Raw genomic sequence first — 68,612 nt, 5'->3', positions numbered from 1 at the left:
CCACCTCTGTCCTTCGACCCATCAGCTCTGCCTTGGCTCCTAGGACCCTCGTCTCCACTGTGGCTCATCATCCCACTGGCTTCTCCCTCGTTCCTTCCACCATCTGCTCCGATCTGGCCCAGTGGACTGTTTTCCTTCCCTTTTGCCTGCCATCTGCCTGCTCTTTGTCATCCTCCTGAACCTGTGTAATTAACACGCTGAAATTTTCTTATAAACATGCGTACAGTTTTGAACTGATTTTCATTTTGTTTTGCAATTTACTTCCTCTGGCCATGTGGAGGGGGCCCTGGTTAATTGTCAACCAAGAAATCATGGGATGAGTGATTTACAGAAGGCCTACATATGTATCCAGAGATTACTTCATAAACTATTTTCACAATCATGAGACTGAAGAAGTTTTTTTTTTACTTCTAAGGTCATTACGAACACAAGCTACATCACATTACAGTTCCCTTTTTATATGATTCACTATGGTCAGGAAGATGTTGCCGATGACTCTAAGTCATTGGCAGCTTCTGATGCTGGAGGAATGGTAGTGTTCCATGGAGGACTCCAACACCCTTCTGCCCAGAGAACCAAGTGATGTCAGGCACAGAATGTACAGCAAGCTCATCTGCATCCTCAACAAGGCTGTTGAAGAGCTCAGTTTAGAGTGGTCACCCCAGAAAGAGGTCACTAGCAGCTACCTCGACTAATGGTTCCTGCCAGGATGCCATCAGCGAGCCCCTGCCAGAGACCTGCACCATTTTTTTTAGTCCTTCATGAAGGACTCACCAAGTCATGGCATGCCTCTTACTTGGCTCGTGTCCGGTGTACATTTTAGGACATCCTCAGACTTCAGTCATTAAATGAAAAGGCTAAAGGCTTCAGTCATCGGACAAAACTGCATTGCGCATAGGACTGAAAAGCTTCAGGTCTCAAGAAAAACAACGCCAGGTCTCATACAATTAGGCATCAGACGAGACAGACTCAGGTGGAGTATCGCGTTGCCCTGCCCCATGTGACGTCACACGCACGCCGTTCAGAGAAAGTGGTGTATAATGGTTGATTGATGGCAAAAGGAGGTAAGCAGTGTCTGATATATTATATTTTAACAGTTTTATTCAGATGTTACACTAAGTTATATAGAGAAGAGAACATGCATTTTGAGAGTCATGTATGCACGTTTAAAAACTTAGTGTCACGGTTGGTAAACCGTGATCTCTGGGTTTTGCACTTTGTGGGTGAAGTCTGTGGGTCCACTCTACGCAACCCACCACCAAGCAACACCACTTACCTTCGGCTCGCTTCCCCGCAGTTCCTGTGTCACCCTCTCCTGTTGCCAACTCACCTCCGCCTTCCGGATTCATCATTCATCACCACCATCTTGGACTGTGCATTCCTCCCAGCGTTATTTGTGTCCCAGTATTGTATTGTTTCATTGTTTTCATTAAATTACCTTAACCTCGCACAGATTAACCATGGTTTTGCTACTACCGTATTTTTCGCATAAGTCGCATCAGTCCAAAAATACGTCATGACGAGGGAAAAAACATATAAGTCGCACCGGACTATAAGTCGCATTTATTTAGACCCAAGAACCAAGAGAAAACATTACCGTCTACAGCCGCGAGAGGGCGCTATATGCTGCTTAGTGTAGCCTACAGGAGCACTGTGCAGCATCTCTGGCAGCATAGAGTGCCCTCTCGCGGCTGTAGATGGTAATGTTTTCTGTTAGTTCATTTCTCTTGGTTCATGTCAAATTAATTTTGATAAATAAGTCGCACCTTACTATAAGTCGCAGAACCAGCTAAACTATGAAAAAAAGTGCGACTTATAGTCCGGAAAATACGGTAATCATAGTTTAACCATGGTGTTTATAGTAAAACTGTGGTTATACAAATGGTACGTTAATCATAACACTAAAAAAAAATGTTACTACACTTTTACTATAATAAAACCACAATGCATTATATATATATATATATATATATATAAACTTTATGTTGTTTCATCTCCTAAATAATCATAACAATTATAATACATTATAAAACTTACTTATTTGTGGATATATCTTTTATGAGTATGATTATGTATAACACGCAAAAAACACCATGCTAAATAATATATAATAATAATTTATAATGGTTTATAAGTCTTATATCTTGACATTATTTCTTTAAAATCTATACAGTATCTAACTATCTTATTGATATTACAATAAATATAGTTAAAATCAAAAGTGTCATATTACACATTCATCTGATCAGATATCTGATATTATTTTTATTTTCATTATTATTGTTGTTTTTGTTATTTATAGTTGTATTTGTCTGCTTTGAGTAAAGTAACAAAACAACATTGCCAAAATATGAGACTTATATTATATCTAAGGGAAACATTCTATTGTAAGATAAGTGGATGCATTATATTCATTGTGTATTATAAATCATAATCTTAAATGCTATAACCACAAATAAGTAAACATTATAAAACATTAAAACTGTTGTTATGATTACTCATGAGATGATAATGACATATAACAAAGCTTTTTTTTTCTAATACATTATGCATTCATTATAATGCCATAAGAATACTCTTATAATTTGTTTTAAATACGGGCTTCATAGGAAGTGTTACCGTTAAGTTTAATCAATAATGTACTTCTTCACTGATGTTTTACAATATCCTTATACAAATGAAAAAAAATGTTTACAGCATCTAATGCTTTTATCTTGCAGTGAAACGCATCTAAGAAGATTAATAAAATCAAGTGAGCCACAGAGATGGCATCGTCCAAGAGCACAGGCATGTATTTTTCCTTTCTACACTTGGTAAGAACATTATGAACTCAAAGAAAGTATATGAAAACATTAAAACATCATAGACTAATAATGAACAAGAATGCAGATTAAGTAACAAATATATAAATGAAAACCACCCAAGATCAATAAACGATATTTAACTATTACTGTATTTGTTTTATATTAAGGGAGTTCATCCAGAGGCAGTGAGTGAACTTTGTGTCCTGAAACCAGAATGAGTTGGGAAGAATGGAATCAATTCTACCCCATAAAAGGCTTACACAGGTAATTCACAACTCTGTTTGTTTGTCTGTGTGCACACAGCTATATCTTAATGTCTTCACGACTCATCATTTGTGTTCATTTCTTTAGGTCCCCTTCCAGATGCTGATGTCTTGGCTTCTGGTGCAAAACTAATTCAGATTAATCCCAAGCCTTTGCTGCCACACATACTTGAGGGCATGTCAAAAGTAGAGTTGTACCTCTTGGCAGTCCACTTTCATACCAATGTCACCCTATAGCTGCAGGTGTTCCTGATGTAAATTTTCCCTCACTACCTGTGCTTGGTTTTCAGTTTGGCTGTAATTTTACATTTGTCCAGATGGACGAGTGCACGATCCATCTGAAACATTCCAGTTTGGACTAGTGGAGGTAAAAAGCACCTCTGCTGAAAACATTGCTCAGGTTCCATATATGAAAATTCAAAGAGGACTAGCCAAGCTTAAAGAGACCCATAAGTACTACTGGCAGGTACAAGGTCAGACTGCAGTCACTTGTCTACACTGGTGTGACTTTGTGACTGACACAAAACCAGATTTCATAATACAGATGATCTGGCGAGATGATGCCTTCATATCCTCAATGAAAGTATTATTATAACGTTTACTTGGATGTGTATCTTTCAGTGGTATGAATGGACAGATTCTGTTCATATTATAGTATGAACCTAAGATTTGTTTTTACATTCATAGTAAATATATACTTTATGTAGTTGAGTAGTATGTAGCATATTTTGTAGTAGATCTTTTGTAACATATTAGATACATCACAAATTATAACATTAAATATATTGTACTTGCTATTAATTAGATGTAAATATGTACATACCAAGGTGAATAAATTGTTTTGTATTAGATCTTCTGTAATGTATATGATATGCATATTATTTTACTAGTTGTATATATTTACGCGATCCAAGCGCTGGTGAAACAGATGTCCGAGCTCACCCAGCAGATCCATCAACTCACCTCTCCCACTGCGCCCACCTCACCGTCTGCGCCGCCCAACCCCCGGGAGACCTCCCAGGACCACTTCCAGCCAGAGCCGCGACTTCCGGCGCCAGAGAGCTACTCCGTTAAGCCGAACTTTTGCAAGAATTTCCTTAAGTTTCCTTAAGGGAGGCCATGGAGAAATACATTTCTGATTCCTTGGCATCGAGGTTCATCCGCCCTTCCTCTTCTCCAGCGGGGTTGGGATTCTTTTTTGTGGGTAAGAAGGATGGTTCTCTTCGACCTTGTATTGACTACCGAGAGCTGAACAACATCATGATAAAGAACACCTATCCGTTACCATTGATGTCTTCAGCTTTTGAGAGGTTATAGGGAGCATCCGTATTCACAAAATTGGATTTATGTAACGCTTATAATTTGGTCCGCATCAGGAAGGGGGATGAATGGAAAACCGCCTTTAACACCCCTAGAGGGCACTATGAATATTTGGTGATGCCGTTCGGGCTCTCCAACTCGCCAGGGGTTTTCCAAGCCCTCGTTAATGACGTGTTGAGAGACATGGTAGATCAGTTTATATATGTTTACCTAGATGACATACTGATTTTTTTTTCATCTCTCCAGGAACATGTTCAACACGTCAGACGAGTGCTCCAGAGATTACTCGAAAATGGGCTTTTTGTCAAGGCGGAGAAATGCGTATTCCATGCACAGTCTGTTCCCTTCCTAGGGGATATCGTCTCGTCCGAGGGAATACGTATGGATCCTGACAAAGTTAAGGCTGTGATAGATTGGCCATATCCAGATTCTCATAAGGCCCTACAGCGGATTTCAGACAATTTCGTAATTTCAGGCAACTAGTCTCACCTCTGATGGCCTTGACCTCCCCCAGTACTCTGTTCAGGTGGTCGGATGCAGCCGAGACTGCATTTACCAACCTCAAGAGCCGCTTTTTTTCGACTCCCATCCTTGTAGCCCCTGACCCCACATGGCAGTTCGTGGTGGAGGTCGACGCATCAGAGGTGGGGGTAGGAGCAGTTCTTTCCCAACGTACTGCCTCGGACGATAAGATGCTGCCTCGGACGATAAGATGCATCCCTGCGCGTTTTTCTCTCATTGGTTATCTCCTGCTGAACGCAATTATGACATTGGTAACAGAGAATTGTTGGCTGTCAAATTAGCTTTAGAGGAGTGGCGTCACTGGTTGGAAGGGTCAGGGGTACCTTTCATTGTTTGGACCGATCACAAGAATTTAGAGTACATTAGAACTGCCAAAAGACTCAATTCCAGGCAGGCTCAGTGGGCACTTTTTTTCGGCCTTTTTGATTGTACTCTGTCGTACTGCCCGGGCTCCAAAAAGGTCAAACCCGATTCTTTGTCACGTCTTTTTGATCCTTCCGCCCGCCCGGTGACTCCCGAGTGTATTTTACCTGAGAAAATAGTCGTCTCAGCACTCGTATGGGAGGTCGAATCGAAGGTAAAGACGGCCTTAGAAGGGGTAATGCCTCCGCCCGGTTGCCCACCGAATCGTTTATTTGTGCCGGAGGAGTTACGGTCCGAGGTTATTCAGTGGGGTCACTGCTCTAACATTGCTTGTCATCCAGGGATAAGCCGAACCAAGGGGTTAGTTAAACAACGATTCTGGTGGCCACTTATGGCTCATGACGTCTACGATTTTGTTTTGGCTTGCTCAGTTTGCGCCAGTGGTAAGTCGTCTAACCGGCATCCTGATGGGCTTCTTCAACCGCTGTCTGTCCCTTAGAGACCCTGGTCACATATCGCACTAGATTTTGTTACCGGCCTCCCGCCGTCTAATGGCATGACGGCCGTTTCAACCGTAGTGGACCGGTTCTCGAAGGCAGCACATTTCATTCCCTTGCCCAAATTACCTACAGCCAAGGAGACAGCGGTCACTGTCCTAGATCACGTCTTTCGGTTACATGGCCTCCCGGTAGATGTGGTTTCTGACAGGGGATCCCAATTCATATCCAAATTTTGGAAGGAATTTCATAAATTGCTAGGAGCGACGGTTAGTCTGTCTTCGGCTTATCATCCCCAGAGTAACGGGCAGTCTGAGCGAGCCAACCAAGATTTAGAGAGAACGTTGCGATGTTTGGTCTCCGAGAATCTTTACTCCTGGAGCCAACAACTCTCTATGGTGGAGTACGCTCACAATTCGTTACCAGTGTCAGCCACGGGCCTCTCTCCATTTCAGTGCAGCTTAGGTTACCAGCCACCAGCTTTTCCTAGTCTGGAATCTGAAGTCGTGGTCCCCTCCGCTCACGCATTTGTCCAGAGGTGCCACCACACCTGGACCAGAGCCCGCGAGACTCTGCTCCGGATGAGGGAGCGCACTAAGGCCAAGGCCGATCGCCACCGGTCAAAGCCTCCCGTTTACGTCGTGGGTCAAAAAGTGTGGCTTTCTAAGAACAATATTCCTCTCCGTTCCGTTTCTAACAAATTAGCTTCCAAACTCATTGGCCCGTTTTCTGTCACCAAGATCATTAGTCCGGTGACAGTCCGCCTCAAACTACCTCCAGCGTACAGGAGAATACATCCCGCCTTCCATGTGTCCAAAATTAAACCCGTGTTTTATTCGCGTATTAATCCGCCTACCCCGGTTCCCCCGCCGCCGCATCTCGTAGATGGGGAACCGACTCATTTGGTTAATCGTATTCTGGACTCGAGATGGAGGGGACGAGGATTGTGGGTGAAGTCTGTGTGTTACGCGTCAGCACTGATTAGTTTGTGGGCGTCTGCGTTAATTGTCATCAGCAAGAGCTGTCACTCATTACTCATCCCTATATAGTCATTACACAATTTTACTAAATTATAATAAACAATAATAAATAGAATTGTTGATTTAGTGTTTTACATTATTGACAGTTCAAATGATGTATATTTTGAATTTCTCACAAGAATTAAATTGAGTGTTTGTAACAGTGTTTGAAATCACCCTTTTTTATCAATTAAAGATGTTACAATAATACTGGCTACAGTTGTTACATTAGAAAATGCACTTACATTAAGTGTTTTTAAGTAACTGCAGTGTGATCATCAAACAATCATCAGAATTGTGTTGCTCAAACAGCTTGTGGCCAGCAGATGGACCCATATTCATGTGCTAAACTCACAAAAACAAATTAAGATGTGTTCTTTTATGAAGCTATGGAGCATACCTTGAAAATCACAAAATAATCATTATTTAATTGAACTGAATTTACTTATTGTATTACTTTAAAGAAAATCATAATAGAATAATCAGAATAGGCAAAAAGAAGGTAAACAGAATAAAGAGGCAGTTGATTGACAAGTGTATATGCTCAACCAAAGGCATGCTATCACATACACAAACATAAACAGAGGCAGCAGGTGCTCCTACTTGGGCTTTAATTACATGATCTCTGATTCATCTAATTGATATGCTAATGAGGGTGTAATTAATGCATGAGAGATCACATCAGCAACCTCTATTAATTAATGAATAATCATCATATATGGCCTTGCATATGTAATCACACATACATTTATCAGGTTTTTGTTTGTTTGATTTTGTTTTTGCAGAAATGTTTTACTTGATGGATTAATCTACAATAATTCATGCGGTTTCAGTTATACATAAAATACATTTTAAAAAGGAAGTATGGAGAACATGAGGAACATATCCAGAAGATATAATGTTAATAGTGAAACAATAATGCGCTTATAAAGAGATGTTTAGTGTCCACTTAAAATAACAGCAGAATTAGGTTTTACCTATACTACTGTTACCTTCTACCTAATAAAGTCACCCCATCCTCTTTTCTCATTCCTTTCAGATGTGGCTAGCACCCAAATGTAAGACCAACAATGACGTTCTCCTTTGTCTCCCTTCTACAGAGCTCATCTGTGAATGGTGAATTAAACATATAGCTAATGATATTACATCCGTGCCATAGACTGAGTGCTGCTGTAGAGCTCTGGTGATTGATGGCCCAACAGTCCTCAAGACAATCAAGCGTGTGGACTTTCCTCCATTGCTGGGCATTGTCTGTCTGTATCCATCTGCTGTCAGATGCTATGAGTTCAATTTGTCATTCGACCAGCACCCGTCTCAGCATAATTAAGACTTCAGTTTACGCTGATTCACTCAAATCCATCTCTCCTAGTGCATTAACTCTTGTATTTAAGATTTTTGACATTGTGCACTATTTATTTGAATATTTACATCTCTATTTTCCTGAAGAAAGAACATTTTGATGTGATAAGAATGCAATACAATACATCCTTTCCCTGTTTTAGCCACATTTATACGGGAAATGGCAAATAAAATCTAGGTGAAAAAATGAAAAAAATGTAGATACGCAATAGTCTTTAGTAAGTCCTACCATTCTATTAGATCATAATGTCCCAGTATTTCAATAAAATATATTGGACAATAGCAATTTAAAAAAGTCAAAACCGTAGCAGATTTATAATATATGATTGTTTTGAGATGGTTTGGAAGCATTCTTAACAAAAGCAGGCAGAGAGACACATGCACTACAGATGTGTCCGAAACTGACTGAATGCATGTGTGTGAGAGAGAGAGATATTGTGTTTTGCTTTGAGAAACACACAAGGGACCCTTTCTGTGTACTCCATCTGCCTCTGACGCCCAGGGGACTCAGAGAGGAGGTGTGAGTCTGGAAGAGTTATAATGTACCTCAACAAAGGATTTGACAAAAAGCCTTTAGTAAATAAATAAAAAAAGCTTTATCCATGGCACAAACCTTTACCTCCGTTTAGCTCCCTTTGTCCACAATATTTAGTGTTGGTATGTATCCCAGCAGAACCTTTTCACATTTTATTTATGCAGGCTGTTGGCCTGTGAGGAAAGTGAAGAATATAAGATATGTTTTTATTTAAATAACTCTGGTGACCGTTTTCATCAATAGAAAGAAACTGTTTGTCCGTGTGTTGTATGCAGATTTGGGTAGAATATGTTAAGCCATACCTGCACATACATGCATAGATTTGTCCATTGTGTTTGTTAAACAAATGTTGTTTTTATATATAACATAAATTAGATGGTCAAAATGGAATTTAATTGACTGATCTTGTTTACATAAGCTATTTCTATAATCTTCAGTGAGATGGTTTAATATGTCAGTAACACTTTAGTTAACATGAACTAATCTTGAACACTTCTACAGCGTTTATTACAGTAATCTTAATGTTAATTTCAACATTTAAAAATGCATTATTAAAATCAAAAGCTGTGCTTGTTAACATTAATGCACTGTGAATAAACTGATGGACTGGAGTGCTGTGGATTATTGTGATGTTTTTATCAGACTCTCATTCTGACGGCATCCATTCACTGCAGAGCATCCATTGATAACACACTGATGCAATGCTACATCTCTACAAACCTGATGAAGAAACAAACTCATCCTAATCTTGGATAATGAAAGATATTCAGCGATTTCAGCATGCACAAAATCTACAGTCACTATTTTAATATGAATAACAAAATGACAACATATAAAATGTTTACAGAAAAACAAATACAATTAGATAACAATAACAAACACAATTATGGTTCCGTATATTAGAACTTAACCTAAAAATATAACTTATATAGTTTTTGTCATTAAATAAGTCAATATATGAGGTAATCAGTTCATTAATCTAAGCCTAAATAGACATTTTCTGTTTCTCTAAATGAAAAGCCTGGTATGTGCTTTTAAAAGCACAGTTTCAGTTCAAGGATGTAGACCTATAAGCATATGGTAAAAAATCTTTGACACAGTTGACATCCCTTTTACTGGCATCTACTGCGGTGGAAGTCTATTGACCAGTGTCTGTCAGGAGCGCACGGCCAAACAGGTGTAGCAGTCTGAAGTCACTAAGTTATGTTTCATCATAAATTATACATCTTTTGGCATTTTGTGGCGGGAAGAACCTTTAAGTAACACCATCCCTTTGGCAACCTCCTCACAATCAGAGGCAAACAGTGTGCATAGAGGGGATACGTCTTAAGAAGGTCCCCAACATGTTTTTGTCTCTAATTCTCTTGATGGCTCTTCATCAGAAGATTAGACAGCTGTGTCTTTTTCACTGAGACAATGTTGAGTCTAGTTCTGGCCACTGACTGTAGAGCTTATGACTGGAAAAGACTCATCTTCTACATCGGGTGAACCACAAGACCTGTCATGGCTGGAAATTAAAGAAAAAATAAAAATAAAAAGAGATTATATTCAATGACAGTAACATGTAACTCATCACACTAGGTTGTAGATACACACAACGATGAAGATGAAGGGTAAAATTGTTTAATAATACATAGCTGACATAGCTATATCAAAGAGATGATTCAATAAACTGTTACTATGTTATGCCTGTATTGCCATAGCAAGAAATAAATGATGAGTTACTGCTGACACACAAAATGTTATACTTATATATTACATTTAGAGGAAAACTTTGCTCCTCCTCAGGCCATCCGAGATGTGGATGAGTTTGTTTCTTCATCAGGTGTGTAGAAATGTAGCACTGCATCAGTGTCTCATCAATGGATGCTCTGCAGTGAATGGGTGCCGTCAGATTGAGAGTCTGATAAAAACATCACAATAATCCACAGCACTCCAGTCCATCAATCAAATGTTTCCCACAGTGAAAAAGTCTTTGTATATACTTAATCAGACATATTGCCTAATCTGTGCATATTTCTCTCTTGATTCAGATGAGACTATTGTTAGAGGACTTGTATTTTGTCTGAAGCAATGGTTTAAAGTTAAAAACATTTTACTGATGGATTTGTTTCTTACAAACATGCAACTTTTCTCTTCTCAAGACATTAACTGATGGACTGGAGTGTTGTGGGTAATTGTGATGTTTTTATCAGACTCTCATTCTGACGGCACCCATTCACTGCAGAGCATCCATTGATGAGACACTGATGCAATGCTACATTTCTCCAAACCTGATGAAGAAACACAGTCCTAATCAGGGTGAGCGCATTTTCAGCAAATTTTCTTTTTTGGGTGAACTATATCATTAATCAGTACAGTCTCCAAACAGAATCCCTGATCATTTTGAAAAGTAAAAAAAAAATGTGGATAAAGGGATGCAGAATATGGAATAAGGTAATAATATGTGCTTTATAAGTACTAATAAACAGCCAATGTGCTAGTAATATGCATAGTAATTAGCAGCTAGTTAACAGTGAGATTTAGTTCCTAAACTATACCCTTCTTACCAAAACTTTCTATAGAAAACTAAAGAGCTGAGAGTCTACAGGAGCTTGAAAACAAAAACTTTTTGGAAAAGTTATAAAGAGGTTGTGTGATCAACAGTTGTACCTCTGAAGCTGGAGCCTCCTGAGGTTTGGCAGACAGGTGATGGAGAACCCTGTGGTCTCAGGACAGGAGCAAAGGCACTTTTCTGTTTGCTGGAGGATGGGAACGATGTGAAGGGCAAGAGGGAGGATGAGGAACTGGAGCCGGGTACAGTGGGGCTAGAGGGCATGACTGAAAAAAAGAGTGTTTTGATTCTAACAAAATACTTATTTGACTGTCAAAGTTCATACTGTATTTTAGCAGAAGGAACTTTGAGTAAAAGACAACAAAAGTGAAACTCACTAGCATAAGGAGAGCTGTTTGGGGAGGCACTGTTAAAGCCAGGTGACCCTGAAACACCCAGATTACTCATGGGCACTGCCCCGTAACTCACATTCATGCCTCCATTGGATCCATAGATGGACTGCTGAGGGGTCGATGCTGAAGGGTAGCCCCGTGGGGACAAACTGCTCGGGTTACGAGAGTAACCTTCAATAAAAACAAGAGAAATCACAATACTAATACAGCAAGCCAGTCGGAGCAGTCGTGGCCTAATGCTTAGAGAGTTGGACTAGTAACCCAAAGGTAGTGGGTTTGAGCTCCAGCACAGGCAGATACATAATATCGTAACACCCCTCCACATTAAAACGAAACCCAATATTCAACTCTTAAAAATGTTCAAAAGCAATCAACCTCACAAAGGTTGGTGTTCATGTGAAAAGTCAAGCATAACCATTTAATGAATGTGTTGAGATTAGTTATCTATTACACTGAATGAGATGAAGGGTACTTGTCTGAGGGTCCTAACCGTGGTTGCTGGTTTGCCCAGGTTCTCCGATGCTCACACCCAGCTGTGTGGGATAAGAGCTGAGACCCATGACGCTGCCGTGGACCGGGGAGCTCGGCATGGCCTGCAGCTGACTGTGAGCTCGAGGCACGCTGTACAAAGCCTCCGCTATATCTGCAGCGCGTTTCAGCAACATGTCCTGCACCAACACCATATCAAAGAAAAGATGTGACTCACGGCAATGCACAGCAGGAGAATCTACTGGGTGATATGGCTCATGTTAAAGGGATAGTTTACCTAAAAAATGAACATGATGTCCTACCCTCTCAAATTGAAAAACATGGCTACCATGAACTGTTTGGTTATCAACTTTCTTCAAAATATCTTCTTTCATTATTAAAAGAATAAAGAAACTCACACAAGTTTAGAACAACTCGAAAGTCAGCCAATGACGACAGCATTTTCATTTGTGAGTGCACTGTCCCTTTAAGTATTTAAATATATGTTGCATGAACTGGAAACATTCATATGTAGCTTTGAACTTATATATAAGCTCATTTGTTTTGTTGACCATATGTCTTTGCTTCCACTGAAGCACAAATGATGCTGGAACATGTTTATTTTATGTTGAATCATATTCATCTTGGAAAACTTGTGAACTAAAATTAAAAACAAATCATGGAATTTTACCAAAAACTGCTGTGCTGATAAAAACGTGTTCAATAATAAGACATTTGGACTCCCCATGCCACAGACAGTCCTCTATATCTCCTGATACCTGATTGCTGGTGCTGTTTCCATAGAGTGATTCAACAACGTCTGCAGCTCTTTTAAGTAGCATTTCCTAATACAGAGAAAATCAATTCCGCAGAGAGTAAAAAAAAAAAAATGTTCATGTGTACTTTTTATTTCTTGACATTTATATGCATATAGCAGTATTCACTAACCTTTGCCAATTTTTCGGGGTCACCGGGATGTCGAGGGATCAGCTTCTGAAGTCTCTGGAAGCCGTAGTCAATAGTTGGCTCATTCAGCGCTAGAGATAATCATACTGAGTCAGTCTTTATCACACTCTTCCACATATTCCACTGTCTGCAGACATCCCATAGTGTGTAGTTTATTAAACAGAATCAGGCAATCGTCCTCAGTGTTATTATTAGTCTTGAGTACACATACTGTGTGTCTTCTTCACTAGCGGCGCCAAACAGAATTCGAAAAAAATAATAATAATTGTTTCCAAAAAGATTCTCCCAAACCATTCTGCATTGCTCAGCCAAACTCAAAACTTCTATGGGATGAGCCAGAAGATGAGAAACATGGCAATGTTTTGCTGTGTGTTCACCTGTATAAATGAAGCGGCCCGGAGCTCCTTTACAGAACTGCTTGGATTTGTAAGACAGTGTAACTTCTACGAGCCCTGGAATGTGTCGAGGAGGAGTCTGAACTCGGATTGCATGAGGAGTGATTAACTGCAGGAGTAGAGACAGAGAAACAAGCTCTGGAGGTTACCTGTTACAGACTGTTGGTCAAAGCTTGCTCTGATAGACTCTGCCAAAGCATACCTCGCTCCACACTAGCATGCTCCCGAACACCACCTGCAGACCGTCGAAGAAGTTTTCCCCGATCACGATCACCATAGCCCCGCCAGTAGTCCAGCCTTCACTGGGGCTGATGGCTTTGATACAGGGAGACGCTGTAGTGGAGAAACCACACAGATGTAGATGGCATCCCTCACAGCTACTCTTCTCAAGCTCATTTACAGCTGCCCTTCAGACTTCATGGTTAAAAGCATCCTCCCCTTGTATATAACTGTGGATTAATGCAAACCTCTGTCATTTTACTTGTGAATCTCACCATAGTCCATGCTAGTCTCCGCCGTCTCATTTGAATCCGTTCTTCGAGAGCGGCGTCCGTGTTTGGAGTTGTTGTGCACAAACATGTTGTCAGAAACGGCTAGGACAGGACCATCCACACTGACTGTAGTGGACAGAACCACCTAAAGGAATGCAAAGAAAGATTTAATGATCCCAAAAAGAGTTCGAAGGAGGAGATCAAGTAGTGCAAAAGATGTCCTTGCAGTGTCCTCTACTGCTGCTGATTTAAAATCCACCGTTTTATAGCCCTGCTTGAATTATTTGTCATCAAGAGCATTACACAAATATGAAGCAATAGAGAACAATAATAGAGAATCCCTCTCAAGTATTGCTTTTCTCTCGCATCCCTCTTCTTATTGATACAATTCTCTGTTCTCATCCTCCCATGTTCTCATTTATTCTTTAATTAATCTCATTTACACTCTCACTCTTGTTCCCATCTTTCCACCTGATTCATGCCTTCTCTTTTTCTTCTCTTTATCAGCTGACAAATGTACGTTTTACTTGCCATATTGATGGCTCATGTTCATCCTGACATCTCATATAGGAACTAAATTCACAAGACTGCACACTGTTTATAAAGTCATAAGCCGTTATTGTACTATTTTCTTTTAAACATGGAGTCAGAGGAGAAGTTTGTTGCATTGCTTCCTGCTGTTATAGTTTTTTTTTAACATGCTTGTTTACATGCATTTAACATGCTTTAACATGCTGCTTGGGTTTATCAATCTTCTTGCACAAAGCAAGTCTCAACCAAAAGGACATCAATGAATTTGACATGATTTCTCCTGATAATTAAAAAACATTGAGCTCATATGACAGCTAAAATCCCATCATGTATGGCCATTATTAAAAAACCTACTTGACATTCAATGTGGCCTTTCAAACTGAGATACAGTATAGTTGATATAATATGAGATGACTGAGAATATCAGAGCTGATGTGCAAAAAGCTGCAGAGCTAAAGACACAACACATAGAAATGAGAGATGCTGCAAAAGAAGAAGGGTCACACTCCAAAAATATGTTAATAAAGTAAGGACAGCAGGGAAATGAAGAGTGAGGGATGAAATGTGAGATAGTGAAAGACAAGTGGGAGGAAGTAAAGCTTAGGGTCCCCAGCGAGCACTTCCTGGGTCACAGAGCCTGACCTTCCCCATCTGGAGCCCATCACTCAACCTCCTGAAGCACCTTGGCTGATTTCCTGATGATCCTTGCTTCTTCAGCTTTTCTTTTCCTGATCACTCCCTCTCGCTTATGAGATATTGTATTTAATCACTTAATATAAATCACACACTCTGTTTATATAAAACTACAGAACTGCTGAATATATTACCAGAAATACATAAGAAAGCCTACCACTACCAAGTGCGAACAACACATATTCTTATTATTTAGAGTATTTGTCTTGTTTTCCAGAAAAACATCAGTAAGAAATTGCATACTATATCCATTTTTTTTTCAGAGAGTGTGTCTTAAATATACTGATGTTTTGTCTTGTTCAATCTTTAAAAGAAAAAAGACATGCTGTTTTCACAACGTTTGGGTGTTATTACTGGAAATAAAACAAAGTTGTTGATTTTCTTCAGGAAAAATGGAATACAGTCTGTGGGTTCTACCTAAAAGACATCCAAACATTTCTGCATTTTGCAAAATCATTTTCTTTACATACGGGTATACATGACGGATACCTGAAATCGTCTCATGTCTCGGGGGTTCCCTGCTGTCTTCAGACAGTTTTGATTGCACTTCAGGAAAAACTTCAAGAAAAATCTGTGGGAAACACAAATAAAGAAACAGACATTTTATTTAAGGAAGGTCTGCTTCATTTAGTCTGTTACACACAAACAAATGTACTGTAAACTACTTTAAAAAGCCAGGAGAAACCACTTCCTGTATGACGATGGCTGTGTGTACTATGAAGCTCAATATGCAGATGCCAGCATGAGCTGATGAGACATGCCCTTCTCTGTCTCGTATGATATTGTTGGAAAGAGTGTGCATGAGTGAGCAATTACAAACAAACTTCTGCAATCCAGTTCATTAGATTGCATCAGAAGTGTGATTTGTTTTTGAATCTGGCTTCATTACTTCTGATTATAAAAAGCAGATAGAAAACACATCTCCATTGTCAGACAAGGATTTTTCTCGATTATTTTACTGGGACTCGTGCAACCAGTAAAGAGGGTGTAATGACGCCCCTGTTCAAAACTATATCTAAACTTTGAATTCAACTAAAGTAGGCCTACATATTTCACACATCATCACGACACAGATTTATTCTCTTAATAAATGCTGCCTGGATAATGTTTTGACACAGAAGCCATCCTTTCTCTCAGGTATAGCTTCTCAGTACTTCTGCATTTCGAATGCATCTCAAATTGTCACTCCACATTGAATCAGGAAGGCTTTGTTTACTAGATAGCCATAACAGTAATTAATTCCATAACTGGGATTAATAAACTTAGATTCAGATGCAAAAACATGGTCACATATTAATAGCTGGTTTAATAAGAAATAACCCAGTTTACAAAAAGCAAAAATGCTCCAGCAGTTTTTCTGTAACGTAACATTTTGTGGATACAGTTTTTATAAACTGCACCAAGGGGACCAATTAATTGGCTGTAGTGGTACTTTTGATCTGTACTTTTTAAGAAAGGACACTCTATAAACTCTGCATCTGAACCGCTGTCTCTCTCTCATAATATCTTTTTGTGCCGTTTCATGCCCTACCCAAGCTCCACGTACCATTCTTTTCACTTTAACTACATGATAAACATCTGAGCCCTTAATGAAATCATAGAGCGCAGCTGCAAGCAGGCAAATGAAAGCACATGGGCCACGCAGCATTAACATGCATTAGTCACTCCTCCACTCACTTAGCATGCAAATCTCTAAGCCTCGCTGCCTCGCACCTTCTGCCATGGATCCATTCACCGCATCATAATTAGACCCATCTTGCATAATTAATTAGGACTCCTGGAGGAAAACCTTGCAACTTCAGCACAACACCCTTCCGTCTCTGTTGTGTCATGAGGAAAAGTCTAATAATAACAATGTAAGTTTTGCACTGTTCTGATATTTAGGTTAACTGGAGTAAGGTCTTCACAGAAGTCCAGTGAAACATATTTGGAACTAAACTGATTCAAAAATAACACTTTCAAAGTTCACTGGGAAAATTGTAAATGCTACAGCTTCATTAAAATAAGAGAGAAAAAAGTTTTATAAAAAAAAACGACAACTCTTATTTATTGACACATACAGTACAGAACAAAAGTTTGGACACACCTTCTCATTCAAAGAGTTTTCTTTATTTTCTTGACTATGAAAATTGTAGAGTCACACTGAAGGCATCAAGGGCTATTTGAGCAAGAAGGAGAGTGATGGGGTGCTGCGCCAGATGACCTGGCCTCCACAGTCACCGGACCTGAACCCAATCCAGATGGTTTAGGGGTGAGCTGGACCACAGACAGAAGGCAAAAGGGCCAACAAGTGCTAAGCATCTCTCGGGGAACTCCTTCAAGACTGTTGGAAGACCATTTCAGGTGACTACCTCTTGAAGCTCATCAAGAGAAAGCCAAGAGTGTGCAAAGCAGGAATCAAAGCAAAAGGTGGCTACTCTGAAGAACCTAGAATATGACATATTTTCAGTTGTTTCACACTTTTTTGTTATGTATATAATTCCATATATAATTCCACATGTGTTAATTCATAGTTTTGATGCCTTCAGTGTGAATCGACAATTTTCATAGTCATGAAAATAAAGAAAACTCTTTGAATGAGAAGGTGTCCAAACTTTTGGTCTGTACTGTAGGTAAAATACAAATTTGGATGATGAGCTATTATATAGTTAGTCGAGTAACCAAAAATGAAATACAAAACCATAAACTAAATTCTGGACAAACTGTATTAAAATGTGTCAAATCACGTTTTGATAGATCAAAAGAACAGCATTTATATGAAATATAAAGCTTTTGTAACATTATAAAGATCTTTACTGCCACTTTTGATCAATTTAAATGCATCCTTGCTTGCATCTATCTATCATCTATCTATCTATCTATCTATCTATCTATCTATCTATCTATCTATCTATCTATCTATCTATCTATCTATCTATCTATCTATCTATCTATCTATCTATCTATCTATATGAATAGTCTATAAACAGATAACTTTTATTATGTAATAATGTTTTATTGTGTTAGTAAGCTGTAATATGTTTAAATTTTCTTACCTAATCAAAATAACCCAACTGCAGTCTGATTAAGATTAATTGTAATGTGCAATGAAAAAAAAAACATGATTTTTGAGCATTGTTAAAAACTGTGTTGCAAATGACCTCTTACATCCCAAATAAAATATGCCATAGTTTTGATTGCTATTACTATTATTATACTGAAAAAAGAAATATGCATTAATGAATGAGAAGATATTTATATACATGACATCTTGCCATTTCTTTGTGGAATTCTAAGACACTCTAAGAAATGTTATTGTGAGTATTTGTAATATTTAACACTTGAATAGTAAGTGATCTTCATTACTGGACAGCCTGTTGATCACAGACAGAAACAGAGTCAGAAGCATCGCTCATCAGTACTTCCTCTTGTCCATCTCACCTCTGTCCCGCTCCGTCTTAGACAAACAAAACAGTGTCATGACACAGAGAGAGAGGGGGAGGACAATTAGGAAACCAGATGTGCAGCATCCAAACACTGACACGCTGAAAGGTTTGAGCAGCAATACATCAACTCCTGTATGCCACATGTGTGTGAGAACAACCGCTCGTCTGACATCACAACAACATTACCTTCAGCCCAAAACTACAACTTCGTTCATCAGAGCTACCTACAAACACCAGGTGCTGATATTCACTTTCTGTAACTACTGGATTCATCCCCAAATATGCAATCCAAAAAATGGGGCGTTGAATGTGTGTTGTAGGTGAGGATTGTGGGGGAGCCTCAGAGGGTTTTGGGGAGCAGAGGTTAGCCAGGGCTGGTCATAAATACTCTGGGCTCCCAGAATCCCTTGGCAGACTTTGGGGCCAGACTGGTCGAGGGGTTAACAGGCCACGTTCCCAACCTCTGACCCCACTAACAGGGCACACATAGCAGCTCTAAAAACCACCACATACCTCACCAGGACCTTTCGCACTTGCTTCCACAACTAAGAAAAACAGAAGCAACCAACCAACATTTCTGGACTCATTTCTGGACTCATGATTTTTTTTTATTATTCTTGTAAGAGCTTCTATTTCATGTTATTTAAATTGCGAAAATATTTGAAAATCAACATCATTTCATTGCTGTCAGCATGCACTCGAGCATGGACTCCTCAAGATGTGCTAATCCTGATGATGCATGCTTTTCCAGTTCTGTGCTGCAACTGAAGCATGGGCATGTCACGAATTTGCTTATTTGATTAGTTACTTAGAAATTGCACAGAATCTCTTTTGCATTAATTAAACATCATACATGTTCTGTGTTTTTCAGTCCTATGAGCAGTTGACTCACTCAGCACTTCAAAAACAGTCTCAAAGATCACTAGATATCTAGCAATTTTGCTTCAGTTAAGAATTTTCATTTCTTATTCTCCTCCCTGTTGCATTTACTTATGTCACATTTTGTTTCTGTAAATGCTTGTGCATATTTTCTGTTAAACACTTTGTAAACACTGTAATAAAAGGTGCTTAATTCATTGAGGGTATACATACATTACTGACATAAACAGATGGTACTTTCATAGCTATAACTGTGTTCGTTTTATTTATATATATTTTTTTTTTAAATCCAGCATGGTGTTGGAAATGTTTTCATTTATATATTAGTTATGCTCAGCACTTGTCCTGAGTATGTCTGTGTAAGCTCATTGCAGAAAAGGAAAGCATGCCATTTCTGCACAATCCTTCATCTTTGTGGGGAAACAAAGGCAGAGCAATCTGCATGAATACAAGAGAGACAGACAGGAGAAAAGAGGAAAAGATGTCTGCTTAATTAGCCAGTAATGATAGGATCTGACAAACAACATCTGTTTCCAAACTGACAGTGTGTTTATGTGTTTTAGTGTTTAAGTCTGTCTGTGTGTGTGTGTGTGTGTGTGTGTCTGTGTGTGTGTGTGTGTGTGTGTGTGTGTGTGTGTGTGTGTGTGTGTGTGTGTGTGTGTGTGTGTGTGTGTGTGTGTGTGTGTCTGGAGGAAACCCCACTTTCTCTGCAGAAATACACTCTTGTCTGTGCATATGACAGTTTTAGGATATATTCATCGGGACAGATGCCCTGAATTAGTTGACTTCATAGGCGTGCAGTTGTGAGAGATCATACAATGCAGACTCATGTGTGTGTGTGTGTGTGTGTGTGTGTGATGACTCTGTCAGGACTCAGGTCAGGGTTTATAGGGCCAGTGACAGCTTCCCAGCAGGCCTGCTGTGAGATCTGTCAGTCTCTCCACTAACAGCGCTCCTCACACTGCTGTCTGCATGTACACATTTGCTATAGATTAGCCACGCACATTATATTTTAGCACCACAGGCATCCCTGTTCCTCACAGCATTGACAGAAATCACCTTTCCAATTCATTCCCAGTCAATTGAATGTAAAGCAGATGGACTCCAATCAAAGGTTAGAAATATTAAATCTCAAAAATTGATCCAGAAAAATTAGCAAAATTTCAAGTGTCATATCAAATACTTGTAATTTCTTGTTTTTTTTAATTTATATATTTTGCCATAATCTGGTATGGAGTTATTTAAAGCTTCTATTTGTTCGCTTCAGGTTGCAACACAAAATGTGAAAAAGAAGGGTTTTGAAACTCTGGCCATGGAAATTAGTATCAATACTAATTTGAATACTTTTGTAAGGAACTGCTTACTGGTTTAAAAAATATATATACATTCTTTTTCTTTTAATTTTCTGTTGGTTGTTTATCTCAGTTATCTGATTCCAGATATCTACATTGGTCCAGGAAGTTCTGCTAGTGATTTCACTCATGTAGAAACAGCACAAGTATAAATGAGTATGGCAGAGATCAGAACTGCATTCCATCAACAATTCTGTGCATTCTCTGACTGATATGCCGACTTTTGCTACTGGCCATATGTTTAAAGAGTTTATTCATTTTTCTGCTTGGCCTGTATTTGTTACTCTTGGGTTCTTTCTGTTGATCCAATAGTATTGCTCTCCCCTGGGTTTGATTAGCAAAGTGAGAGGAGACAGATGGCACTATTCCTATTACTCAGACTCCCCCAATCAGAAAACTCATTGCAGATACAACTAGAGATGTAAAATAAGACGCTATGTCAGACCAGTCTTTAAAACAACAGTCTTTATTTTTTATTATATCATATTGATGATTTAAGTTTGCTTGCACAAAACCCACCCTGTGCTTGTTCCCCTTTCAACCCTGTCTTTCTTTTCCACAGGTCTTTCTTCACCCCCACTGGTCACATGCATCCATTTATTGAACCTGTGTGGTACTGACCTGCTGAGCCTCAAGCTGTTAGCCACACAGCTGTACATCTACCCCTAAAGAGAAGCTTGGATAGACCAGAGCCTTTAGAAACAACCACTGTCTTTCTTTACCTATGAACCCATACATATTTAGCACTTCTACTTTGACAGACTTTTCCTAATCCATTTCAGGCCTGTTTTGCATAACACTAAAACATCAGAGACTAATTAAATCAACACTTTTAAACAAAGTCACATTTAATTAACTGGATGGTTACATTGCATAGACTTCTATCATTTTTATGCAGCTAATTATAAATAGTTTAAAGTAACTTAAACCCATTCCTTAACCCGATCTCTTTTACCAAATTAATTGTTTTATATTTTTTATATGTTAATGATCTCTTGTACAGATGTCCCTGATTGGTTTTTCTCAAGTATATATCAGTGGTACACACACACACACACACACACACACACACCATCACACTCATTACTGCCAGTTTATATGAGATTTTAAACATAGCAGCTTTCATCTGCAGGATCAAAGTGTGTGGCCGAAGCACACTGGAGGTATTGATCAGTCATGGATCGTTGGATTAACTAAAGTCTTTCAATCTGTTTAATTCCAACACATGCACAAGCGCATAATAAGACATGCAATTATATAAACCAACTAACATAAACAGAGGTTTAAATGTGCAGAAATGAGTATGCAACATAACATGGGGACAGGTAATGCTAAAAATCTAGACTGCGAGAAGAGCCGAGGGAAGATGTGGGGAGCATAATGTGACAAAAGCCTCCTTCAGGATCAGCTGAGAGCTATTCTCTCCCCTTCTGCTCATAACTGGATTAGTTGTGGAGAAAAGGGAAGGGAGAAAGGGGCTGGGGACAGAGACAGACAGAGCAGCAGGTCCAAACAAAACGGACACAGATTAAAAAAGGAGGGGGGTGTAGGTGCTTTGGGATCACAATTCCCACATGCTCTGGGGAGGGATCCCGATGAGGCTGACTAATTATATCAATATTAGGGGGAAAGATTATAGGCGGCAAGGAAGAGAGAGTGTGAAGGTTATTAAAACTAGCCAAAAAAATCTAAATAAGGTAGAACTTAGGCCTGAAAAATGCTATTTTCTAGAAGATCTTCTAACAGATAGACTATTTTATACACATACTGGTGAAAAATAATGTATAGCCTGAATGCACTGTAAGTCGCTTTGGATAAATGCGTCTGCTAAACGCATGAATGTAAATGTAGTGAATAGAAAAAGGAGAAAATAAGTAAGAAACTGATTCTTTTTCAGCAAGAAGGCAAAGAATAAAGAAGAAAGTATCTGGTCATTCTAAAGGTCAAGTTACTGAAACTCTTCACATAATGACCAAGTGTTCAGTTTTCCAGAACTGAGTTCCCTTTAAATCATTACACCTCAAGTTTAATCACAAATCATTACTGTGGACTGTGTGCATGTAACCCATTCAAACATGTTCCTGTCTGAGTTAAAAACACAAGATTGGTGTCTGGACTTACCTGTCAATGATGACGGGGTCAGATGGCGTCTCATTGCGATTGCCGCAGCTTTTTTTCTCACAGCAGCGACTTGGTATGAAATAGAGAAGATAATGAATGATTAAAACTTGCTCCATAAGACCATTACAATTAAGACTCAGAAAAGGCAGGCCAGCAATCTGTCACATTGATTGTGAATGATCAAGCTTCTCGAGCACACACACACACACACACACACACCGTGGGTGGACCTCCTGTCTGTTCAGGGCACGTCACCCTCCCACACACAATCCCCCATCTCATGCACCACGCCACCAGCATAACAAAAGTGCCCCCCACCCCTGGCCATCTGCCTATATGCCTTCTCCGTCCCCCCCCCCCCCCCCCGTCAGACAGAGTCACTCCCCAGCTGTGTCTCCTGCCCTCTGCACCCCGTCCCCATCAGCTCTGTTATTAACCAGCTGTGAGCGCCCACTCGGGCATCTGCTGGCTACACAATAGGGGCAGAGCCAGTTCTGACCCCCCCTGCCCTCCCTAACTCTGTCCTCGAGCCTGAGGTCACCGCACACCCTCTGTCTTTTCTGTCTCTTTTCTAGCGCAGCTACCACGCACTCCTTACAGACAATAACTTGTGCTTAATCTGTACAGAAGATGTGTGTTATTTATCCTTCCACTCATGATATGTAGCATCATCTGTGGTCACTCTTAAGTGATCATTGCAGGTCACGTTTACGGTCGTTTGCGAATTCATTCATTAGGAATTCTGTGTGAAGGTGAAAGATTCTCCCCACACAGATTTTACTCGTGTTCAAGTTGGTCGTGCAAATCTGTCGCGTTGACCAACAGAAAGCTGTCGGGTTTGAAAGTGACTTCTATGTTTGTTTGCTTGTTTTTTCCTGCAGAATTTCCTTAATGTGCCATTAGAGCGAAACTGACTCTAGAAATATGGTTTGGGATAGAAAGCAGCTGGACATGCTGTATGTTTTATACACAGCAGATCTTACTTCTATTTTTGACTTGTTATCTAAGACAAACCCTTTATTTTTCAGAGTGTAGATGGAGCTGTGATCTAAAAGTGGCTGGAGAATGGTCATTACACAGTTAACTGAATCTGCTGCATGCTCTCCTAAGTTGCACATTGAAGATAAATAGATTTGATAGTGTTTTCTCTCACCTGCACATGACTTCATGAGTTAGCAGAACACGGCACATTTCTGGATTCTTGTTCTGTCCTTCATATGATATGGGCTGAACCATGCAGAACAGAATAAAAATAGGTCATCGACTCATTAAAGAGCAAAATTAAGAAAGTGTTTCTGGTGACTAAAAGACGTTTAGCTCAGAGAAAGAAAGGTGGTGCTGCTTTACCTGTTTAGTGACGGAATCAATGAGACGAGCATAAAGGTCTTGTTCTGTGCGAACACCTGTGATCAAAAATAGTGTTAGCAGATCGCTGATACAGAAGTGACTTTAATTAGGAAACACACTTCCATTGGGTCAAACAGAATCAGTTCTGTCCTTAAGAAATCAAAAATAAGAATTTGAAATGTTCATTTAATGCATAATATGATCACCTAATAATTTTATTTTTTATGTGCTATAATAAATGTTGATTTGCTATATGACCCAACAAACAGAACAATATCTAAATGACATAAATATTTCTATATAGTGATGATAAATGAGGAGCATACCATTACTGTAGAGGAGCTGGAGTTTGTAGTGAGTTCCATTATTGGTCTTCTCCCCCGTCTGCTGATTACGCAAAATTAACATTTAAACAAGTGTACAGTAATGTCTACAAAGTGCAACTATACAAAGGTACCAGTCACCACTCAGAAGCGAATGGTATTACTGTTAAAGATTTCGTTTGCATCTCTGCAATCTTGTTCAGATTGATCAGGGATGGAGCAGAAGGAGGGAGACAGATAGCAGGTTACTGTTGTATCGTAATGTTAAATGCAAATACCATTTACATTATAGTACGCCATGTGATACTGTAAACTGAGGTCAATGTATGATAGAGACTACCATGACTGTGTCATCGTAACACACTGGAGAGATCACAAACATTACATTTGCCACTTGTGAAAATAGTACTAGTTTTTAGAGTTTGAGAACCTGCCTGATGTTAAACTCTAGGAAACATCACCAGAAATCCAGTTATGTTGAGTCCTGTGAAGCATGCTGTAGAATATACCTTGTCCTGCTCCACGAAGTCAACAAACGCTGTCCTCTCCACTTCCACGGGCTGCCCGTTACGGTCATACAGTCCCAGAACAAAATGGAAGAAGTTGGACTTTCGGAGATTGGAGGGAGGCTGCTTCTCAAAGTGAGCACGGGATAAAGCCACTCCACTACATGTGTAAGGTTTGGGAGGAAAAACACAGATGGGTGATTTATCCTTTTTTCACACTGTGTGCACAGTTCAATTCAACATACTGATACAGTAGCATCGACTAAATTCAACATAGTTCTTAATGCATGTCTCTGACAAGATGACAATGACAAATACTTCAGCATCTGAATCTCCACTGAATACACCAATAATAATGCTTGTGTCTGAATCCTTATAGCCCAGTCTTGCCGAAAACAGGAACTATTTTAAGCCTAAAAAGTTTATTTTGAGCATATGATAAAAATATTAGGAAAAAGTTCAGATTGTATTAGTTACTCCCACCAAATGTAAAAAATAATAATAAGGAGTTTGATCTCATGAAGACACGTTGTTAGAAAGCACAGTGTCCAACTAATCAGTTGTAATTGTTCTAATAATAGATCATTTAATTAAATAATGAAAATGGGCATTAATATATATATATATAAACCTGCAATAACCAAATACACTGTAGATCAGATTAACAGCTAATTAATAAATAATTATTCTTATGTAAGTCTAACAACAAACAGCTGTCTATGGCAGAGTGAGTGCTCTCTCAGATATTTTGTAGAAACCCAGCTCTGTTCATATCGATACTTCTATGAGGTTATAGAAAACAAAAGATAGCCTACTCTACAGTTAACTTTAGCCCAATAGAATACTACTAGCATAATATTAATAATATACACATAAACACTAATAACGCACGTGTTATTGAAGAGAAATATTTCGACAACTCTTATAATCGTTTAGTCTGATACTTAGTTTAATCTTGCATTTATGCTCTGTTGTTTTGGATGGTAAATAAACAGTTTAACATCTGTACGTGTGCTGTATCGGCTATAATCAGAAGACATGGACAGTTGATGAAGATGTCTTTTTTTCTTCTTCAGGTAGTGTTTTCACATGCATGTAAAGACTTCAGCTGATTTAAAGAGCTGTCCGTGCATCAGAGCAGAACATACCTCTGTGCCGCTGTGTTTGCGTCAATCACGCCGACATTCCGCGCCCAGGAACGAACAGGATCCATTTCTTCTTCAAAACTCCCCACTTTCAACCCAGTGATGTCTCTAGTCGGGTGATCTTGACTCCCGAACATTTACAACAAGTTTGCAATGACAAGGCAACCTCCAGTGCAAATCCACAATCAAAATGTTCTGGAAATTCTGCGTCTCACTCAGAAGATGAGGCGATTTCCCCAGTTTGTAGAACACCGAGAGTCTCCGAAATAGTCCGTGAGGCAGTCTACTCCGTGCTTCTTCTTATAAGTTCATCGGAAACTTGCTGTCTTGGCGTATATTGGTCCTTCTTCGAGACCCATTCGAACTGTCCGCGCGCGCGCATCACCTGCAGTGCGCTCTCCGCCGAGCACCATTCACTTCACCAACAGCGTCTGCAGATATAAAGACACTCGAGGTAGGAGTTACACCATCCACGAGATGCTCTGAGGAGCTGATGTGCTGTAACAGCCGAGGATGGACATCTGATGCTGCTGCAGGACCCACGGGATGAAAAGAGGAGGAGCGAACCCGGAGACATATATCCAATGACTGTTCGCTAGAATATGTTCAAAGGACATCAAGTGTTATTTTTTATTTATTTAGATTGTCATTTTCAGTTCATGTCTGTCCGTTGGACTATCCTTTTTAAACCACATCAGTTGCCAAATTATTCAAACAGGACACATCTTTGGAAACGAAATTAGACAAGAGAATAAAATGTATTTGCTGTACGGATTTACTAGTAAGCAAATCGTTATAGGCATGCTCGTTGTTTGTTTCTAGGACTATTTTTCTAAATTATTTAGAATAAAAAATGTAGTCTTATGAACCGCCAAAAGTAATGCATCTATAACAAAGAGGAACAAATAGTAAATGTGTTTGAACGCCTGGCATCTGCGAGTGGAGAGCAGCAGACGGCCGAAACAATGAGATTTTTCTCAACTTTTTTTTAGACCATTTCCTCTGTGTAAGAAGAAGCTTTTCCATCTTTTCTTGCTACTGCATGGGGTTATTGTCTGGGCGTGGGGCTCAAATAACTAAACAATGACTGTGAGCCCCCATCCACCCACCGAGCACACACACACACATACACACACACACACACACACACACCATCTGCCAGCACGCCCCGGAGTCAGCTGTGTCGGTTCTGTGACCTGTTGCGGAATCCACGCGCGCTCTGCAACACTGTTTACACATCACTGGCCACAACACTGCTACAGCTGTGGACTAATTCACATGAAAAAAAGAAGGAAAAAAGTGTTGTTTCGTAATAGATAGCCTAATCTTTCTTTTTCTTTTTTAGGTTTCGTGTGCAATTTCTTACACATAAAGATTCGTATAACATTTAATTTATTTAATAAAAAGTAAATATGAGGCTCCATCCCTATATAACCCCAGCGCAAACGACCTTGAAGTGTTTTACAAGCGCGCGCGCATTCACCAGATTCTCAATATTAACTCCATGCATTTACTTGGCGTACATTAAACACACTAGTCTACTAAGAGAGCATGTTTTGGAGATATATTTCTTTGGAAAGACGTTATATACAAAAAATATCCCTTTTCTTCCTTGTGGTAGCTAATTTATTAATAGCTGTTAATCGCTTTATCATTATATAAAGTGGGTACTATGTCAGTTCATATGTGATCTGTCCAGAGAGGCATGATGTTTAGCCAGCAGGTGTTTATTAGAGTTTGTAGAGCTCTCTGAACCTCGGTCTATTAAATTAATTATTTAAATGAAACCTGTTTTTAAGACTAGAAAATGTTTTCGTAACGTGGAGTCATTTTCTGAGAGGAATGATAGAGAAACAGTCCCAAGAAGAGAACTGAGCACTGAATGACTTGTGGATTCATTAAAATAAATAGCATTTCAACGTGTCTCTATATAGCTGAAGAGGAATAAGGTACCAATCATATTTAATACTGTCAAATTTCCTGTCATTTCCTATAAGATAATTTTTGGGGAAATTATGTGGTGCTATTTGTACGCAAATGTCATGTCTTGAGGGGAGCAACAACAGACAGACTTAAAGCGGCTCTAGACATATATTTAATGCATAAATAAATAAATAAGTAAGTAAATAAATAAATAAAACCTTTTCAGTACCAGGCAGCTAATTATTTTAAGCTTATATTTTGAGATGTTTCTTCTTGATTTATAAGGCATGCAAAAGTGATTATTTTGGTTGGATAAAACTATTTTTTTTTTTTAGTTTCAAAGAAATTCACAATGTTAATGTTTTGTTAATAAATAACACTTTAATGCCGTAGCCTACAGTCCACCAAGAAATACGAAATAAACGATTAATGTATATATATATATATATATATATATATATATATATATATATATATATATATATATATATATATATATATATATAGCCTATAATGATGAACGCAGTAGGTAGCCTAGTATGCACACGTGACGCGCACGCGCTCTCTCTCATCTCACGCTTGCTGCTGAATACAAATGATTATCATAATTAATGGACAATTAGGGAAAAGACATCAGTGCAGTCCGGCACAGAGAAAAGAAAAAGAATAAAGCCCAAAATGAAGCCCGTGCATCTCTTTCAGTTAGCTACATTCATAATCCTGCGAAACTTTATTGACTGACGTTAACGTGTTTTTATGTCAGTAATGATTTCACCCCCACCAACAACGCAACTGACTTGATATTCTAGTTTCCCTTCAACGAGGCGATTGGTTAATTAAAGAAAAAAAATCATGTGGTTAAACTAGATAACATAGCCTAATCTAAAACAAAATAAACAATATACATTATTAAAAATGCATGCAAAGGGCACCAAAGGCCTGATAATGGCTGTTTTTACAGGGCGATCAAATCCTTGTTTAATACTGACCAAACATTTATTTCAAATATCCACTTAATTTTATATTTATTTTTTGGCCACCTTTTTGCGATAGAAATGCTACAGCTTCAACAAAAACGTGGATATCACATCACAAAATTAACCATGGTTGTCGTAGTAGTAAAAGTGCTCAATTTTATTTTGTGGGATTTCTGAACGCTTGAGACTATAAAATCAATCATTCCGCCTACTCTTTTAAAATCGTCTTCTGTGCTTTACTATATCTTGAAAAGCAATGCTTCAAATAGGCCTATCCCCTTGCGCATTTACTTCGAAATTGTTGCACACTTAGATATTAGTTTAGCATCAGTCAGCGGGGAAATAAATAATCAGTGAAATCGACTGGTGGCCTAATACGAACACACTCATGTCTGTCTTTGGATCAGGGGCGTAGATTACGCGGGGGATGAGGGGGACGTGCCCCCCCCCCCCCCCCCCACTTTTTATATCACGGAAATTCGTCCCCCGCACTTTTTCAGTCAAATGTGTTCGCATAGATGTTTTCAAGAGCTGGTGTGAATAAATATAGATTTAAACTCAAAGAGACAGGATAGTCTGCGCATGACCTTATATTTCATTCGGACCCAGAAGCGCTAAACTCTCCCGCAGTGTGTGTTTCATTCATCCTCGAAGCCGAAGCGCGCTCTCGCGCAGAAAGTCATATCAGGAAACTCCTAATATGGGCAACAGCGTCCAGCTATCGCTATATGAAAACAGTTGTTTAGACAGAAGAACTGAAACTTGTAAACACGAAGACATTAATATACGATTGCGACAATATATGTTTGTTCAAGTCATATCCAGCAGGTCATAAATACAGTATATAAACAAAACAGTGCTAAGTGACATAGATTTATTACAGTATAGAAACTATTCTGCCTTATTATGTGATAAATAATTGTTTATAGTATATTAAAAAATATATATTATTTGTTATTGTCAAGCAGTTATAGATTTCTAAGCAAATTAAAAGCTAGAAATTAGAGAATAATTAAAGTTGCCTATAGTATCCACTACCAGTCAAGTCTCTTCTGTTCACCAAGCCTGCATTTATTTGATCCAAAGTACAGTAAACTGAAATAGTTTTACTATACTATTTAAAATATCTGTTTTCTATTTGAATATATTTCAAAATGTTATTTATTGAGATTTGAGCTTGCTAAATAAAACTATTCATATCTATAATTTTTTTCCAAAAAATATATATTTTTGAATGATATACTGTATAATGTTGCAAAAGCTTTTTATTTCACATAAATGCTGATCTTTGGATCCTTATATTAATCAAAGAATGCTGAATTTTTTTTTACTCATGTTTTAAATATTGATAATCAGCAAATCAGCATATTAGAATGATTTGATTTCTTAAGGATGTGACACTAGACTGGAGTAATGATGCTGAACATTCACCTTTGATCACAGGAATAAATTACATTGTAAAATTATTTTAAAAAGTTATTTTAAATAGTAAAAACTTGTAAAAATTTTGCTGTACTTTGAATCAAATAAATGCAGGCTTGGTGAGCAGAAGAGACTTCTTTAAAAACATTAAAAATCTTACTGTTCAAAAACTGTTGAGGCTATAGATTACAGAAATGTTCTATTGTAATGTTTTATATTATACTGTAATGTGTGTGTGTGTGTGTGTGTGTGTGTGTAATTTCTGTCCCCCTCACTTCTGAAAAGATGGCTACGCCCCTGCTTTGGATAAGAGTAGCCTAGGCTAAACTGTGTCACCCCAACACTTTTCTTTGTCCTCAGCACCTTTGGAATAATTGTCAATACACATTGTGGGCTCTTTAAAGACTGCTGTTTGGGACACTTGACAACTGCAGTTAGTTACAAAGGGCCTCGGTTCACTTCACCTGAGACTGATGCACTGCTTAAAGAGAAGGACATGACCAGTGTGATTCAGCCGGCCAGCAGTGACTGACTCCCTCTATATCTACACTATACGCTATGAGAGACATTGCCTCACTGGAGTTACTTCATGGCAGGAAAGTGCAGTTCACCTTCTGGTCATGAGCCAGGCATCAGCATGTTTCAGCATGACAAACCTGAGACGTGAACCCATCTAGCTGAAGGACTACGTGTGCTAGACACAGGGACTGACGGGGATAACACACACACCTTCTGTTATTATGTTCATATTCCCCTTATTATGGGTCTGAGCATGGGTCACCTGGCTGTATGTCACGTCACTTATTAGGTGTTTTCTCACGGTCATTTAATATGCAGTTTAGTGTTGTTCAAATTGTGAAATTGTTAATTTATGCCAAATTGCGACGCTCTTTTTTCCGTTATTGACTACAGAAAGAGTTCATGGTATATCATTTCAGATTAGGGAACAGATATTAATAGAGATTAGTGTTGCTGAATTCATTAAACGAAGAGAGATGCGATTGCATAAATGTGCCACTAGATGGCCCGCAGGTTTCTTGGTTGTAGTCAATAGTGAGGTGAGAAGAGAAGTGCTAATGCTGCTCAACATGTGCGGGGCTCTGAATTCCAAGCACTCATTACATCTATTTTAATTTTATCAGTTTCTATGCAGTTGTACGCCAAAATGTTATTTGAATTCAGAATAGGTTCAGCCTTACAGTGATAACTTAAAAGCAAATTTGAAATGTATATTCTGTAATCTTTTACACATTTAATGGGGGTGTTTGTGTGTGTGTGTGTGTGTGTGTGTGTCTGTGTGCGCGCATTGGTTTGGGTGGTTTATGAGCACACAAATTTATATAATGACAGGTATTAAAATATGAAGGTGGTTTATGAACTCTCCCTGTAATTCAAAAGGCTTTAAAAAAGCATACTAAGTGGTGTTGTTTTTTTTATTTTAAATCAAAAATTGCTGAAAGTTTTCTGTTAGGGGTAAGTTTAGATGTAGGGGGATAGAAAATATATTTTTTAACTGTATAAAAACCATTACGACTAGAGAGTCCCTATAAACCACCAACACCAATGTGTGTGTGTGTGTGTGTACCTTTGTGTTATAGAAGATTAAATGAAAGAAATTAAACCACAAAATTATTACTATTCTGTATATTACTATACATACTATTCAATTTAACAAGAAATAGTAATAATAATAATAATTATTATTATTATTATTATTATTATTAAAAGGTTGGCTGTACTGCCATCTTGTGATGTAATGGAAAAATTATCTGGATTCTTAAAAGGTTATTCTTAAAAGTTATTTAGGATCACCTAACATTGTGTGCTGATCAATCTGTATATGATTATGATTATAGTTCCTATTTTGATTCCAACAAAATAAGCACATATCCCTTCAATATCTTCTCCTGGATTAAAGGATGTAGCTGCATCAGGAACACACACAACAGAGAACCACTGTAGATTTGACACTAGGATTATGAGAATTTTTCTATATTATTTGAAGATTATTTTGCTGTGGAGATGATTATGATACATGGGGATCAGTGTCTAGAAACCTGGGAGGTCCCTGCTATTTTCTCCATAATTACTTCGATAGTAATATACTGTTTGGATCTTCAAATCCAAATGTAATCTAAGACCCATAAGCTGATAAAACATGAGCCCTGAGGTTTAAAAATAAACAAATCTTTGGTTTATTGTTTTGTTTTTTCCATTTATTGTTTATTCCCAGGTTTTGTTTTTGTCCTGGTGAGGTAGAATTCAGATCTCATGTCTTTATCCTGCTACTGCAACACATCTGACATCACATGTGATCGTCTTATATTAAAGATTACATAAAAATGATTTTGATGTTATGAATAAACGATTAGTCACAACTGATTTGTGTATTAGTATGTTCTTGTATTAGTTAATAGTTGTTTTGCAAACAAACAAAATGCTTTCTTATGAAAAATCAGTATTGTCAGATGCAGACATTATTTTACACATAAGTGTAACCACAAATTACAAAAAAAAAAAAAAATTAAATATATGACAAAGATGCATTTAATTGGTTTAAGGTGAATGTAAATAAATAGATTAACAAGAGATTAATTTACATAAATATCGATGCACACCATGTAAAAATCTTAACACAAAACAGAATACAGAGGAAACTTTTTAAGTTGGCAGATTTCATAACAATATTAGAAACATTTTCACAATCTTGTCGGACAGTCCTAAACTATAAATCACATTTGCATTTAGCAAAATAGAAAAGGGGGTGGGAGTCATGTTTGATTAACACATATTAACAACTGTAAGGACACATTAGTCAGTTCACCGAGGAGAATGTTTGACAGAAGTGTTAAGTAAATGAGACTGCTGCACTAGCAGTCTTCTGGATTGGTGACTACAGCTGCTTTATAAATGAGATCAGAGATGTCTCCCAGTGAGGTCTGAGGGTAGTGTGTCAGAGCCTGTCTGTGCAGAGCTTCCTCCAAACTGCTCTGATGTGAAGGCATCACTTGGTCCACAGACATGGAAGAATACATGACCTGATTGGCAGGACAGTAAGACTTCAGCTGATGTCCAGAGAAGCTTTCAGGGTGAGCTGAGAAGCAGTTGATCTGCAAGTGACCGCTTGACTGGCTTTGGTATGAACAGTGAGCCGACCTGTCGGAGACAGATGAAGCTCTGTGTGTCTCAGACGGTCTGCCCCCCCACTGGACACCTGCAGACAGCTCTGGATGCGGAAGGTTCTGAGACCAGGGACTGAGAGCTGGTCTGAGCAGGCCTCTGCTGGCTCTTTGTTCTGGAACACCGTACATTTGTCCCGGATGTAAATCAAGGTTGGTGCATGGAAAGGTCGCTCCAGGTGTAAAGTGAGAGCTCACGTCCCTGCCTGGACTCCTGCTAACTGCTGGACTCCACTTCTTGCTTTTCATGCTGCGAGCTCGTCTGTTTTGGAACCACACCTGCAAGGAAATATATAAAAAAAAAAGTCAAATCAAGACAAATATAATCATTATAGCCATACTACTTATTATTAGGCTATTAGCAGTATAATTGTATTATATTAATACACAATAATACTAATACTAATACTCAATATTCTGTAGTTTTCTGACCTGTATTTTGCTCTCTGGGAGCAGTGTGAGTGCAGCCAGGCGCTCGCGCAGAGTGATGTCTGGATACGGCGTGATCGTGAAAGCGCGCTCCAGTTCTGACAGCTGCGCGCGGCTGAAGATCGTCCTCTTCCTCTTCCGTTGCCCCTCAGCATGGAGAGTTCTTTCGAGTTCAGGGGAAGACAGCGAATGCTCGGTTGTTACATCTAAAGATCAAAGTCAGTTGTTCAGATAAGTGTTGTCAGGAAACGCGCACGCACACACACATACACACACACACACACTTTTATAACAGTTCCAGAGTTCTTGGTTTTTAATTAAAAATAGGCGAAATTGTATTATCCAAAAATAGCCTGTATCATTCCAACATGAATGTGTGTTAAGGTAACACGTGCTCACCTGTCAACTGGACCATGCTTGTGTTGGAAATAAAACCTCTTTCTGTTTCCACGCTTATTTTTTTAACCAGATCGAACGATTGGTCAAAAAACAATGCCATAGTGCTGAATGTGCGCAGTAGAGGTTCAGTGGCGCGCGCTCTCTCCCGGATCTCTCAGTCAGCTCGAGTGCAATGATGAAATGATGCGGAGCGCATTTAAAGCCACATACTTTATACTCGCACCTTTTCACACCCACTCGCTCCCATCGCCCTTCAAGCTGTGGTCGTGGCTCCAGCGACAGCCTAAATCAGAGAGGATGCCCCCCCCCCACACACACACACATGTCTGGCAGCTTCATACAGCCATCTCCTGTAGCCACCGTGCCGACAGGAAAGCAGAGATTCAGATTCTGCTCAGATTCACAGCTCTTTTATCAGGCAAATAACCACACACTTCACCTGCCTGCTTCTGTCTCCCATGAAAGGCCTCAGAGATTTTTTTTATTTTATTTATTTATTTATTTATTTTGCCACAGAAAATGTTGGAGATGATCGATCAAGTTGATTCGATGCAACTTTCCACAACAAAAAATAATAATAAATACATATTCTATCAATTAAATTGAATGAAATTAAGTTACAATAGAAAAATTCAATAACAAGATGAAAGATGGAATAATAATACCTATAAATAAAATATAAAACAGAGACCAACTAAAATTCTTGAAGATGAACAGTTACCTTTCAATAAAAGGGGAATAAATGTGGAAAAAGCTGATTCCTGTTGGATTTGTCTGTGTTTCGATTTTATTTGTCAATAATCTAATTAAAATAATGCAAAGAGTGCCAAAAATAAAATGTATACATATATAAATAGGACGATATATATATGCATACAGTATATGCATATTCCGTAGATGCATTTTTTTAATATCCAGGGACATATTATTATCTAAGGATGATATTACTTGTGCGGATTAAGAGCGGTGTGCGACGAATGAACAGTAATCTAAACCTGAGATTACTTCACTAATCTGTGTGTTTTTCAACTTTGTCGGCATGAGGCTCCATCACTTTCAGGTCAAAATTCTTTTTTACCCACCGACCTACTTTTTAATATAATGTGTGCAACATTTAAGGAAGACTATGATATGATGTAGCCCAGTTCATGTGCTTGGAATACACATAGGCTATTCCAGACGCTTTGATATGAAAAGCCTATTGACCGTGACAAGTACAGGCTGTTAGAAGACACACACACACACACACACACACACACACACACATAAACTCTGTAACCTGACAAGGATACCAGAAACACCTGAGGAAATCTGCATTTTCCGGGATTTGTAATAAACACGATTTGTGGAAGGTCTAAATGTTTTTAATTAATAAAACCAGAACACGATGATTATTGGATACTGAAGGACAATATCAGAAAGGAACAGAAGTCGGGACTCGAACAGAGACTCCGACAGAAGTCTTTTTAGACGAGAAAACAACATTCACAAACATATCATCAATGTCATCCAATGTTTCATTTATCACTGAATAATCTGAGAGCATTTTCATCTCGGGGCGCTGCTTGTTGTTTTTGTTTAACATTTCACATTATCTACATTTAGCACTGGCTTCTGATTATTGCTTCTCTTTCTTTGTTTCTTTCTTTTTCTATAAGGGTATATCGTCTATTTTATATATTTTTATTATTTATTTTTTTCATTCATTTTTCCAGAAGGAAATTATTCGGACAGTTAACACTTGATGAGTTATAAAATAAAATTACAACATCAAACCAAGTGGCTTGAATCCTCCTTTTCCGTAGGACTAGCATTATTGTTTTTATTTTTATTTTATTTTATTTTTGTCGTTTGTTTTAATTATTTTCAATGATTTCTGTTTGGAGTCTTTCATGTAACATCTAACAGAAATGCTAAATAATGTCTGTGCCCGTTTTGAACATTGTGTTGTTGTTTCATTTTAAGTGTTTGTGAAATGTTTGCTGTAGTGTTGTTGGTGTTACCTTTGTTCAGAAAAGTAAAATATTATCTTCTGTTTTTGCTGCTAAATATGAAAATTTGGGATTGCCATTATGAACAAGAATGTTCATTATATTTCTAATGTTTCGTGTGAGAGAAAAAAAAGTGTGTAGCAGTAATAGATGTTAATATTCTAAAGTGTGAACTTTTCCTCACAGAATTCAATGATCACATTTGAGGAAGCAATTTCAACTTTTTGATTGCGAAAAGCATGTGGCGTATTAAATTAATACACGGTTAGATTCGACCACACAGGGTCGCTGTGGTTATGTTGACGTGCCTATGGTGTATTTTTGTTATGATATTGTCTTGAGCCCTTCTAAGGTTCTTTTCTTCATTGTCATTTCTTTCTTTTTATTTATTATTATTTTTCATTCACTGTTATCTCTCTTCCCGTGTTTCCTCGGCTCGTGTCACCACCCATTTTCAGGAAAGCATTTTAACTTCATCATAATTAGGCTATCAGTAGAAATAGTGGGCTAGTAGTCATGCAAAAAATAAATAAATTAATAAATAAATAAATAAATGAAAAGCAACATTCATAATGAAATAAAAAAATTCAGATTTAGATTCCAGTTTTTTTTATTCATATCAAAATCAGCTTAAATGAACTGTACCAACGAGTATAAAACAACAGAAAAAAAGAGTAATAAAAAAACATGTAATAAATCATTAAAAACAACAACAATAATAAAATAAAATCAACATTTATATGAGGGTAAACACTTAAAGTAGTTTAAAACCTTTCCATTTTTTTTGTGCACAGCGTAAGCAATTTGAGAAGCAAAAAAAAAAATGACAGCACTCTATTGCTACCTATATATATATATATATATATATATATATATATATATATATATATATATATATATATATATATATATATATATTGTAAACGTAATAATGATAACAAAATAATAAAAACTATATTTATTTAGATAATTATTAAATGACTGAATCCAACAGTTTGTGTTGAAATAAAGAAAATTATTTAATTCCCACAAGAGACATAAAAAGGTTCAAAAAGACCCTGATCAGTCTCCTCTGTGTGACAGAAAGAGCTTCTTTCTCTCGATACTTTACAGAGAACGTGTGTCATTATAATAGTAACGCTTGCGCGAAGTTTTAAATGTATCAATCTTTGTTGTTTTAATCGTCAGCCAGCACCCACTGGAGATGTTACTTTGTTACGCCCTCGCGCAGTGACGTCACCGGCATCTGGCGGGAGTTACAGCTCTTCAAACTCTATCACGCGTCCATACCTCGCGTATTGTTCTTTTCAAGTCTGTTTCTTTTAAAGACTCGTTTATTTGTGGAAATGATTGGACAGAAAAGTATCACGTCATTTTTTTCGCCCATGTCCAAAAAAAGAGATCTGGACGAGATAGTTAGATGCCCAGGAGACCCAGGAGATCATGTGAGTAAAACACATTCAACATGAACTATGAGTGAAAGTGGTTGTGCTTTATTCATCTGTTAATCATGTTGTCGTTCATTTAGGATATAAAATTGGCTTTCGCTATTTTATCGTTCCCGCTAAAGTTTACACGCTTCCGGAAGTAGTTTTACGTCACTGGCATAAACAAAAGCTAGAGGCGACTATTTCAAACCACATGCATTTCATTTCTGTTCTATTCAGTTGTTAGTTATCTCATAAATGAATTAATTATAGTCGCGAATGGAAACTCATACGGTGTATGGTTTGCGTATATGCTACAAAAGCATACGTTTTGAGAAAACCTCCTATGACTTCATAAATAATCATGTTTCCCAGCATAGCTTGGCTTAGTACTTTTCAAAAGTCTGCTCTTTTTGCCAAGCGAACACAGAGTACAACCACATACACTAAAATGCTGTCTCAGGGCAAGAAACGGAAGTTGAGTCCCGAGCAGCTGCAGCGGATCTCCAGGAAGAAGGCGGCGGCGCTGGAGAGGCTCGCCGGGAAACAGGCTCTCCCGAGCGGCTTCGGAGAGAGCTGGGAGGCGGCGCTCAGCGCGGAGCTCGGGAAGCCCTACTTTAGATCAGTGAGTGGCCAGCACATGAAAAACAACTGACATTTTAAACTTTCTAAAATGTAGACTAACAGAGCAGAGTTTCTCTTTCGCAGTTAATGTCATTTGTTGCTGAGGAGAGGCAGAAGCACACCATCTACCCTCCTCCAGATGAGGTTTTTACCTGGACACAAGCATGTGACATAAAAGATGTGAGTGGGATGTTATGATCTTTTGCAAGGCAGGTAAGGGTGGTTTACAAAAAAAATGAAAGTTTACACTATGTACTTGCCCTCACGTTGTTCCAAACCTGCATGACTGACTTTCTTCTGTGAGACATGATAGAAGATCCGCAGAAGAAAGTCATCCATGTCTGAAACAATGTAAGGCTAGTTAAGTAAAGCAGGTCAGGATTCTTATTTTGAGGTGAAATATCCCTTTAACAGACCTCTTGGAGGTGTGCTCTATATTATATATCTGTATGATTGTGTAATTCTATAAACTGATACTTGCATTCTAACATGACAGTTAAGAACAAATTAAGTTCATCAATTATGAAACTAATTCTATTCCGCTATAAAGGGGCTGTACAGAAGGCAGTGGTGGATTAATTGTCCACTGCTTTCTAGAACAAGAACTGGCTCTGCAGGTGCACATGTTTCCGAATATCAGCAGTCTTATGTACTGTTTGATTGTTGTTGCATTCAGGACACTCTGTAGAGAAATAATTTTACCGCATGGTTTTCTAAGAATGTATTAATCATTTTTTCCTGTGATGGCAGGTGAAGGTTGTGATACTTGGCCAGGATCCTTACCATGGACCGAGCCAGGCTCATGGGCTTTGCTTCAGCGTGCAGAGACCTGTGCCTCCTCCACCGAGGTATCGCCTCGCAGTCATCAGTCAAGTCAGGGTCATTATTATAGTGCTTTTCACTTTGAATGTCACTGAGTATATAAGCACAAGGATGTTGCAAATTATTAAAGGGACTAGATGATTGTTTTTTTTTATATACATTGATTTTAAGGCACTTTTGCTGTTGACAGCTTGGTGAACATCTTCAAGGAACTGGCTTCAGACATCGAAGGCTTCGAGCATCCCGGTCATGGAGATCTGTCAGGATGGGCCAAGCAAGGTGTGTGTCTTTCTCCTCTTCGTGGAGTACACATCAATAGTTAATTACACAATGATGACACAACACATGCCAAAAGACAGATCCATTTTACAAATGCAATGCAGATTTTGGTTTAGAAATAGCAGTTTTTATCAGCAAAAAGAAAAACCCATTTCATAATAAATCAGTAGGCAAAAACTAAGATTATGTGACGGAAGGAAGTCCAGTGGTTCAGATCTTAACTTGCCTTGCCATCTAAGAAAAAAAAAGAAAAGTATTGTTTTTGGCCCATATACATGGTTTCTGTGTTTACATTCATAAAGGAATACAATTAAATGTTGCATGCAAAAAATAAGAGAGAGATAATGTCTTCCTCAGCATCTTTTTAGTTTTGTTTTCCAGTACATGATATCTTGTTTTCTGATAAATTTAACACAAGTTCATACTTGAAACAAGAACAAATATGTTAATGAGGTCAGACAAATAAACATGTTCTCTTCAAAAGAGCCCATTTGTTCTTGTTTTCACTTCATTTTGATTAATTTCTTTGTCATCTCTTGTTTATTCCTTAACGCTTTTTGATTTGGTCTTGAATTACCCTTCACAAAACCTGCAGAAATCCTAAATGTAAGCTTGTATTGTAATAAATAAGGTTGTTCTGACACCAAGATTTTAGATACCAGTGAAATTCTGAATTCTCGATTACAATTTTGATACCATAGCAAATCCTGAGTGTCTTTTCTTGCTGCTCTCAGTCATTTTTAAAGTGTCCTTCATAGTGTTAGTCCAGTATGTAGTGCAATTTGAGTTCTGACTTGAAGTGCTCTTCTTTGCTGTTCTATTAGATAAGCTAAAAAAACTCAACAAAGAGAACCTGAAGATCTGATGATATGTTGTTATGAACCAGTGTTATGCACGACCAGCTGCTCTTTTCACAATGCATCTAATTCACTTTATCTGTTATCCAGCAGTTATACGAATGTCTGATCCAAACGGCGGATGAAAGTTATCATGTGCTGAAACTTAACAAATCTTATGAAAATATTGGCCAGTCCCTCAAAAAGAAAAAAGTAATCCATATGAATTTTAATTTGCGCTAATTCCGAAGTCATGTCTATTGTAGTTTTCTCCTGCTAGCTGATTTCCAGGTGCATGTAATGTGTTTGGCAGGAGTTCTGTTGCTGAACGCGGTGCTGACGGTGCGTGCTCACCAGGCCAACTCTCACAAGGACAAGGGCTGGGAGATGTTCACTGATGCTGTGATACACTGGCTCAGCACTTACATGCAGGATCTGGTCTTCATTCTCTGGGGCTCTTACGCTCAGAAGAAGGGGGCTGCCATCGACAAGGTGGGAATCTGTCTTAGTTTCTAGATGAACAGAGTTCAGACTAGTCACACATGGTTTTGTGTCTGTAGGAGCGGCATCACGTTCTGCAGACGGTGCACCCCTCTCCACTGTCTGCTCACCGCGGCTTCTTCGGATGCAAGCATTTCTCACAGACCAATCAACTGCTGAGGAAATCAGGAAAGAAGCCCATCGACTGGAAAGCTCTGTGACCGTTTCCATTCGTGGCTGTAGATGGAATGCTGTTTGTCCCGTTTCAGAAATAAACGTTGTTTTTTAATGTTCATTTCCTGCACTAAAAATATCCACATGCTCGTTCTGAATACATATGTGTTTCTGGAGTAGGTAGACTGTTCATTTATCTGTCCATTTCCCATCTAGTTTTTCCTGTTTTCATTTCGGATGTTATCGATGTCGTTTTAAATGTACAACACTAACAGTGAATGTTTTTGTGTTTGTGTCCGTTAACACAATAAACTATTTTTCTACAGAATTGTATGTGTACTTTGCTTTAAAAGTCTAATTTCAGGTATTTTAAACCTCCATCCTTCCCTGCAATAATTTTATATCCTAAATATATTTTTAAATATATATTACATATTTATGAATGTAAGAATAAAACATTGAGAAAAGCATACAAGAAATATATATATATTTATACAGATTTTTTATCATGTGTATATATATATATATTTGAATGCATAGAAGCACTGAAGTTTCAAGTTGGCCTAATTCTGTTGAGTCTCCAGAGGATCCTATAGCCCTCTCTAGTGGCAGTAATCATAAAATGCTATTTGATGTCATGTTTTTCCATCAGATGGCTTCAGAGACGCTCAAAGTAGGCTTTTAATAGGAAAGAAATTAAATTGGTTCTTGAAGAAAAGAAAAAGGAGGCTCCAACAGTCAAAATATGGCTTGAAGAGATTATTTCTACTTTACATTTGGAACAAATTATAGATTCTGTTTAAAGGGCAAATTTCAACGGTTTGACAAACAATCTGGCTCCCTTTTCTCTGTAATCTTGATGGATACTTTATGGATTATTGCTTCATTTGTTAGTGTCCTGTTTTAATGTTTTTTTCATCATACTATTTAATGTAAACATATCTGGAAAGGGATGTTTTGTAATCTTCCTTTTCAGATTTGGATTGTATTCTTTGTAGAGGTAAAAGAGACAAAAATGTAACATTGCAAATCTTCAAAATATTTTTTTCTCTCAATAAAACTTTTTTAACAAAAAAAAAAAGTAAGAAAAAGGACTAAAAAGGTATCTTATTTATTTATTTACGTGAAATAATGTAAACAAAATGCTTATTTGGTCATAGTTCCTTAAAAATATCCCGCAAAATAAAGCAAACAAAAAATATCAATATAAGATTTCTGGCCAAAAAATAAAACTGTTTAAATATTTCTTAATATTTTTTATATCATACTTTACAATTTAATGTAAACAGGTCTGGTACGCGATCTCTCTAGTTTTTAAAATCAATCACTTTTTTCTAATTTTGATTGTATTCTTAGTACAGGCAAAAGAGACGAAAATGTTAGATTGCAAATCCATCTCCAAAATCTGTGTCTTTCAATAAAATATATTTGACCAAAAATAAAAGGACTTTTTTGTTTGTTTGTTCTAGATTTTTTTTGTTAATAATGTAAACAAATAACTAATTTGCTCATGGTTTCTTAAAAAAAAATATCCAGAATGTAAGTTATTAAAATAAATAACTTGGCTGGTCACTGATGTGTTATTGGTGTTTCTCACTGTCAGTGTTGCCAGGTCCGCGGTTTTCCCGCGTAATCGGGTTACTTTAACACTGTCGCCGCGGTTTTGAAGCGACAGCAATAATATAATATTAAGGTTCTGGAATAAGCATTTAACCCGGAGGTACCTGCTAAAAAAAAACAAAAAAAAAACAACAACAACAACAACAAAACATGTAGGCTTATTTTGCTCCACGGAACGCGATCTAGTGTAGATCAGCAAATGGGCGGGTTTTGTTATGAAAACCTGGCAACCCTGCTCAACCAATCGCGCGCGCCTCCGTCATCACGTCGCAGCAACGCCCGTCCTGCGCTCGTACAGGCAGCTAATGCGTGGGGCGTGCTGGAGTGTCGGGAGTTTAATGAAGCTAACACGAGATCCAGCGGTAATGGACGCAGGACGAGTCTTAAAGTGAAGCAGCGGCGAAACCTTCAACCATGGCGACCCGAGAGTCGAGGCTGATGGTGAAGCAGGAGCAGGACGACGACTCTGACGCAGAGGAGCCCACTGTTTCCTTCAGGAGAGCGGAGCAGCAGATCATCCACAGCGGACACTTCATGGTGTCCTCCCCGCACACCGAGCACCCGCCGAAGAAGGGCTACGACTTCGACACCGTCAACAAACAGACCTGCCAGACCTACCGCTTCGGAAAGACCAGCACGGCGCATTTCTCCATCGACGCGTCGCTGACCAAGCTCTTCGAGTGCATGACGCTCGCCTACAGGTGCGTTGCGTAGTAAACATACGACCGATTAACGAGCTGTTTGGGTTTAGTAAACAACATCATTGCGTCATTAGCCAGCGCGGAATGCGATGGAAGCCTTTGTTTCGGTAATGCGCGAGATGAGTTCGGTCTGTTATTGTAAGTCACGTGCACAGCTGTATTGACCTTAACGGTTAGTCAGGAAGTGTAAAACATTTCCTCTTCCAATTTTGGCAACCAGCTACACACAAACACACACACTTGGAAGTACAATCGTAGTCGTGGCCAAAAGTTTTGAGAATTACATAAATATTAGTTTTCAAAAAGTTTGCTGCAAAACTGCTTTTAGATCTTTGTTTCAGTTGTTTCTGTGATGTACTGAAATATAATTACAAGCACTTCATACGTTTCAAAGGCTTTTATCGACAATTACATGACATTTATGCAAAGAGTCAGTATTTGCAGTGTTGGCCCTTCTTTTTCAGGACTTCTGCAATTCGACCGGGCATGCTCTCAATCAACTTCTGGGCCAAATCCTGACTGATAGCAACCCATTCTTTCATAATCACTTCTTGGAGTTTGTCAGAATTAGTGGGTTTTTGTTTGTCCACCCGCCTCTTGAGGATTGACCACAAGTTCTCAATGGGATTAAGATCTGGGGAGTTTCCAGGCCATGGACCCAAAATTTCAACATTCTGGTCCCCGAGCCACTTAGTTCTCACTCTTGCCTTATGGCACGGTGCTCCATCGTGCTGGAAAATGCATTGTTCTTCACCAAACTGTTGTTGGATTGTTGGAAGAAGTTGCTGTTGGAGGGTGTTTTGGTACCAATCTTTATTCATGGCTGTGTTTTTGGGCAGAATTGTGAGTGAGCCCACTCCCTTGGATGAGAAGCAACCCCACACATGAATGGTGTCAGGATGCTTTACTGTTGGCATGACACAGGACTGATGGTAGCGCTTACCTTTTCTTCTCCGGACAAGCCTTTTTCCAGATGCCCCAAACAATCGGAAAGGGGCTTCATCTGAGAATATGACTTTGCCCCAGTCCTCAGGCCATCCTTAAAAATATTTTGGTTTGCAGTAACAGTAATTTTTTTTAAAAAGAGGGTCGGTAGCTCGGTCTATATTTTTTTTTCAAGTTTCAATGTAAAAAGAAAAAGAGTAAATTTTTATGATGGTGATGACGTCGGTATGAATTTAAACAAATTAGCATATCGTGACGTCACTGACTGGGTCTTCAACCCGTGCCTTCGGGCGCATCATTGCAAACCTCATTTTGATGCAGGCTATCTTTGTCAAAAACATGTTTATTGCATGAATTTCAGGTGAGAAAAAAATGAGGTACTGTTTTACTTTTTTTTTTTTTATCCACGGACAACAGGCAGGAGGAATGTAAAAGTTCAATATATTGGTAAAGACCAATATTTCTGATGATTTATTGGCGTGAAGTTACGTGCAAAATGACAAACAGGAGTGCAACATTTTCGAAAAACAATAAGCAGAGTGGACTGCCATAATGCAAAACATTTACTGCAGGCTTCAAACATGGCTGTGTTTACGATTAAATTTTAACAAAAAAAATCGCTTAGGCGATTTTCTTAGGCTATCAAAAAAAATTTTTTTTCGAATATTCGTCGAATTTAAAATAAAAATCCACATTCGAATGCGCAAATAAATTTTTGTGTGTGCATTAAGGAAGCTGCCTTATGATCCCGGTCCGTGTTCCAGTCCATCTCGCCGCGCGCACAGCTGTGTCTACACAACTCTCAAAGGCGGACGAGCTCGACACGCAGGATCTGCTTTCTCATCTTTCACCTCGTGTACGCGCACCAGATGCGATGACAATATATGTGTCATTGCATTATAAGGTTATATTAGCCTTTCCAGTTGAAGCCACTTAACTGGAAAAAAAAAAATCAATGTGGAGAAGATCTTGTTTACATCAAAACTGAAACCAAGCCGTTCACACAGAACGCATATTTCGCGCATTTTCTAGAGGGACACCGTTGGACTCGCGTCTCGCACAAGAGAGCCGCATGTTTAGAAAGACATGTACAATTAATGTATTAATTTAATTTTCTAAAACTATCTCGAAACTTTATGTTGGGTTTTTGTTCCCCATCCCACTACATCTCATGTTTTTAAATGAAAAAATGTATTCTGTGTGACTGGTTTTCCGCCCTTTTTATTTATTTAACAATGCATGCATACATGATGCTGTTTTGTTTATAGTTCTTTAAGCAACTTAATTAATAATAATTGGTTCATAAACATTATTTTAAATATTATGTTTTTTTTCACAGTCATGTATTCTAATGCTTTGAATAAACATGCAGTAATATTTTGGTCGATGCGCTATCTTGAGCCTCGGAAGAGAAGCAAAAAGCTTTTCTTCACCCTAACTGAAATTATGCATTTAAAATTCGAATACAATTCGAATTTGATCATATTTAAGTAAAAAATCGAATTTAGTTTTTTCAGCTATTTTGACAGCCCTAGGCGATTCAAGCCCGAAACTGTATGAGACTGAATACCGGCTGAATTCACATTTCTGTTGTAAAAGAGAAACATTGTGCAGAAGTATTATTTGCTGTTATGCGTGTGTGTCCGAAGCTGCAGTTGCACTCTGCAGGACGCGCTCTGAGAGAAGGTCGTTAAAATCATTTTCTTATTTTCGTTTTCGAAACTTGTGTTGGTTGATTCGTGCAATGGATTTTCGAACATAAAGTGACAGTCGACACGGTCACGGTTTTAGACTAGAGAGGAGAAGGGATGGGAAAAGATCTGGGCTCAGTTTTTCCAGAACTTTGTGCCAAGTTTAAGCGGCGTCGAGCTGTTTTAATTAATGTTTTAGATGTATTATGGTGCCCGAACCCGTATGACTTTGAACAGAGACCGGGAACATGTAGTTTACTGCAGCCATCATTACCAAGCGCGAACCGTTGACTCTGACAGTGAGTGAGAGTCTGAGACGAAGCGAACGCACAGGACACAGTGTGGTCGCGTCCGAAATCGCATACTTCCATACTATATAGTAGGCGAAAAACAGTATGCGAAGCCAGTAGTATGTCCGAATTCTTAGTATTCGAAAAACAGTAGGCGAAATGTACCCGGATGGCCTACTACTTCCGCCCGAATTCCGTAGTATGCATAGGATGGGCACTACTCTATCCCATGAGGCCACGGGAGAGGACTCGTCATACTCATATTCGAAAATAACGGAAAATCGTGACTAGGGATGGGACGATAACCGGTTTTATTGATAACCGTGATAAAATGTGCTGAAGGTTAGTAATATCGTTTAAAAATGAATTATCATTAAAACCATGTTTGATTATTGCGGTTTTAATAACTCACTATTAAATCATGTCCAGCCAGCAACAGTCTGACGCAAGCGCAGCGCACAATGTTTTTTTTTGTTTTTTTTCGAGAAGGAATGGCGAAAGTCAGTGACTTTTCTATGCTTTTCTATGCTTCTACACTTTTCATTGTAAGGAAGGAAATGCCACAGAATTTAATCTTTCTTTAAATTAAGTGCATAGAGTTGCTTGTTTTATTAGTTGTTTGTTGATTATTAAATATAAAACTTGCTGAAATGTTTTCAGTGTGAGCATCAACTATTTTTGAACACTTTCATCTCGTTTCAACAAAACCGTGATAATATTGATAATCGTGATAATTTTAGTCACTATAATCGTGATATTAAATTTTCATACCGTCCCATCCCTGATCGTGACGCCGCTGTTTTGAAGTGTAAGTACCTTATGGATAAACGCTGTTCATTGTGGTTAAAGTGTAACGTTACTTGTTTAACATAATCCAAGTAAACGACTGACTTGTTAAAGTTTTACACATTGTAAACTGATGAGACTATTTTGTAAATTGAGTTTAAAAACATGTTTAATAATCATTATCGATCAGAGGCTGTGCCTCAGCTTGTTAAGGCTGCTTTCTACAGACGGCTCGTTAAGTAATTTAATGAGATAAAGTTAAAAAAATTTAACGAGTTAATTTACATTTTACATTTACATTTTTACACCGTCAAATAAGGCTTTGACAGCCGCCAAAAAAAAAAAAAGATCAATGCAGAAAAACCCCTGGATTGGTTATATAACGTTGGACAGAATGTTGATCCGGCCATCGCGTATATTCAGCGCACATAAGGTAAACGTTTTGCAAACGTTTTTTAGAGAAATAAAAACAGGTCGACGAATCGATGCGCATATTTTGCGTCGACGTATTTTTTGCGTCAACGTCATCGATGACCTCGACGCGTTGTCCCAGCCCTAGTATTGGAGACGCGAACCGTTTAAAACGATTCAGTTCGATTTGGTGAACTGGTTTAAAAAGATCCGGTTACATCCGGATCTTATCCGGATCGAGTGACTCGTTTCTGAACAGGATATGACAAACTGCTTTGTTTTGAACTCTCTCACAACAGACACGGAAGAGAAGACAATGCTGAATAAAGTCGTAGTTTTTGCTATTTTTGGACCAAAATGTATTTTCGATGCTTCAAAATATTCTAACTGACCCTCTGATGTCACATGGACTACTTTGATGATGTTTTTCTTCCCTTTCTGGACATGGACAGTAGACCGTACACACAGCTTCAATGGAGGGACTGAGAGCTCTCGGACTAAATCTAAAATATCTTAAACTGTGTTCGGAAGATAAACGGAGGTCTTACGGGTTTGAAACGACATGAGGGTGAGTCATTAATGACATCATTATGACTTTTCGATGAACTAACCCTTTAAGGAATAATTAGAAGATGACAAATAAATTGAAATTCATCAAAATGAAGTGAAAACAAGAACAAAAGGCTATCATGTGACTAAAGGAAAATAAGATGGAAATGTTTCTGAATGATGAAACATGAAGACAGTAAACGCTCGTCTTCTAGTGTATCTGTGCTCTTCAAGAGGTCTCTGTTGTTGTCAGAATGATTAAGTATATTTCTAACTCCTAGCCTTTATTACAGTATATCTTCTTTCTTGTTCTTTGAGAAGCCACATCAGATCACAGAAGGAAGTTATTTCAAACACTCGACTGATGTTGTTGTCAAACAGCAGGTTTAGAAACGGGAAGAGAAGATGAATCATGTGTTTGTGCACGTTCAGTTCTTGAGGTATTTAGTTTGAATCATATGCCATTACTGTTACTCACCCTGTTAAAATCCACTTTGTGGTCATTTATCGTCCCCCAGGTCAATTGGGAAACTTCTTGGAGGAGCTGGATGTGCTGCTATCAAACTTTCCTGAAGATGGTTCTCCTCTGGTACTGCTTGATGACTTCAACATCCACCTAGATAAACCCCAGGCTGCTGACTTCAAAACTCTGCTCACCTCATTTGATCTCAAGCTAGTGTCTACTAAAGCGACTCACAAATCAGGCAACCAACTGGACCTTATCTACACGCGCTGTTGCTCTGTGGACAACTCTTCAGTTGCTCCACTGCACACCTCAGACCACTTCCTCATTACTGCTAACCTAGCACTTACTCCTGAAGCGGCACACACTCCAACGCAGGTCACCTTTCGACGGAACCTACGCTCACTCTCTCCATCTCGCCTATCTTCTGTGGTTTCATCCTCGCTTCCTGCACTCTCTCAGTTCTCTGCTCTGGACACGAGCAGCGCTACGGACACTCTTTGCTCCACTTTAACATCTTGCTTGGACAACTTTTGCCCACTGTTGTCTAGACCAGTACACACCGCCCCATCTGCCCCCTGGCTGTCTGAGGTTCTCCGTGAACATCGCTCTAAACTCAGGGCTGCAGAGAGGAAATGGCAGAAATCAAGAAACTCTACAGACCTCAGTGTGTATCAGTCTCTCCTCTCTTCCTTCTCTGCAAATGTCTTCACGGCTAAAACATCCTACTACCACAACAAAATTAACAGCTTTTGTGACGCTCGGACACTCTTCAAGACTTTCTCTTCTCTTCTTAATCCGCCGCCACCACCTCCTCCATCGACTTTTTTCAGTTTTCTTCACAAATAAGACAAGAATGATCAGTGACCAATTCTCCACACCGCAGACAACTTCACAATGACCGACGCAGACTCTTTCTCCTCCTCCTCCCCACTCTCAGAGATGGATGTTTCCAAACTTCTCCTGTCCAATCATCCTACTACCTACCTCTCTGACAGATCCTTCAGTGTGTCAGGGGTGATGTTTAAAAAGTCACAACACCTTGCTACTGGGGTTCCTCAAGGCTCAGTACTTGGACCACTTCTCTTCTCCATCTACATGACGTCATTAGGATCTGTCATTCAGAAGCATGGCTTTTCTTATCACTGCTATGCTGATGACACCCAACTCTACCTCTCATTCCAGCCAGATGACCCGACGGTAGCTGCTCGCATTTCAGCCTATAGTCCTCAAGACCAAATCATCTTTTATTATTATTATTATTATTATTTTACAGGTCAACTCTGACCGCAGTCGTGTGAAGTTACAGATTTAAGTGATCAAGCTCAGAACTGGCCCAGAATATAAACGTCTCTGTTTTTAGATTTAGTATTATTTGTGGATGTGGTGGTTGTTTTATTCCCAAGCATGTTTAAACCAACAACAGACTCCTGTTTGTTCTTAAATGATGCATTCAGCGTCATCTGTTTCACACTTAAACTGAGGAACTGTAATAAAAAGACCAAAACTCTGTGGCCATCTCTTTGTGTTTATATTTCTATCTTCATGTTCGAATTTCGCAATTCAGGCCCAAATGTCACCGTGTTGTTCCTGACTCTAGTAACTCACTGCTTTAATCAGATCGTGCTCTTGTCTAGTTTTGTCTGAATCAAGTTGTGAAGCTAGTTGCATGCACTACGATGTCATTTTTCCTTGTTTCCAAGCACAACTGAAAATTGAGATGGATTCTGCATTATTGTGTGCTTTAAAACTCTTCATTATTTGCACAATGACAACTTTTCCTTTTATAGATCAGAACACAATTATGCATGAAATTGAATTTATGTCCGTTATGCATATTACAATGTTGTGCAATAGTAAAATAATAAAAAAGAATACGTATTACTGTAAAAATTCAGGTTGACAGGGTAAAATGGATACAAAAGAGAACATTTAAAAAAATTATTTGTGCATGTTATTTTCTTTTTCTTTCTTCACAATTTAATTTTCTCATGATCTTGACCTAACCAAAGTTGTCTGACCCTGCAGACTAATACAGAAGACTGTTAGACCAATTAAAAACCTTTGGTGTACTGCCTGAAAGCAAATCAGCAGTGATTAATTAGATGTTTATTTTTTTCATATACTTTTTTTTTTTTTGGTGATATTAAAAAGAGTGCACTTTGCATGCTTTCTTGGCGATAATCCGTTCAGAATTTGCATGAAACCTTTGTTTTTCTGACAGATGTTGCAGAGTTTGCGTTGCATGACATGTGACATGAACAAAACAGGCACTTAAATAGTTAATTGCAGCTGTTTGTATGACAGTGTATCACCATCCACGGCTCTTAAACGAGTACCACAGCTACACCGCTGTCTTGTGATTCAGAAACACTAACACACACACATTTCTCTTGTTTCATAAGTGGAAGGTTGGTGTCTCCGAAATGGAAGAACTTCAAAGGCCTGAAGCTGCTGTGGAGAGACAAGATTCGCCTCAACAATGCTATTTGGAGAGCCTGGTACATGCAGTGTAAGTCCATCCACTAAACACACAGGTTCTTCAGAAAGGGTTAAACGGATGCGATTGGTGATGTCTGTCTGCATCGCCTTGTTTCCTGCAGATGTAGAGAAGAGACAGAACCCTGTGTGCCATTTCGTCACTCCTTTGGATGGAAATATGGAGTCAGGAGTGCATCGGCCGACAGAGGTGTGCGGTGTGACTGTACACACATTTTACTGTTTCTTCAGATCTGAACGTCTCAAAGCGTGCATGGTTTTGTTTTCTTTTCCTTGAAGAATTTGCAGCTTTCATTTCTCAGGTCCGATCACGTCTCTTGATGCCATGTTTTTCTGTTAACTAGGCCATCGCTACAGAAGGAAAGTACTGGAAAAGGAGAATCGAAATCGTGATCCGCGAATATCATAAATGGAGAACATATTTCAAGAAAAGAGTATGTTTATTTGCCCCCACATTAAACCGCTACTTATTACAGTTGCATATTTATTATAATGTACACATTCATATTTATAGTTGCAGAAGCACAAGGATGAAGACCTGTCAAGCCTTCTCCGGGTAATTAAAAAAAAACTATATTTTACCTGTTCCACTGTAGTGGATAATGCTTTGAATTTAGTGTTTACATGCATGTAGTTGTGTTGTTTTATAAATAAGTGTATAATAAGGAATTGTGTATGGTTTTAGTAGCATATTGCAATTAAGGGTGTGCATTATTAACAAAAAATCTATTAAAAATAAACTATTAACTGCTGAGTGTGGCTTTGTGCTGCTACCTTGATTGGTTTAAGGCTGTCATGGATCAATAGACGTGACACTAAATCTGCCATCAGGTCTCTGTCATAATGAGCGAATCATTGAATCGTTCAAGCGATTCATTCAAAACATCCAATTCATTTTGAACAGATTATTGATTCATTGACTCAAACGATTCGTTCAGACACAAAACCCTCCAGGTTTTCTCTTGAGGTGCTCTGTAAGTTAGTTTAGTGTAGTAATAATGGTTGTTGAGCAGGTGCCTTGTTTAAAGGCTGCATCCTTCAGTGTATTTTGTGATTGATCTCAGGTAGACTGATGTTGAGGGACATTGAAATGACTTTGGAAAAAGTGAATTTTGACGCCTAGTTGACTGTCTTGGGCAGTCTTGAAGTGCTTTAGATCCAAGACTCTAGGCAGTGTAAACACTCGCAGGGAAAGGAGATATAGCAGGATACACTATGCTCTCTCTTATATTCACATTTGCATCATTTCCATCATTTTTGTGTATGGGAGATTATAGCATCGGACAATATTTAGCAAAAAAAAAGCTGTGCATTGTAACTTCTAGTGTCTAGAAATATGAGATGTTTTCATATGAAATAAAAATGCTAAATATTGCAGTGTGTGACACAATATGTACAATAACTCGTGCAGCCCTGTATAATTTTTAAATACATGTGTGCATGTTTGCCAACAAGCCCATGTGACTACTAACCAACATCGGAGGACCGCAAATGTGTCTTTAAATTCTCTAAATATTAACTCGAAACCTCAGGGGCTACTTTACAGTGTTTGGCAGACAAAAATGATAAATAATTGGAAAGCCCTGGTTTAGCCTGTAGATCTAAAGTATCTTTAAAGAGACATTTCAACCAAAAATGAAAATTTGCTGTTAATTTCCTTTGGTGAACATAAAGTTAAAACCTGTGGTTCCTGACGATCTGATGAAGCGAAACAACTGGCTGAGCAAGAAGCAGGATATTATTCTCAACAGTACGAGGATATAAAGTATATAAAGTGGTCTTCATCAACTTCCCTTTTTACACCAACTACAAGAAACCATAAAAACCAGTTCAAACGAATGATTTATTCATGACGTCTCTCCGGACCTTTTGCTGAGGCTCTGGATTACAAGTAATAATGTTCAGTTTCTTGCACAGGCTGATCGTTTCGCTTCATAATCCCCCAATCTATATATCCTCATTTTGTGTTCCTTGATGAGCCTTTTTATTCTCAAAAACTGGTAGCAACTGATTTGCAATTTATGAATCAATCAAGGAGCAGAGTTTTAGTTTAAAGTCGTCTTTACTTTACTTTATTGAATAAAAATGTATCCACATCTTGGATGGCCTGAGGGTGAGAAAACTAACAGCACATCTTGATTTGATGTGGAACTATCCCGTTAAGAAACATAAAGTGACCGGCTGCATCGGTCTCTGCATGACTCGAGTGTGTCTGTTGACCCGGACTGCTTGTTGCACTTTGACCTCCCAAAGGGTGCGGAGGAACAGTTTTCACTGTTTGGGGAAGTGTGTCCCGACACCTGCCGTGTCCTCTTGTACCAGGATGAGGACGTGAGCGCGGGGGGGCGCCGCAGGTCCCGCAGGAGTCACGATTCACCTGTCCCAATGGAGATGGACCTGCTCTTCGACATGGACGTGCTCATGTCCGAGTTCTCCGACACGCTCTTCTCCACGCTGGCCTCTCATCAGCCTGTAGCGTGGCCCAACCCGAGAGAGATCGGTGAGAACTGACCCCTGTTCAGGTGTTTATTTTAGGGAAACAGGAGCTGAGTCTGAGCACTGTGTCCTCTCAGCCCATGCAGGGAATGCAGATATGATCCAGCCAGGCCTCATCCCACTGCAGCCCAACCTGGACTTCATGGACACGTTTGAGCCTCTGCAAGGTACAGACCTGGCCCCTCCTGGATCAAAGTTTAGGGACCACCATTCACTGTCAACTGCTTGCTTTTTAACATGCACATTAGCTGTTTACTAGTACTTACAAAGCACATATTCATGCTTTATTTTACATGAACACATTCCAGATCCCTTAATCCACCCCACACCTGAACTTAACCACTCCCTTACTGACTTTTAATAAGCAGCAAACTAAGAGTTTACTGAGAAAAAAAACTCTTAATGGTAAACATGTTACAGTTACAGTCCCGGCCCAAAGTTAATTAATTTGTTTTTGAAAGAAGCCTCTTATGATCAAGACTGCATTTATTAAAACACAACTACAGTAAAAACTGTGATTTGGGGAAATATTATTACAGTGTAAAAGAACTGTTTTCTGAAGTATAAAGTGATCAAATCTGAATGTTCTTCAGTGTCACACTATCTTTCAGATAGAAGTCATTCTAATATGCTGATTCGCTGCTCGAGAAACACTTCTGATTATTATCGATGTAAACATTGTTTGCTGCTTTCCTTGGAAACCATGATGCAAAACTTTGGTGTAAGTATATTCAAAATGTTTAATAATGAAAATTATTAAAAATAATAAAAGTAATTGTTAGTCAACAAGGATGCATTACATTAATCACAGTAATAACATTTATAATGTTACAAAACGATTTTAATACGAATTAATACGAATAGTTATTAATAATTGAGCAGTGGATCAGCATATTAAAATGATTTCTGAAGGATCACATGACACTGAAGACTGGAGAAAATTCAGCTTTGATCACAGCAATAAATTACAGTTTAACATGGTAAAATAGATATTTTAAATTGTTATAATATTTAATAGTGTCACAGTTGTATTGTGTTTTTTTTTTTATTAAATATAGCCTTTGTGAGCAGAAGAGACTTCTCCTAAACAAACAAACATTGTAATTATTTCCGAGGTTGGACCAGTGGTGTACGTCCTTGCATGAATTGAGTTAGTCGCATCATTTTGTGGAACGTGATAATATCATAAACCAGTCTGAGAATCAATAACTGAATCTGTCGGAGCAGTTCTAGAGTTAACCCATTTGTTTAATGTGTTTTATGTTGTGTTCTCGTAACTAGATTTGTTTCACACGCTGCGTCCTTCAGCCTTCCCCCCCGCCCCAGCGGTCAGTGCCTTGACCAGCAGCAGCTCCCAAACACAGGTAACACACTCTCCCCTTCACCAGTGCACAGCTGCTTCAGGATAATGTCATTATAACCCATTAGAGTCAGGGGCATGTCAACTTTTGTGTACACGGAGTAGTTATTTAGCCTTGTGCACTACTACACATCTGTCTAAAGTAGTCTTATTTTGTTTAAAATTATTAACGTTTTACAGATTATACAAGTTGTATATATACTTATCACCACTATTTTTTTTACTAAAACAATTTAAAGCAAGGATTTTACATTTCTGCAGAACTCCAAAAGTGTCCCTGTAGATGCACTTTCTGCTGTTTCCAAAAATGCACATTGAGGCAATAAAACGCCAACAACTTTTAATAATTTTCACACAAATTATGAGTGCTGCAGTAGATTACAGATCAATAGAGATTATTTCACACCACTTGAACTATGACGTGATGGTGGACAGTTCTACAGTGATACTAAAAGGCTTTTTATTTGCTAAAAAGCTATGAACTATCAATCAAGTGTCAGAAGGCCCTGAAGCACAAAACCAGTCATAAGGCTCAATTTTTCGAAGTTGAGATCTATACATCATCTGAAATCTGAATAAATAATCTTATCATTGATTTATGGGTTGTTGGGATCAGACAATATTTAGCCAAGATACAACTAGGCTTTTTGTTGTGTGATATATTGCCCCAGAAATACTTGTGATAATTGATATTATTGTCATTTTAAAGACCATTTTATGCCACTGAATATAAAATCCTAATGTAACAGCATAAAATGCAAGAAGTACACTTCCAATGACAACAAACTTTACAGTTTTTACAATATTTAGATCATGGAAATTAAGTATCTAAATTTTAGATACCTTAAAAACCTTAATAAATAGTAAATCAACTTTTTTTTTTTTTTTTATAAAAAGTGCAAAGTAACCAGTAGAAAAAAAATGCACAGTGAACTTGTATGCAGGTTTTTCCATCTACAGACTTTTCTCTGTAAATAAAGGGTGCACAATATTTCAGCAGTCAGATGTCCGTATGCACAAACACACAGATCCCTAAACAAGACCAAATCTGCAGATGAAACTGTCTTTGTAGAAGCATGTTTTAAATCTGAACAAGCTCCTCATGACTTCACCACGTTACTGAAGAACATAGTTTGCAGTTTCATCAGCAGAAGTCAGCTTCAGTTCTCTCGACAGAGTTCGTAGGCCGCTCTGCGTACAGTTCTAAACCAACAAAATTCTGATTGGTTCCAAAACCTAGATAAACTCCAAAGACGTGTATCTGATGGACATCGGCAGTTGATCGTGTGTCCTGGGACTGTCTGAGCTTCTCCCTGTACAGACTGATACTAACACACACACAGAGAACATATCAGATCTTCAAGGCCACCTGGCCCTAGCTAGGATTTTATCAGTAATGTTTGTTACACACACACTGTGAAATCATCATCTCAGAGAGTAAAAGTACAGCATAACGCAGGATTCTTTAATATCTCATAAGTGCACATAAGGTTACACGTATCACTCTTTCCATAACTTGATTAATAGTCAAACAAGAAATAATGTAATATTATAGTTAATATCAATATGAAGGATATGGCAACGCGGCATGCACTCCTTCAGGCGATATATTGCGTCACCAAAAGTTATTGAGGTCATGTACATATATTGCGCGATAAGTCGATAAATTGATTATTGCAACAGGCGTAGATACAAATATTTAAAAATCTTGAATCTGAGGGAGCAAAAAAACTAAATATTGAGAATATCATCTTTAAAGTTGTGGAAATGAAGTTCTTAGCAATGCATATTACTAATCAAAAATTAAGCTTTGATATATTTACGGTAGGAGATTTACTAAATATCTTGAAGAGCATGATCTTTACTTAATATCCTAATGATTTTTGGCATAAAAGAAAAATCGATAATTTTGACCCATACAATGTATTTTTGGCTATTTCTACAAATACACCCCAGAGTGTGTGTGAGACGCAGTGTTTGTTGGTCTCAGACCGTGAGAAGCAGGAAGGAGCCTGTAGTGTCTGAGCGTGTGCTGATGCTGGTGTTTGTCTGTTAGGCTCCTCTGCTGGACTACCGCCTCATCCCCTCTGCTCCTTTGTCCAGCCACCTCTCCGTCTCCGCTCAGGACAATGGTAACGCTGCTGACCCGTCCTACCAACAAACCTACATGGCTCTGTTCCCGGAACAAGTGAGCCCGTCTGTCCCAGCAGCCCCTCAGTCGGTCCAGTGTGGAGGTGTTTCCACCGTCACTACAGTCCCGAGTGTCCCGAGCGTCCCGTCTCCGTCCGCAGTCACAGTAGCCCCGTCTGATGCAGCCACCACCTTCAGTCCCAGATCAAGCTTCGAGCTGTCGTCTCCACAGCCGACGGCCTCCGCCTCGCTCCACCCACAGCCGGTCAGCTTCGCCTCGCCCAAATCCATTCTGCCTCCGGTCTCCAGCAAAAAGAGCAGACACACACAGAGAGCGATTGTCCCGCTGCCATCTCCTCAGCTCATACTCACAGGTTTGTGCCTCTCCTCAAAGCTGGTTTTCTAACATTACTGTAAAATGTACAGTAGCAGCATTTTCAGTTTTACTGATGTAAATGGAAAAGGTGCGTTTTACAGGTTGAATGGTATAGTTATTTATCTAAAAAATGTAAATCTAAATTGCTACGATCAGTTTTTTTACATTTATAATTGATTAGGCTTCGGCTCTAGTCCGTGTTTGTGGTGTTCGCTCCATACATCGTTTAGATTTAGGGCCGTTACGGATCGCAGTTGGCACGCATGCTCAACCATCGCAGAGTAAAGTTTTAGCATTTGCATTTGTTTTTAAGTCTTGCCATTTTAAACATTCAAGTGATTTCAAACTATTCAAGTGCAAAAAGAGGCAAAAGAGATCTTGTTTCGGTAATTGTGCACAAACCGCGTCAGACAACCGTGTACAAACACATAATTCAGTTCTGTTTCACATCTCCTTCTGCTTGAACAGATGCATGATGATCTCAAAATACCCGGACTGTAAACAACACAGACTGTAACATCTTGAATGAATGTTAACACACAGAAATCGGATGTTTATCAGTCTATAAATAAATTTTTTATGGAGAAATTGTATATCTTTGCTCATCAAATGAAATAAGCGAAACGCCATCATTCATAGGAAAGCACCGGAGGACTGCATGTGAGCAGCATCTTTACACACGCAAGATTGTTTCCATAGAGTGTGTGTGTGTGTGTTACCTTCTGTGTTTTGTAGTATCTTTTGTGTAAGAGTTGTGTTGCTTTAATTAAGCTGTGAGTGTCATCCACACATCCTGCAGAACCTAATAGCTGCACAGATGTGTTAACTTTTATTTAATGCTTAAATTAAGATTAATTAACCTGTTTGGCAGTCCTAATTACGACACGCATTTACTGCAAACCTTGCACAAGCTGCTGATCTGCCACTGCTCGAAAGGTTGATGTAATAGTGGAACTAGAGTGGATGTCCAAACGACTGGACGTGGGCTCTGAATGTGTTCTGATCCTGTCCGTCTCCCATCATTACCGTCCCCAGGTCCCAGCAGTGCTATGATTGTCACGTCATCCTCTCTCAGCGCTGATGTGGTCCTGGCCCCCCCCAGTATTCCTCGTGTAAGCCTTTCATCCTTCTCGTCCTGTCCTGGCCATCTGTACAACAGGGTTGTGTACCATTCAGAATTGATGAATACATTTGTATCGAGGTAGCAGAAAAAATGCTCAATTGTAATTCAAATAGAAAAATATATAAAATTACTAACAGCCATTATGTGTAAAATAATCAAACATTATTTATAATGAACCGATATTATTGTTATTATTAATGCTATTTATTTATTTTATTTTAAGTCATACAGACCCGAAACCTTTGAATAGCAGTGTAAGACTTTTTCATGGTTTTTTTTCTTTATGCTCAGCAAGGCTGCATTGATTTGATTAAAAAATTCTGTAAAAAATGTGAAATATATTATTTATTTAAATCAGCTGTTTTCTGTGTGAATCTATATTAAAGTGTAATTTATTTCTGTGATGCTCCGCTGTATTTTCAGCATCATTCCTCCAGTCTTCAGTGTCACATGATCTTCAGAAATCAGAATAATACGATGATTTACTGCTCAAGAAACATTTCTGATTATTATTAATGTTGAAAACAGTTGTGCTGCACAATATTTGCACTGCGTAATATGACATGGAAACAGTGATGCAGGTTTTCTTTAATAATAATTAGACATTTCACAAGAACAGCATTATATGAAATATAAAAAAATTCCAGTTCAGCATCGTTTGAAGTGTGATCTGTTCAGTTTCTGATTCATAAATTAAATAGGAGACAAGTCAAACATTTTGAATTCTGCTCAACCCTGGTAAACAATAATTCACCTCACCCAAGCAATACATAATTGCAATATTTAAAAAAAACCATCGCACTGCCTTGCAGGGATCCACCGGTTTTCATATTCTCCCTCAGACACAAAAGCCTCCACAACTTATTGTACCCAAAGAGGAAACTGCCACAGCTATATCCAGCAAGAAGACATCCGTACGGTCAGCAGGTACAGGTTAGATCCAGCCCGATCCCCTTTGTTCTGTTTTTCCATGAGTTGAGGATTCCTGAGAAAGCTTCTTTCTTCTCCTTTTCTTTAGCACATGACAGACGAGTCTCGGGTCAAGGGTCACCTCTGGGAGCAGAACAGGTCCCGAGCCCCCAGTCACCCCTCAACCCCTGCGCAGGCAAAAACGAAGCCAGTCAGGTATAGTTCATGATATTACTCTCTACTATAGTTTTCCAAACCGATGCGGATTCAAAAATGCAAAAGGTTGGAGATGTTAGCAGAGAGTACAGGACGGGTGATGTAATACTAATATATACTCACCTAAAGGATTATTAGGAACACCTGTTCAGTTTCTCATTAATGCAATTATCTGATCAACCAATCACATGGCAGTTGCTTCAATGCATTTAGGGGTGTGGTCCTGGTCAAGACAGTCTCCTGAACTCCAAACTGAATGTCAGAATGGGAAAGAAAGGTGATTTAAGCAATTTTGAGCGTGGCATGGTTGTTGGTGCCAGACGGGCCGGTCTGAGTATTTCACAATCTGCTCAGTTACTGGGATTTTCACCCAAAACCATTTCTAGGGTTTACAAAGAATGGTGTGAAAAGGGAAAAACATCCAGTATGCGGCAGTCCTGTGGGAGAAAATGCCTTGTTGATGCTAGAGGTCAGAGGAGAATGAGCCGACTGATTCAAGATTCAAGAGATAGAAGAGCAACTTTGACTGAAATAACCACTCGTTACAACCGAGGTATGCAGCAAAGCATTTGTGAATCCACAACACGCACAACCTTGAGGCGGATGGGCTACAACAGCAGAAGACCCCACCAGGTACCCCTCATCTCCACTACAAATAGGAAAAAGAGGCTACAATTTGCACGAGCTCACCAAAACTGGACCAAAAATGTTGCCTGGTCTGATGAGTATCGATTTCTGTTGAGACATTCAGATGGTAGAGTCAGAATTTGGCGTAAACAGAATGAGAACATGAATCCATCATGCCTTGTTACCACTGTGCAGGCTGGTGGTGGTGTAATGGTGTGGTGGATGTTTTCTTGGCACACTTTAGGCCCCTTAGTGCCAATTGGGCATCGTTTAAACACCACGGCCTACCTGAGCATTGTTTCTGACGATGTCCATCCCTTTATGACCACCATGTACCCATCCTCTGATGGTTACTTCCAGCAGGATAATGCACCATGTCACGAAGCTCGAATCATTTCAAATTAGTTTCTTGAACATGACAATGAGTTCACTGAACTAACGGCCCCCACAGTCACCAGATCTCAACCCAATAGAGCATCTTTGGGACGTGGTGGAGGGAGAACTTCGTGCCCTGGATGTGCATCCCACAAATCTCCATCAACTGCAAGATGCTATCCTATCAATATGAGCCAACATTTCTAAAGAATGCTTTCAGCACCTTGTTGAATCAATGCCACGTAGAATTAAGGCAGTTCTGAAGACGAAACGGGGTCAAACACAGTATTAGTGTGGTGTTCCTAATAATCCTTTAGGTGAGTGTATTATAAATAGGGCTGTGGATTTAATACTTTTATTTGTTGCTTTTAAGACTTTTAATCTTAATTATGGAAAAAATGACACATTTAAATGATTCTGAAGAACTGATGTGCCTTTCCAAGCAACACAAAGCACTGATTGAATCCATGTTTTTGAACAAGTGATTCAGTGATTCAGTGAGCCATTTGTAAGAGTCAGTTGTTTAATTTCTGAATGAACTGGCTGTTTAATTGAATCGGTTGAATGAATGACTTTAATATTAAGAGTTTCATATTAAGAGGATTGTTTTTTTTTTTTTTTTTAAATGAAATCATGTGGTAATATTAATTTTCTTTCAGTCTCATTGCACTAATTATGCAGCTATGGCTGCAGTGTAAATGCATTCATGCCACCTCTGAGCAGTCTCTTAATACACTTCAGGTGCAGCTTCTTTAATTAAATCTATATTTCACAAGCTTTTCTGTTCAATGCTGTTCTCAATAATGACTTTAAATGATCTTTTTTAGGAGGTAAATTCTCAGCCCAAATTGATATACGATTAATTTCATTTAATTGGCACATCATGCACGTAATTAAATTTAAAAAACGGTAATTTCTTGGCAGTTGTGATTATGAGTCAATATAATGAAGGAATTTGAGGTGTACAGAAAATTGTTTATATTGAATGAACCCTAATTTTACTGAATATTTACTGGATTCACATTTGTTTTTGTTTTGTCCATTGACTGCTGTTTAATTTGGGAACTGACATAAGGGGGAACTAGGAACTCTGTTAACTGGCCAACTGAGCAAGGTTATCATTCATTTTTATGTTTAAATATCCAGATATCTGCTAATTTATCAGTCTGTCTGTGTTTAATTTTGACCTGTGATTTGACAGAGCCGCAGAGTGAATCACATATCAGCTGAGCAGAAGAGGCGATTCACCATCAATGCCTGCTTCAAGACGCTGTGCAATCTCGTGCCGACTCTCAGGCCTCAATCGAATGTAAATCTTTCCTTACTCGAGTCTCAAAATCCCTAATTGATTCGTACTTGTAGTTGTCTCTGCAAGTATTTGAAACAGTGAAAAGTAATTATTTTCGTCACCCATTTTTGGGCTTCCAGATCAGTAATGCTGCGACTCTTCAGAAGACCGTTGACTACATTAGCAAACTGCAGCTAGAGAGACAGCAGATGCAGGAAGAGACTAAGAGACTACGAGAGGAGATCGAGGAGCTCAATGCATCTATAAGGTATGTTTATTTTTTGAATCAGATTTTTTTTTTTTTTTGCTTTTTGAAAGTGGCACATTTGGAAAAACTGCTGCTTCATAGCCATGCTGTTTCAGTATACAGATATATCGGTGACAGGGAGCTCCGTAATAACAAACATACTGTGCAAAAGTGTTAGTCCATTAGTATTTTCACCAACAAAAAATATCGGCATGTTGGTTTTTGCCGATATCCGATATTCAGGTTTTTTTTGTTTGTTTTTTTACTCATTTTGGATGATAGCCGATACCGATATATTTCCTTTTATTTGGAAACAACACCAAGTCTCTCCTCTACAGAGATTATAAACAAATTATTTTTCAGTTTGGTTAGTTCTTAACAAAAACTTACTTTTGAGAATTAAATAAACAGTGAAGTTCTTTTATAACCAGAGTACGTTGAATGCTTTGAAAATAACTATAAAACAATCCTTAACATTTTATTTGAATATTTAACATTTGTAGATGGTCTAAAACAAAGGAGTTGTACAAAATCTGAAAATCTTTTAGACAGGGTTTCCGCAAGGTCTTTAAAAGTCTTACATTGTACAAGAAAGTCTTAATTATGATTTCAAGAGGTCTTAAATTTTGGATTTGCGATACGGCTTAATATGACGATTAAACTTCAAAAGGCTAACATTATGATTTCATTAAATAAACCCGAGCGGTGATGAAGTCTAGTAGGTTAGACTAGTGCTCGTTCAGGCATTTATTTTACTGCAGTTCTTTTGCTGCATGGATTAATCAGTCTATTAAAATGCATTTAGAATTATCACATTTAAAATGTATATTTATACAGTTTCATAAAGTTAATATATGAAGAGTATCGTTTTTTTCCTCCAAAAGAAACATGATTAAAATGTGATATTGATTTTATACAACCGTTAAATAAACAACTAGTTAATATTAAGATACATAATCCACACCAAAAAAATATTTTCGAACACAGCCACAGCACTGTTTTCATCTCTTTTGTTCCTGAATTAATCAACCGTTTAAATCATAATGACTCACTTATTAACAGTGACTTGTAAGGTGTCTTTTCATTTTTTGTAATAATTTCAAACATCAGTTTTCAATATTTTATGTTTAATATATCAAAACATTATTCATGCATCTGTAACTGCAGGTTAAAGTGTTCCTCTGGGTTGCATTCAACAGTGTGTAAATGCATGTAAATGACCTTTCTAATGCAGCTTCTGTGTTTCCATTGCAAAGATACATCCTGTTGACACTGATTTAATTTGCTTGGTAACAACCCAAATGCAAGAATCTAACTTAAAAGAAGTGCACACTTTTAGAAAAAAAATGACTTAAAGGTAAAAACGCCCATGAAACTTATTTATTTCTATTACTGCTGTGAACTGACCACACAGAATATGAAGAATATCAAAAACTTCAGGAGTCAGCTGTCCATGGTAGTCCTTAAGATATCAGCACAATAACACACTCAGCAAAATATTTACTTAGCACTTAGCTAATCAGACCTATTGTCAATATTTGTATTTTAAGCCATTATCAGCTGATTTCAATAATGCTCCAAAAATATTGTGTATCCCTAGTTCATGCATCCCTAAGTTTTAAGTCAGTTATTTCTATCGTTTGCTGTAGTGTGTCTGTAGGAAATATCGGTTTACATTTCCAAACAGTCCTTTTGCCAATAATTGTAATAATGTAATAGTGAGATTTCTGTTTGAACTCTTAAAGATGCCCATTATTTATTGCAGCTTGTGTCAGGAACAGCTCCCTGATACAGGGGTTCCCATCGCACGCCATCGCTTTGACCACATGAAGGACAAGTTTGATGACTATGTGAAGAACAGAACTCTTCAGAACTGGAGATTCTGGATCGTATCCTTAAGTCTGAAATGATTGAACTGAACAAACAGTTTCTTCAGATCATTCAGTCCACAGTGTTGGTTTCCTTCTGTAGTACCATGGCACACGCCAAGTCATTTCCTCCTTTTATTACATTTAATTTAATTAAGCATTCAAAGTACACAGGAACGATTTGTCACATGAAACAAGTTTGGGTCATTTATTAAAAAAACCCAACATCAACCGTTTTCCCAAAGCCGTTGGCTCTATAACATATGAAAATAAAGAAAAAGACAGCCATGCATATGTAGAACTGTAATTTTTGTTGTTCTGTTAATTAAGTCAACACAATAGCATTACTACTGTAGTTAGTTTCATTTTTGTAATTTAATACAATATGTATTTGTGTGTAGTAGTAGTAGTAAAATCCACATTTTAAAGCTGATATTTATTTAGGGGTCCTGTTGACTGATCGATAGTCCCATAGCCATTAGACTGGACTCCTGCGCAGGCTTGTGGTTTTCTTTAGCACTCCTCTCTCAGTTCAGTGTCATTATTCATCCTCTGTTTGAGTCCTTCAATGGAACGGTGTCGACCAACAACAGCACAGAGCTGTGTGAGACCACCATGCAGTGGCTGGATCGTTACTGCGCCCTGCCAGTCCTCCGACCAAGTGAGTTCTCCGTTTCAATCCGGTAAAATATCAGCGAGACTTTGACCGGACAGCAGGGCTGTGCAATTAATTCCAAATACACTGTGTATCAGTGTACTGGATCCGTGCATTAGGTCTTAAAGTGACAGCAGTGTAATATTTTGGGAGGGTTGATAAAGATTTGGGAATAAAAAGAGAAAGGAATATTTGAGTTACTTTATGGTGAAGCTATTTTTTATTGTTCTTTAGATCTCAGATGTGTAAGAACATGGTCAAAGTCTGACAATACTGTAATACAATACTGCAAACCTGTGACTACTGCACTTGAGACATTCATACATTTATTCGTCTCATCTGTTTTAGAGACATGATGTTAGTTTTATTTATCAAGTGCAATATTAAATTTTATTCTATTTGTGTACACAGCCATCGGAATCGGAATCTCAGTATCCATTGAAAAAATTGTGATTATTATTCATTATTTTATGTTATTATGTTATTATTTATGTTATTTATGTTATTATTTTATGTTGCACAGCCTTGCCGGACAGAAGCTTCATTCTGCTTGTCTAAACTTCAAACTACAATTGGTGGTGTTTTGCTGTGTATTATCTGTGTATTATGTTCACTGTGTGTGTGTGTGTGTGTGTGTGTGTCCTCCAGTGGTACTCAGGACGTTACGACAGCTCTGTACCACCACCTCCATCTTGACGGATCCCTCACTTTTGCCCGAGGAAGCTAAAAAGGCTGCTCTCAACCCAAAAAAACATTCCTCAGGATCTTAGTTTCAACACTCTGACGTCTAAAATGTGATTTTTAGTTTTTATTTTCCAGGGCATATAAGTCTTCAAGGAGCCTGGACAGCAGCACTTCTTGCACTCTTTGCTTTGTCGTTCATCATTGTGCTCCACTCAGACTGGTGGAAATGCAAGAGAACTGCTTGATTGTCTGCTTTAAATCTGTTGATAGAAGTGTTGTGGGCGTGAAATGGAGATCTCGACGTACAGTGCATGGTCAAACCCCTTTTGTGTGTTCCTCTTGTGGAAAGGACAGACACTTCATTAGCATTTGTCTTAATGGGACAGTCTCGATAAGAACAAGTTCCCTTTTTCTCATTTGAATTTGAAAGTGGATTTATTTAGAAATGACAAACCAAAGGCAGTCTCTCGTTTACATTTATGCTCGTGTTCCTCAGACTTCATTACGCTTCACTGGAGCTGTTGCCTTTAGAGAGATTTTACCTCTCAGGGTGTTTGTTTGTTTTCTTTTGTATATTTGGGAATCCTCCATATTTAGTGCTGTTAGTGGAGCCAGTTCATCCAAAAACTGCAGCACCCCTTAACAAATACCAGGATCAAGACTGGCTTTTTGAAGTGTGTGGATAGATGCATGGACGTGTAAAAAAAAGTATGAGCTAAAGTTACAAATACTTGTAGTCATATGGTAAAGCACATTTGTTGTGCGTTAAATCAAGTAGAGCTATAGAAGAAAAGAGTTGTACTCTGTATAGGTTTGTTTCTTTGTTTTAAGATATCATTTTAAGTATATCATGTTAAACAGTACTTTTAAAAGCATTTATTTTTTCCTGGGAGCATGTCTCAAATGGCGCACAGGTCTGGAATGAATGGACATACATCTATTATTACAAATGAAAAGTTATTTTTCACAGTGTGCTCTGAATGCTTATTTGCTCAATATTTAGTTTCTGTATTTTTTGGAGTGGAGAAAAACTGAATGAACCCTTCTAACTGTGGGCTGTTCATCAATAAAAATAAATGATTTTGCATTCATTTAGTCCTATATACAAGGTGTTTATCTAAATAATGTTGTTTGTATGGGAAGCTGGATATTTTCACTAATCTGCTTGAGCAACCAGGTCAAGATGTATGTAATGATTGTTATTTTTTTATATTGTCTTCCAAATTTAATATCCCATGAAATTCACTGGCATGCACTAAGAATCTTGTTCTTTCCTCAGATCGTCACATCTCTTTCTAGGTTTGTTTTCAAACACATGCTATGAAATGTAATAACATAGATGTATATCACTAGTATTATATTTAACATGTCTGTGAAATCGAATCCAGTTTTAGAGGTTACTCACAGTCTCTTGAAAGTTGTTAATGCTGTGATGGATCTGCTATAAACAAGAACAAATCACATCAAAAACAAGTCCATACCCTCAAACTGGTCAAAGTGAGATTGATACAGTATTTATTTGAATTAAATAAACCCCCCAGAACTCCTCGGCCAGAATACATGGCTTTTCTTGCTCAAAGGAATGTGGGCAGAGCAACTCTCACTCCATTTCCCCATAGGAAAGACACACGGTGCTCATAAAAAGGGAGTCTTCTATGAATGAATCTGCATATCTCCAGAACATTGTGTGTATGATTATTTACACATACTAGGGCTGTGAATCTTTGGCAAGGCAGCGATTCGATTCGATTACGATTCATAGGTTTTCGATTCAATTCAAGAACGATTTTTGCAAATTTAGAACGATTCGATTCACAATTAAATTTGATTCGATTCGATTATAACGATTCGATTCTGCATTCTTTAAGTGCATTCACGGGATTATTTAAATGCTTCTACTAAATTCTTTAAATGCTTAGTCAGGGGGCAAATTACAGTAGCATTTATGGTTAGAGAACCATAGGTTATAAAACAAAAAACCTTTTGTCCATTGTTAAATGCTAGTTTAATGATGCGACATGGCATACGTAAAAATGTATGTAAGCCAAGTTTTTAAAAAAGAGCTTAAAGAGTATTATGTATAAGCTAACATTTTGTCACACCAGGGGCGTAGCCATAATTTCAGAAGTGACAGAAATGTTAAATACAATCATTTTATGTATGTAGCCTATATAATAATAATAATTATAATTTTTTTTTTTTTTTTTTTTTACAAGGAATTATCTTCTTTTTTAATTACTTTTAATTAGCTGTATTAAATCAAATACACTGCTGGACAATAATCAATCATTTGTAATCGATATTTTTTTCCTAATGGCAATTTTATGATTGTTTTATATACTAGGCTACATTTAATTAGCAATTATTTAACTTTTCTGCACAGAATAAGGTAGAAAATATACTTTATAGTTTCTGTACTGTAATAAATGTCAATTAGCACTGCATCATTCATAAATTGTTTGTGGGTTTTTTTTAGTTTCATCAGTTCATTCTGCTTTTATTCAGTTTAACTGCAGATATAGCCTGGCACGTCTATGAGAGCGAGATCGCTTCTCTTTCAGTGTGAAAACGTCTTCATCTCTATTTAACTTTTCCTCTCCATCAGCGAATGATTCTGAGAGAAAACGTTTGCTAATGAAACAAACGCTACTTTCATGCATATTATCAGATAAATCTCGTGCTCTTATTTCAAGGTAGTTGTTAATGCTGTGGTTAATTTTAAAAGTTTCCTTCGTATATTCGGTTCATCCGCATTGTTTAAACACATTTATCATTCAATGGATCTGTGCGTATGATTTAGACACTTACATTTCTGCTCCGTGCATGCAATAAATACAGCTGTCGATGGCTCCGGTAACTCCGTCGGTAAGATGCAGAGAGCCATTGACAAACTACAGAAAAGTAAAACTTCTTCACGTTAGCATTACGGTCCACGAGTCCTATAGATCACACGTCAGTTGCGTCAGAGACGAACGGAGCGCGAGCGCAATCCTGTGACAGTCTCAGGCGGTAAACAGTGGAGCGCGTGAAGGACAGATAAGAGGATTCACGAACACTCTTCAAGGTCTCCA

General features: G+C 38.3%; 4 protein-coding genes across 9 annotated transcripts; 2 read left to right on the top strand and 2 right to left on the bottom strand.

Annotated features, from left to right (window-relative positions):
- Positions 1-9,860: 9,860 nt before the first annotated feature.
- Positions 9,861-26,776, bottom strand: LOC132129087 (transcription factor COE2-like). Of its 2 annotated transcripts, none has more exons than XM_059540526.1 (16): positions 26,274-26,776; positions 25,129-25,285; positions 24,623-24,683; positions 24,297-24,352; positions 24,103-24,176; positions 22,950-23,018; positions 15,662-15,743; positions 13,952-14,093; positions 13,660-13,790; positions 13,440-13,566; positions 13,045-13,133; positions 12,876-12,941; positions 12,119-12,296; positions 11,614-11,799; positions 11,335-11,502; positions 9,861-10,180 (listed from the first exon to the last, which is right to left on the bottom strand). In XM_059540526.1, the coding sequence occupies exons 1-16, from the start codon at positions 26,405-26,407 to the stop codon at positions 10,158-10,160; spliced, it is 1,743 nt and encodes a 580-aa protein (XP_059396509.1). In that variant the 5' UTR covers positions 26,408-26,776; the 3' UTR covers positions 9,861-10,157. The 2 variants fall into 2 exon arrangements, with proteins under 2 accessions (XP_059396509.1, XP_059396519.1); XM_059540536.1 differs by having other exon boundaries at positions 24,623-24,680.
- Positions 26,777-33,256: 6,480 nt separating this feature from the next.
- On the bottom strand, positions 33,257-34,715 carry LOC132129080 (homeobox protein SEBOX-like). Its single transcript, XM_059540512.1, has 3 exons — positions 34,600-34,715; positions 34,204-34,406; positions 33,257-34,050 (listed from the first exon to the last, which is right to left on the bottom strand). The coding sequence occupies exons 1-3, from the start codon at positions 34,697-34,699 to the stop codon at positions 33,463-33,465; spliced, it is 891 nt and encodes a 296-aa protein (XP_059396495.1). The 5' UTR covers positions 34,700-34,715; the 3' UTR covers positions 33,257-33,462.
- A 3,052-nt stretch (positions 34,716-37,767) lies between these two features.
- Positions 37,768-41,560, top strand: LOC132132131 (uracil-DNA glycosylase-like). The gene is made up of 7 exons (XM_059544419.1): positions 37,768-38,035; positions 38,481-38,642; positions 38,726-38,821; positions 39,392-39,489; positions 39,654-39,742; positions 40,892-41,070; positions 41,139-41,560. Exons 1-7 carry the CDS (start codon positions 37,937-37,939, stop codon positions 41,277-41,279), a joined length of 864 nt encoding a protein of 287 aa, XP_059400402.1. The 5' UTR covers positions 37,768-37,936; the 3' UTR covers positions 41,280-41,560.
- Positions 41,561-43,111: 1,551 nt separating this feature from the next.
- On the top strand, positions 43,112-66,438 carry LOC132132110 (MLX-interacting protein-like). Of its 5 annotated transcripts, none has more exons than XM_059544408.1 (18): positions 43,112-43,553; positions 51,094-51,200; positions 51,292-51,377; positions 51,532-51,621; positions 51,702-51,743; positions 53,510-53,687; positions 53,761-53,850; positions 54,965-55,047; positions 57,100-57,547; positions 58,585-58,661; positions 59,485-59,605; positions 59,691-59,797; positions 61,875-61,913; positions 62,001-62,108; positions 62,228-62,355; positions 64,100-64,223; positions 64,734-64,863; positions 65,506-66,438. In XM_059544408.1, the coding sequence occupies exons 1-18, from the start codon at positions 43,267-43,269 to the stop codon at positions 65,625-65,627; spliced, it is 2,367 nt and encodes a 788-aa protein (XP_059400391.1). In that variant the 5' UTR covers positions 43,112-43,266; the 3' UTR covers positions 65,628-66,438. The 5 variants fall into 5 exon arrangements, with proteins under 5 accessions (XP_059400391.1, XP_059400354.1, XP_059400382.1 ...); XM_059544371.1 differs by having other exon boundaries at positions 53,441-53,687; XM_059544380.1 differs by having other exon boundaries at positions 43,113-43,553; positions 53,441-53,687; positions 59,485-59,599.
- Positions 66,439-68,612: the final 2,174 nt, after the last annotated feature.

The sequence above is a fragment of the Carassius carassius genome, chromosome 4 (assembly GCF_963082965.1).
Source record: "Carassius carassius chromosome 4, fCarCar2.1, whole genome shotgun sequence".
Lineage (NCBI taxonomy): Eukaryota > Metazoa > Chordata > Actinopteri > Cypriniformes > Cyprinidae > Carassius > Carassius carassius.
Note: the sequence above shows the minus strand (reverse complement) of the source record. Positions and strands in the feature narration are given on the sequence as shown.

What these genes read in the sequence shown, in the direction of transcription:
- LOC132129080 (XM_059540512.1), bottom strand. Translation starts at nt 34,699, where the DNA reads ATGGCATTGTTTTTTGACCAATCGTTCGATCTGGTTAAAAAAATAAGC. An exon ending in AAGCATGGTCCAGTTGACAG is followed by an intron (nt 34,407 to 34,599) that starts GTGAGCACGTGT and finishes TTTGATCTTTAG; the next exon opens with ATGTAACAACCGAGCATTCG. An exon ending in TCCCAGAGAGCAAAATACAG is followed by an intron (nt 34,051 to 34,203) that starts GTCAGAAAACTA and finishes ATTTCCTTGCAG; the next exon opens with GTGTGGTTCCAAAACAGACG.
- LOC132132110 (XM_059544371.1), top strand. Translation starts at nt 43,267, where the DNA reads ATGGCGACCCGAGAGTCGAGGCTGATGGTGAAGCAGGAGCAGGACGAC. An exon ending in ACCTGTCAAGCCTTCTCCGG is followed by an intron (nt 51,744 to 53,440) that starts GTAATTAAAAAA and finishes GACCTCCCAAAG; the next exon opens with GGTGCGGAGGAACAGTTTTC. An exon ending in GCCCAACCCGAGAGAGATCG is followed by an intron (nt 53,688 to 53,760) that starts GTGAGAACTGAC and finishes GTGTCCTCTCAG; the next exon opens with CCCATGCAGGGAATGCAGAT.
- LOC132132131 (XM_059544419.1), top strand. Translation starts at nt 37,937, where the DNA reads ATGATTGGACAGAAAAGTATCACGTCATTTTTTTCGCCCATGTCCAAA. An exon ending in AAGCATGTGACATAAAAGAT is followed by an intron (nt 38,822 to 39,391) that starts GTGAGTGGGATG and finishes CTGTGATGGCAG; the next exon opens with GTGAAGGTTGTGATACTTGG. An exon ending in CCTGTGCCTCCTCCACCGAG is followed by an intron (nt 39,490 to 39,653) that starts GTATCGCCTCGC and finishes TGCTGTTGACAG; the next exon opens with CTTGGTGAACATCTTCAAGG.
- LOC132129087 (XM_059540526.1), bottom strand. Translation starts at nt 26,407, where the DNA reads ATGTTCGGGAGTCAAGATCACCCGACTAGAGACATCACTGGGTTGAAA. An exon ending in GCATGCTAGTGTGGAGCGAG is followed by an intron (nt 13,567 to 13,659) that starts GTATGCTTTGGC and finishes CTACTCCTGCAG; the next exon opens with TTAATCACTCCTCATGCAAT. An exon ending in TGGGCAAACCAGCAACCACG is followed by an intron (nt 11,800 to 12,118) that starts GTTAGGACCCTC and finishes TTTTTATTGAAG; the next exon opens with GTTACTCTCGTAACCCGAGC.